The sequence below is a fragment of the Epargyreus clarus genome, unplaced genomic scaffold, assembly GCF_041222505.1.
Source record: "Epargyreus clarus isolate Ecla_fem2 unplaced genomic scaffold, WU_Ecla_fem_2.2 ptg000018l, whole genome shotgun sequence".
Classification (NCBI taxonomy): domain Eukaryota; kingdom Metazoa; phylum Arthropoda; class Insecta; order Lepidoptera; family Hesperiidae; genus Epargyreus; species Epargyreus clarus.
In genome coordinates this window covers 5,262,273-5,334,361 of record NW_027332226.1, presented here as the reverse complement: position 1 = coordinate 5,334,361, position 72,089 = coordinate 5,262,273, and the positions used below count along the sequence as shown (strand labels likewise).

Genomic DNA, 72,089 nt, shown 5'->3' with positions numbered 1-72,089 from the left:
CGGTGTAATGTAGAAAACATTTTATACTTAATATAACTTCTGCCACCATCGAGATACGCAAAGTAACTAAGTACCCTTACTTAAAATATTTTATTTTATTGTTCATAATAAATATATAATTTAAAATAATTAATGTTATATTTTAGAGTTCCCTACCCAAAAAATATCCCGTATTCCGTAAAAACGGGACCCTATTTATAATAAATATACAACATATATCTTGCAAACTAAAGCATATTGAAGATAAGTAATATTAACAGAACAATCAAACACGCTGTACACTTAATGTGACTGAATACATGAATGTATAAGTGTAACAACTTTAGAAATACGAATTACACTCATGAATCTCGTGATACAAAGTAATCGCGAAGTTCCACGAACGTATTTACCATGTTCTAGCACCTATTATATTCAAATCGTATTTAAAGCTTAGTGCTATAACAATAAATTGACATTATTTCTGAGACGGAATGTAGTGTGCATTTATTTTGAGCTGTGAGCTAATAACTTGAAACTCATAAATTGTGTCAGGGTTGTAATATAGAATTCTCCTCGATAAATCACAGATAATGAGTTCTCAGGATTGTTTGCGTCCTATTATTATCAAATGACTTAATTGTTTACATGCAGATGTGCCATAAATTTTCACTTCTAAGTTCTAAGGATCGTGTCCAAAATAGTACAAAGATAAGAGTCGAAATACTAAAGATGGAACACGTTATTGTAAAATGATAATATCTAAGTTTTAAATAATAGTAAATGTAGTACGCATTATAATTAACGAGTAATTTTAGTGCGTATAACCCAGCTTGTCTTTATAAGTTTGGCTAAATTTGTATGCTAAAATAGGGCAAATAAAATTTATGTAATTAAATTTTATGAAATCTTTATACAAACTAAAAACAAATATTTTCGTGGTATATCTTTAGTTTCTACACTGAAAACCTAAAACATAAATTCCTTGTTCAAAGTTAAAAAAACAAAACCTTGACTTTAATAACCCTATCAAATTTTAAAATTCATAATCATGAGATACCAGGCGCTCATAACTTATCTGCGGGCAAATTATCCAGTAAGTAATTATCATAAGTTAACTCGCGCGATTCCGCGTATCTGCCAAATGCATTGCGCCCTTCGGGACCAAGCATTTGCGTTCATGAATACCTTACCATAATACGCGCTGAACTTACGTACAAGCAACAATGTAAATTTAATCTCGAATCTCTTTGTAAACGATGCGAGTTTTGTGTTTGCGGCTTAGAACAAGCTTGATAGACCAATATGACTCCTTTGTTACACATTTTGTCCACCGGATGCCAATAAGTTCTTGGAGATTTATATGAAAAATTCTGATTGGTTTTAGCAAACTAAGTGAATTTGTTACCGGAGCTGGGAGTTAAAAGTGATGTTTCCAAATACTAAATTTAGATACATTTTTAGTATGAAGAGTAATATTAAACGTTACGTTAAGCTTAATCTTTTACGAACAGCATTTGAAACTAAATATTTGCATATAATTTGCGGAGAATCTGTATAACCAACAACGTAAATTTAATCTTGATTTTCATTGTAAACAATATGAATTTGGTGTTTGCAAGCTTGATAGAAACCGCAGACACTTTGAATTACATTGATTACTTAAGGTCATTACCTCATACCAAAATTAACTTGAAACTAACACAATGTAACCAATACAATTTCATTCATTCTCATACCTACTTATTTGATGCGTAGCGCAAAGTTGCCGAAAAACTGTCGATAACTGGTTTAGGGTTCGATTTTCAGTCGGAAGAACGTATACACACAAAGACGAATATACAAAAACCCAGGACCCACCCAGAACAGAAATCGAAATTGGTCATATAAGCTCCTAAGTCGGTGTCGGAAATAAACTTTTATTTTGTATATCACAGCCTACCGAACATCTTAGAACCCTCTACACGTCACAGCGTACAATGGTTGTTAAAAAATATAGCCATTCCCATAATTTTGCCGACTCCAAAAACCTCCTTAAACGTCAAGTTGTTTTGGCTACAGGGCGTGCCAAGTAATAAGACGTACATTCGCCCCAAAAACAATACCCTTAGCAGTCGGTGAAAATAATAAGGCAATCCAAATTTTACCTATGAGATCAAAATGCATTCTTATAGTACTTACGAAGTGAAGTTACTTTTTGAAGGTAATTTAACTATTTGTAGTACGACTCCGGCGGCACCACTGTCACACCTTTTTCCGCCTAATAGCGCCTAACAGTATTAACGCTGCTATGTTCTGGTTTGAAGGGGGTGATAAGGCAGATATAATTTTCCAAGGCGTTCCAGCCTAGTCCTAAGGGGTATCGGCGCATTTGTGGTCGACCTCAGGTAGGAATATCTAATCCTATCTGGGGTTACTTACAGATGGCCGCCAGTAGCCATTTACCAGCAAATCCGCATGCTCCTCTGCTACTCCTATATTATAGATATAAAAAAATAAAACCACCACCAGACCACAGACCATGAAAAATCGTGTTTCTCATAAATGCACCCGAATATTTGAAATTCATTATACGTAACTCGAGTACCCTCAGACTTAATAACGTACCCAATCATGATAAAGGAGAATTTCGCAATTTTTCCTCTAAGAACGTTTCAAATTGAATAATTTCGTTTTTGATTAAGCTCTAAAATAGGGACAAAAGTTCATATTGTGTCAATTTAACTTCTAATCACTTTTTAAATACGTTAGCACCGAGACGCGCGCCTGATCAACGAATAAATTTGAATTTATTAACAAACTGATTTGACTCCGCCCAGTTTGCTGACAGTTCGAGGGGAAACAAATTGATTTACCATTTTTTATCCGTTTACAATACAACAATGGGATACAAATACTTTTTACGTAATTTTAGAGCAAGACGTAATTAAGAATAAATTAAACACATTTTGTAGTTAAATTCCATATCCAACCATTTTTATGCAACTGTGCAACTTAACGCAAACTTAGAATTAATACTGCAACGCCACACTGGTGGTATAACGTCCATTAGTAATAAATTAATCTGAACCTGAGTCTTAATCAGAATCTTAATCAGAATTCGAAATTTGTCATTTTTGTAGCTAAAAGAAATAATATAACAAATATACCAAGCAAGCAATAACAAGAGAAATATATCTAGGTGCGGCGGTAACGATGGCGACCGTTAAAGATTTCTACCACCTATTAAGTCATGTATTTTTGAGCAGTAAAATCATAAATATAAATTTAAAATGACAATTTTAATCAGAATTTAGTTTATTAATATTCTCATAGGGTACCTACATAATATAAGCTCCTGCAATATTCACCAGGGAAATAATTTCCTTTAAATTTCCAGCAATAATATAACAAATATACCAAGCAAGCAATAACAAGAGAAATATATCTAGGTGCGGCGGTAACGATAACGAACATTAAAGATTTCTACCACCTTTTAAGTCATGTATTTTTGCGCAGTAAAATCATAAATATAAATTAAAAATGACAATTTTAATCAGACTTTAGTTTATTAATATTCTCATAGGGTACATAATATAAGCTCCTGCAATATTCACTAGGGAAATAATTTCCTATAAATTTCCATTAAAAAAATATATTTATAAAATGTGCATTTCCGGTATTTTAAAAAACGGATAACATATCCCGCAGCCTCTGTCGGACGTGTCGTTATTATTATGCCACCTGCAAGTCATGTAAAAATGACTGAACAGAGCGTAACATGAAAAAAATGCTACGGTACTTTGGAAAAAATATTTAAACATAAACTGAAACTACCGCCATATTTTCCTACAATGTACAGGGTTAAAAAAATACCATCCATTCCATACCATCGTAACGTGAGCGCGCTTCGGCTAATAACGGAACCATTCGCTTGAGAATTGAACTCTGTACATATAAATACAATTGTAGTGTCAGTAATTTCACAATATCCGTCTTATGAAAGAATTTAGATTGCTATAAACTGTTATAGTTTGAAATCGTAAGGAATATTTTTTATCTTCTTGTCTGTAGCGAAATCTTGGAAAATCTTGAACTAATATGAATGGCCTTTGAAATAAATATAGTTTACCTACTTGACTTCATTACCTAACATAGATTACTTTTTATCCAAAAAATCTTTAGGACTCGAAATAAACCCTTAAATCAAATCTGCCGCAAGGGAACATGAACAGAGTCACGCGGCAAAGCTCTTATTTAATACACGAGAGCTATTCTTTGATGCTCCGTTTATAGAAATTCAATTTATTATTTAAACAAAAGTGCCGTGAAATGGCAGAGGCTTAATGCACGCATTCCTCTGTTATTAAACGGCTCGGCGTGGCCTGTTAGACGGAACAAAGGAATCAGCGGAGCGTCGATTGATAATTAATATTGTTTTATTATAAGCCCCGTATCTCGACGAAACAACGTTGCCCCGCAAATTTGCAGAATTCTAACGCATTCATGCGTGATAATTCAATAATAGCATTACTGTTTAGTTAACGTTTAATCAGACTTAACGCAACATTTCGGATTGTTGGTGCAATATAATTCGACTTACAATTTTGATGTGCTAAAAATTAATTGAAATTGCATTTAAAATTGTTGTAGAGCTGCTGCGTTAATGAAAATTAAGTTTAATGTTTATAGCGCAATAAAAGTAAAAGTGTCATAATTGATAATTGACCGTTGACAATGCAATTTACAAAAATCTTCAAAAGTTTTTATGTTTTTTTTATTTATCAATGACTTTATAATTTAATTAATACTTACTGAAATCCTCACGAATATAAATAAATGAGTATAGTACTCATTGAAAACTTTTTTAATTGTAGATACCTTTTCTATTAGAAACGAGCAATTAGAAGACTAAACTTGGAGGAGTAGCAAACGTGAAAATCTATTTTTGTAATAGTTCTAAACGGCATTGTGTGAAAGCGGGCGTTAAGGCTCATATATTATGAACAGTCTGGTCCCTGAGCGGTTAAGCCCGAGTTTGTGACGGACGCCCCGAGCGTGATCGATTACAGACTCGCTATTGCAACTATCGAAATACTATAGTTAAAAAGCAACACAAGCAATTTATTCATTGACGAAAAGGTTAGGTTTTTCGTTCTTTCGTCGTCTTCTTCAGTAGAAGATCCGAAGCTAAGTCGAACTGGACCGAGCTGATAATAGAATGAAACTCATTTTATAACGAAATTAGTACATTGGGTAATACATTAAAAATGGGTTTGCTAAAAAAATCCTGGACAGGATAATTTTAATTATTTTTTGAAAAATTAATTTTCATTTTGCAGACAACCCTATATCAACGTGTTCACAATAAAACAGCGCTTCTACTGATATAAAATTTTATCTATTATCATCATGAGTGAAAGTAGTTGCCAGCGAAATACCTGTTTATACCTGACAACCCAGTAGTTCGTCCACGTAAATAATAGGCAACCCAAAGCCTGCACATTCTGTATGTTTTTAACATTCACTCAGAATAGATAATTTACTTATTATCTTGATGTTGCAAAATTTAATTTTCAATTAAATTTTAATTTTTCAAAAAATAATTAAAATTATCCTGTCCAGGATTTTTTTAGCAAACCCATTTTTAATGTATTACCCAATGTACTAATTTCATTATAAAATAAGTTTCATTCTATTATCAGCTCGGTCCAGTTCGATTTAGCTTCGGATCTTAGACCATATAGGTAACTTCTGTGCTAAATTTTATTCAGGACTCATTGGAACGTAATCACTATTACAAGTATCATGACATACCTACTACAGTTAAAAAGAGACATAAACAGTTTTATTAATTAAGAAAAAAAAACCTATACATGTCCTTTCGTAGTCGACTCAATACAGAAAACTTCAATGAAAATTTAATGGATGAGTAAGTTGTGCGTGCCTATCAGTTAATCTATGTTTGTCCATTTTTATTGTCAGGTAACCTTCTTTGTGATTTCTATCACTAAGTATATCATAAACGTATTTTTTAATTTTGTGACGCGTAAAGTCGTTTAACTTCACACTTAAATATAAACTTTGTATGTTGCACTAACTTGGCCATGAGGTGTCTGGTTACGCTGTTTAATTAATTGCAGATTTTAACGCCATAGTGTGAAAGTCGGTGTAAAAGCTCATATATTATGGAGTGTGGCCGACGGATTTTGGACTACAGAATTAAGTAGTGTAAGCAAATTACCACAATCCATTTAAGAAATTTTCAATACTTATCTTCATTATCTTTACATTAATTGTTATTTTAAGTCTAAATATTGAACATCATTACGAATATTAAATTAGAAGAATCAAACAACGATTAAGAGAAGGTTAATAGGGACTTGAAAAACTTGTTAGGATCGAAGCTTTTTGAGATTAATGAATCAACTTTTAAGCGAAAGAAAAAAAGGCATCAAATGATATGTTCTTATTTCTAGAAGTTCTTATTTGATATGATATGTCTTTATTTGGTCTTTATGGACCCATTACTGTCCCATGACTATTCTTAGAACAACAGATAAGCGTTTGTGTCTTTAACACAATCAGAATGACCTAGTACCTACGCGCTTTTTTAGATTATCACGTCTATTAAGTAGTTTAGCCCACGATATAGGAATGCAGTTAAAGCAATTAAGAATTAATTTTCAAAATCATATCTTTGTATTCGACTCTAGACAATTGTAGATAGAGACACTTACCGAAATTCATAAAATTCGGCTGGCTCTGTCCATATGCTTGGTCCGTGACAGAAAAATAACTTAACCATAATTAGAGTTTCCATTAATTTCTTAGAAAATAACATAAAATTTAAAAGATAAACAAATTTTGGCTTAGTACTTAGATTTGAAGTCAGCGGTTTTTGTTGTAGTGTTACTTATTTATTAGGGTGTTAAATTTATCTTTTGGTAGCAATAAATTTATTTTGGTTCAGTGAGCGTAAGTCGGTGAAGCACGCAAAAGAGTAATTATGAGATAGAGCAAGCTTGAAGGAATTTTGGCCTGTATACGTATAGAAGGATCAATTGTTATTAAATCTTTTGTAATTTTTTTATTTATTCAAATTAAATTACATGTTTTTATTTTTAATGTTTTTTCTGTAGTTACCACCACAATTTACGTTACGATTTAAATCTTCGCAATACCTCTTTGTTATTTCGCTTGTGACCTTATGTTCTGAGAGGACCTGCAAAGTGAAAAAAAAATTCTGATATTGCTGTTCCATCCTTTGGCAGATGTATTATATCCTAAACCCTTTTGCTTTGCAAAAAAATACCTAAGTATCAGATCTCCAAAGCGCTGACGATTTACCGCTTAACTACCAAAATATAAACACACACGCATATAAAAACGTAAACATTGGAGAGTGCTCAGCGATCGACATTGTATTGCGCGATTCGAAACAGATTTGGGTACGCATGACTGATGGCTCGCGACACTAACGACTCAATAAGCGACGCGACCCTTTGACGCATTTTTAAGGGTGAACTGCACTCCATTAATCTTGAACGCAATACGGACACAATTAGGTAAAAAATTGAATATTAAGCGCCAGCCATTAGGACACGCATGGGCAAGACAAATGACGTGACGTCTAATATTCGTACGTAGATGCTGGCGGTCTTTATTGAAAATATGATTTATAAACACATTTCTACTCGCAAGGCATACTGGATGCCAATGCAAATTTATAATGCTTTAAGTGTGCATATTTAGACTTAAAACGCACCCATTATTTGACGGCGATAAAATAAAATTTAACTTCGGTGGATTGAAAATTAATAAAAGACGAACATGGTCGTAGATGATACACTTGAGCCTATCTTTCATCAACTTTGTTTATATGACAGATTCTACGTGACGTTTATCATTTATCGTGATAACCTTAAAGTCGAACTTGAAATGCCTCTCGTTGCACAGCTTTTACTCCAAAGTAACATCATCATCTACGCATTAAGGTTCCACTAGATGTAGCACACCAACCAACACATTGCTTACAGAGATACTGCTGTTAGACAGCAAAAATAAGTGTGACGATGGTACCCTTGCATTCGAACAAGAACGAGTTATCGCTTTTTGAGCATCTACTTAAACCACGATCTTAATATATTAGAGCATTCTAGACAAAAATATATTCAACCATCGATCAGCTAGCAGCCATACATATTTAAACTCTTTGGAACTAAAGCACTAAAAAGTATTAAGTTTCCGTCTTACGCTTTCAAGTTTGAAAGCTGATATTTATTATTTTCACGAAGTCTGAAGATCGTCTCGGAGTTATAAATCAAATCCATGCATAGATACAGTATCTGATATATTTAGTATACAATAAATATACAATTTATAGTATACATAGTACCAAAATATGACGACGACTGACGGGCAGTGGGTCCCGGGTTCAATCCCCGGCCAGACAGATGCATAAATAATGACTTTAGTTGAGTGTTTTTTTTTTACAATATGGAGTAGCAGACGAGCATGCAGTCCACCTGATGGTAAGTGTCTTCTGCCGCCCATGGACATCTGTAATCGACTCCAGATAGGATTACATATTCGTACCGGAGGTCGGCCGCAGATGCACCGCTACCCTTGAGGACTAAGCTGGAACGCCTCGGAAAAGTATCACTCCCTTACCACACCCTTCAAACCAGAACACAGCAGCGCTTAACACTGCTGTTATGAGGCAGAAATAGGTGTGGCGGTGGTGCCGCCGGAGTCGAACCACAAAGGGTTCTACCACCTTCAAAGTTCAAGTTGAGTGTTTTTGCTCCGAGTCTGTGTATTCGTCAATTAATGTGTTAATTAATCCACATAGAAATTTTTGTGTGGAAACTATGAGCATAGAAAATGTTATTTTTTATTTACTACATACAAATTTAGTTAATCCCACCAAATAAATTTGGGGTCTTATCTCAAATCTTTGAAAGTATTTGCAATAAAAATGTACTACAATATTTCACTTTCAATTTGTACGTATAAAACATACTGGGCATTTGATGTAACATTTGGCACTGAAATATTACTGAAATTTTTCATCATAAGGGTCAAATAAGTATAATTATTTATTTACATCGGTTGTCAACCTGTCGTCTAAAGGTCAAAGGTTTTTACGTAAATCGATTTTGTATTTTGTTTTGGTTAATCTTTTATTCAAATAAAAATATGTGTCTATTACACTCATAGTCTCACATTACTAAATCATAGAGTAGATAATACTATGGTTGCCTGAGTCCCGTAACGAATAACTCTTCTCTTTATTTATTTTCTTTAGAATACAACCTGCAGTTTGGATTACAGAAAGAAAATTGTAACATGATAACCCACAGACAGTTGGATTATCACACTGGCCTGACGTGCAGAAGGCACCAGGTTCGATATCTGACGAACCTATCTAACTTAGTAATAAATAACGATATCCTAGGACCTTAGACTTTAATGTCTCTCACTCTTAGTGAAGACCCATGACCAGTAGTGGGACTTCACGATGACCACGTCTGGATGTCCGTGTACTCTTGTCCGTGTGATCTTTGTGTGTGTTCTTGTACACACGGAGTATTAAATTATTATGTTACTTGGAGCTATAATTATAGAAAGGCTATATAATTTCTAAACACATCCACCATACCTCTAAGGACAAATAAACGAAGAAAAAAGATAGATACTACAGGGATAATAAATTAACACAAGATTTATTACTTCGCAGATTATTTACGTGTAACGATGGTACACTACCACGTAGTTGCGTTCTTCCCCTTTATTTATGTACGTGGCAGGTGGTATCTCAAGTGAATTTGCTTACGAATTGTGATCTGCTTTAATTTATCCTTAATGGGTTTTGAACGAGCCGAGCGCGCACTGATTGCCAGACTCCCTCGAGTGAAGAGATACCTATCTAAGTATTGGGTTTTAAAAATCTAAGGTACTTTGTCTATAGTTTTGTTTATGTAGCGCGACTAACGGCTGTCACTAATAATGTGTCTTAAACATTGTTTGCCTACCAAAGTTTAAATTTGACCACTATCGCCTAAAATTGGTAAAATTGTAAAAATTGTAAAATTGACAAAATTGTTGGTTGAAATTAGTAAAGATTTATTTTGTCACTAGAAAAGTTGGAATACCAAATTTCTAACGGTGACGAGAATAAATAATAGGTAATCTAGTAAAATACCTACTGTTAAATATGTTAATTAGATATTTACTTTGCTTATTATAAAATATTTAAACGACGAACTTAATGAAAACATTTGAGCAATTTCTACCCAAACATATTACTTATTCAAAGGTAAAATGAGTATAAACAAAGTTAAATAGCTAAAAAGTATAAAGTCTCAAGTCTCAAGTAATCTCATTACAAATTATCCCGTTAAATAAGCTCTTAGCAGTACTTAGCACTACGTTGCGAAGTTTTACAATTTTAGCCGACCGTCATCGCAGAGCCGTGCAAAAGACAGTTTGAAGTGCCGTCTAAAAGGCTATGAAGGTAAAAATCCGTGCAATCTTTAAATAGATACTTTTACAAAGTTGCTCGGTCCACAAAGGAATCCTTGACTAGACGTCACTCCGGGGAGTTTGGGAGACAAAGTAAAATGCAAATTCTCATGTATTTCCAATTAGCGCCTGCCTCAGACGGTATAGTCATATAATAAGTTTAGAACAACGTCGCCGGCTCCCCGCCTAGGTTTTATAATATCAACTTCTTACCGTGTCTATCGAAAGTCTGTGTTTGAAATATTTACGTAAACGACTGCGATACGGAGGACTTCAGACTTAAATATCTTATACAGACCTAATAGTTATAGTATTGATAGTATTAAGTGTATTCCATAATGCAATAGGTAATCCAAGATTATAAAACTATTTCGGACTGGTCAATCGTTCTAGTTGCAAAGGTACCTATTTACGCTCTTTGTGACGTCAATCAAAAGAATTCGGTTATTTAAACAGATCATTGATCATCGGTCTAATGTCACCGATGCAACCTTGTTAGTACCTCTTAGGCTGTAAAATATTGTTACAATTTTGAAACTGTTTTACATTCCTTGTTTTTTCTGTTTATTACTTAACATAAAAGTAAATATTTGCTTAAATCAATATCAATGGGCAATAGTGACCAAATTGTCTTAAGGTACTTGTAATATTTTAAAAGCTATATTAAAAAAAATACTCTTAGAAAATCTATGCTTCCGTCACTCCCATTTTTATAAAGAAGAGCGTACAAAAAAAAATTAAATAAATATATAGCACGATACCATATCTTTATATAAATGTAAATATTTTTCTTCCTCAAAATAAAAGCACTCTACAAACAGTGTAGTTACTACAACTTAATACCGAAGAGCAATGTAAAGTGCCGGTGAGCGCCGGCGACAATGCCTACAATCTACATCGCTACATCGCTCTCCGGGCAGACATCTAGCGTTTATAAATAAAACATTTTGATCCTCTTAAACAGCGCGACGAAGGAACCTGGTGGAATTTAAACATTTCAAGATAAACTTTAATCTAATATTCATCTTGGTTCAGCATAATTGTATTCGTATATGAAATAGGAATTGCATTTTTTTACTTAAATTTCTAATATAATGTTGCATGTATTTTCTTCTATATTGAGACAACCCTTATCACTTAGGGGTATGAAAAATAGAAAGTAGCCAATTCTCAGATCTACTGAATATGCATATAAAATTTGATGAAAATCGGTAAAGCCGTTTCGGAGGAGTACGGTAACTAACACTGTGACACGGGAGTTTTATTTATAAGATATAACCTAAACGGTTTATATTTAATCCAAAGTACACATAATGTATAGTCTGATTCATAATTAGGTGTCCAAAATGTAAACAAAGAAATGTCATTGTCAAAATACGATTACAGGTATTGTAAGCCCTAACAATATAACAAGAAACAAAAACTTTAACAAACTCAACAAAAAAACTTAAATGAATCTTAAAAATGGCGGCACAAAAAATGTTTTGGATCCCGATTGAGTTACCATTATCACATTTAATTTTCTACCATAAACCTTGTTTTTATTATTATTACTGTATGGAACGAAATTGAGGTAATATAAACATTGGAAAATATAAATTGATCTTAATTAATTTAGATTATTATTTTAATACTTTGATATCGTCAAAAATAAGACTACCATTTGAAACATATTTTCTTGATAGGTCAACACCGTTGTTTACATTTTGGACATCTAATTATGAATCGGACTATAGATAAAATTGTGATACATTAGCTATCAAAAATAAATATACCTAAAATATGTTAAAGTTAACGAACTTAAAATTGTATGTCTTCTTTTAACATAATTTCCCTCTAAATAAACCCAAGTGTGAAGGTTCGCTGAATGATGTGTGGTTTCCAGCAAAATTGCAATTTAAATACTCAAGACGCGTCGCGCGCAGTACTTCGCTGACAATATGTTTTGCTGCAGTGTATAATGCCCATTAAAATTTACGGAGAAGACGCCACTTCAATTTAATTTCTCGTTATTACGAGGAGACGCCCGAGACGTACCTACTTAGGAAAAATTGGCATTTCATAAATAATAAAACGCTAAGTCTACACCAGACAGCATCCTTGTACTAATTAAAAAGTGTCTACACTAATATAGCACTCTGAAAACGATCTCGTATTAAAATTGAAAACGTTGAAATAAAAAATCTCGTCTGCTGAAGAAATGCATAAGTTACTGAAAACTGCAATATTTGCTGAATGAAACTTGAAATCCCCCTACCTGTTGCGACGAGCTACGAGAAGGCTTGGTCATAAAATCCGTGTGACAATATTTGACGAGATGCAAATCCACGCAGGCTTTATTAAACGTCTGCGCAAACATTATGAAGTGGATGTATCAAAAATGTTCTTGTTAATATCGTATTTTAGTGGGCGGAATGCAAGCGAAGTCTTAGCATACCGTAATGTGAGTTGCCGTACCTAACTGAACCCTTACTGCAACCTTCCAACGCGCTATTATTCCAGCTATTTCTCCACTTACTCCCGCTGAAATATAAATCTCGAATATATATTATTTCGGGGCAGATACGCGACGCCGGACAAAACACTTAACCTGATTGACCCTCGCATGGTATTTTTATTGCTTCTCAGTGCCGTGTTTCGTCCTCTCCAATATTCACTGCGTTTCGGTTGTATTCGAATACCAACGATTTTTAAATACGTCTATATGAAAACACCCTTAGTTTTATTTTAGCAACAGTAAAAATATTATTATCTATAGTATTCTAGCTTACGAGTAGGTACATCGACTTTTATGTATGTGTGAAACTTTCTGTATGGTTTTAAATTAGCTAAACCAAATTATGTGAGAACATTAAAGTACATTTCAAGTTTTAATATTCATGGCGTGACAACAAATTGTACCTTCAGTCGGTACACAGATTGAGACAATAAATTGCATCGTAACGGCATCATGTGGGCGCCCGCCCCGAGCCCCGCACCGCGCAATCACATCCTCCCCCGACACATTACGCCGAAATTAAGACAGCTTGCAGCTACCAATATGCAAATCCACCGCTCCCATGTGTTAGAACCTAAACAAATATTGTTTATAATAAAGGACGCCACTCCGAATTTCATAATTCGCTATTCGGGCACGTAGACGAAACGTTGTTTGTGTTCTGTCACGCTTTAAGTGAAAGATACATTTCACAATTTATGTCGCTCCGTGTCCTTACATCTCTCGAGTATACTTAGCTTTAAATAGGAATAAAAATTTGCTTTTGAATACAAGAAAATGGCTGTGGAGGTAATATAGTGGTACAATGTAAACGTACTCGTTTAAAAGCAAAGGTAACTATTGCGTCTGCCCTTTGTTGCGTTGAAAGCTTAGTATTCCTTTGAATTGCTCTCCTCGTAAAATAAAAGCGGTTTGCATTTCCGCAACGTATTTGTTGCTCGTTTGTTCAAACAAACAGAAGAATCCCTAAGTTCCTTTTCGTTCGTGATAAAATATCACAAGGCAGTTGGAACACATTCTTTCGATTCCCAACCCGACCCAACGGCTCGGAAAACATCTTTTGTGTTTAACGATACCGCGCTACCTATTTCGTACTAGCTACTTTGAACTATACGCGAAATTCAGATTTATGTGTTTATTCGAAAAGCCAAAGTTCAACCAAGCAATAAGTAAGGGATGGAATGAAAACGCTTATCATGAATGCCAAATATTTAATTTGAAAACCTCTCTTAAAATATATTTTCAGAGGCATAAAATTCAATTTGAAATTGCATATCCGAATCTCAACGTTGAAAAAGTTAAAACATTAAAACTTGAGGACTCTTCAAAAGTTATTAAATTAAACCTATCTAGTACTTGACAAGAATGCCATCGCGCATCATCGGTTCCCAATATCTTTTATGAAGTTTTAATAAAAATCAACTCCCGCTGGATTTTGTCCGATGTGAAAGCGTTCGTTGCAATTTTCCAATACAGCCATCAGAGGTCTGGAACATCCGAGGGGTAGTCTTACAAGCTGAATTGATACTTCAGACACGCCGTGAAGCGCTATTCTCTTGAAAGCTTTTATATTATATTATCTAAGACCTTTCAACACGTGGTGGGACCGTCTGTCGTAGCGATCAATCGATTTCGATTCTCGCCTCTGGGGTAAAGACTGAGTGCTCGCTTTACCTGTGGAGGTGACTAAGGTGGAGCGACTTTACATCTCACAAGTTAGGGGCTTGTAGGTTTATTTTAAAGAGGCAATATCGAGCTCGGATATTGTCGGTAGTGGAAAGTAAACTTTAGATTTTATAGTATCAATACCGTTTATAACTTGTAAATAATAAATAAATGTAAGTGTAAACTGTAAACAATAAAAAAAACTTGCATTAATAATATTGTAACCTACCTACCAAAAATAATTAGTTCTTTCTTTCATTTTTGTTTTGTGATCCTTAGTGCAACCCCGAGTCACGCTTGGTCGTTTTTTTTTGTATTATTTGGCGTCTATTGTATGTTTAGGGTTTGAATTATAAAATTATCGAAGTTTTTACCGTAAAACACATTTCTTACTTTGTTAAGTACCTATATAGCCGGATTTAAAAATAAATTTTACATATTTTTTCCGGCCACCCATTACATTACAGCCTTTTGAATGCATAGATGTTTGAAGGTAGGACAGACAGCAAGTCGGTGTGGGTTATTATTTCTGGAAGGAACCCTAAAAATAACATTAACATGAAAAAACCGCAGCTCAAAATTAATATAGAATTAAAATAATATCAACTGTAAATAATACTTAGGTGTTTAAAGTACTAGTTATGATTGTTTTATTTTAAACGTTCACAGAATTCACACCTTCAACTTTTGAATTTTAATTACGTTTGAGGTAATTTTAGGTGTCAAAGCGCTTGTGAAAGTTGGTTTACAAACAATAGTCGTATATAACCAAGAAAAACATTATGCACGTATAAGTTTATTTTCAACAATTCATTTCGTAGCTAATTGCTTTGGAAGAAAATTCGCTAACCTGCGCGGTGGTCTTTTCTTTTATTAGGTGGCATTTTATACAACGAAAGTTTTCCTTAAAACAGTAGGGTGGATGTCTACTCAATTACTGGGGCGACTTAATTATATTAGATATGCTAGAGACGCCGGATTTGAATTTCAATCGTGTAGCCTCAAACCCGTGTCAGTCGAAAGAATTGTTAATTTTATTAGAGTCGCCCGAAGGCTTTTTAATGTAAATCGAGCATTGATCTCATTACGTGTAGACGTCGACTTTTTTCTTCTCTTTCCAAAAAGCTGGTATAGTTCCAGGTTTTTGATTTAATACTATTTATAGGCTTTGTTCTGGTTTATAATAACACTTCTGCTAAAATATTTATAGGATAGGTTCACTCATAACTGCTATAACGTTTTCACAGAAGGATTTGTCTCCCAGCCACCATATCCTGTACTGAAGCTTGCGGAAATAAGTTAGTACCTATCCATCTGGTTGACCAGGAACAATCGTCAAATATTAAAATCTACTTAGCATCTTTATGAAATAGATAAATACATAACATTATTCGTAAGTATTTTTGAATTGTGTGATAGTTATAATAATACACCTTCCAGGGCCGTACGCTCGCTTAGCGCCCGGTCAGCCTGAAGCACCACAAACTCGCTAGCAAACCATAACTCGAAGCCTGAAAAGGTCCCGTCACCAATGAAAAATAATATTTATACTCGTATATCGTTCCGTAACGAGTTCTGATTTATCACTGTCTGTTTTCGTACGTTGTGATAGAAATTTTCAAATTACAAATTACATTTTTTATATAAATTAGTGTAGTGAACTAGTGTCCCGGTGAACGGTCGAATAGAGACTGACTGACAGTGACAGACAGCCCGAGTCAAACCTACCCACATTATATAAAATACCCTCAGATTTTGTATTTAGAACTTATTTACATTAAGTATCTAGGAATATATACCTACATTATACATACCTATTTAGGTGTTAGTTTTTAATGGATACATGTTCATTTAACCCTAGGTCAAAGTAACAAACGAACCCAACTAATCATCAATTCATATTTTACATTCAGCTAGACGTCTCAATATTAATATTTAAATATATTAAGTAGATCCTTGTGGAGCGTAACCACAATTAGCGGATGCATGTATGCATATGCACGCTGGAGTCTGCTGGCAGTGAACCAAAACGTTGTAACTTGCATAATGTGGAATTATATCGCAAGATCGCAAAAGCGGAACCTTCGCGTCTCAGCCCTAAGCAATTTGCACAAAAATGATGCTCTTACGATTTATAATAGGGTAGATACACACTACCATATTGTAATGGCAAATGGTATTAGCATACATCTTGCATGAATAATACTCCTTGTTTTACACGTTTGTGTATGAAGGTTGTATAATTTGTAATATCAATGTTAAGAGTGAGTGAACATTACCTTTGTTCTAGCTATTACTTAAAAAATACTTTTATTCTCTAAGCAAATCAAATAATACGAAGTAGATTTCACTAAAGTAAGTATGAATGATGTCTGGATTGATGACTGATGTCCATGGGCGGCATTGACCACTCTTCATCAGGCGGTCTGCATACTCCTTCGCTACTTCTATATTTAAAAAATGCACCTTTTTACAGTACATTTCAAAACAATAGAGGACTTAAATGTATTCATAACACGATGGATATTTCTATAAGACTGCTTTTTGCCGCAGACAGAACTATTCTGACTCTACGACGTATTTAATCAGTGTCGACAATTACCGTCAAAGCCGTAACACCGCAAGATGTACCTACGACGAGTAAAATAGCTTTGTCAGTAAACATTAGTCTGAGATTTGGCTCCGGCACGCCGTCACATCAACCATAGTGTACCAACAAACTAATACGAATACTGAACATAACGTGGGTTAATGTGTTTCACAGTGTATGCAAATTAAAGCAGACGCCCGCACACACTGAGTGAGTTAATGTCTTACGTCTTATAACATCCCCGAGGGAGAGAACTTAAATTGTAACAATATCGGTTCGCTTTATACTGCGTCTCCCTAATGAGACGATATTTAAATTACTTGCCTTCGCTATTCGAAGCCACTTATTAATATTGTAATGGATTAAAGATTTGCTTTTAATATTTACTTTAAATTTGTAAGTGAAATAATGCAGCGTTGAGAATATATCAATCGTGGTTTTCTTCTTATAAAATATGTATTATTATAACTTATTAAGTTATTATTAGATAATACTTGTTAATACTTGAAAGAGGACTAATGTGCAGTTTGCGTCCTTACACTCACATTGGAGCATCGTGGTGGAGAATTCCAGACCTCCCTCAGTTGTAAACCAAGAGTTATAGCCATTAATGGTTCTGATTTGGATGTAGTAAAAGAGACAATACTTATCCAAGGCGGAACAACTTCATCCTTAGGTGTAGCAATGCATCTTTGGCTGTCTTTAGGTTGGAACCTAACCTAGGAGGTTGATAACACATGTCGATGGGCGGTAGTACCAACATCATGTACTGCATGCTCGTTTGCCAAGTATATAATCGCAATTTATCACTCGTTCTTATGTCAATCAAGTTCATATTCATATTATTAAATTTTCTCGATTTATCACTGATGCGAACACTCTTATAGATCTCGATCCATATTTCCAAGGGGGATTTCTTTTTTTTTAGACTCAGTTGTGTAGGTTTCCTAACGATGTTTTTCTTCGCCGTTGCAAAAAGTTATAATTAAATTCTAATACGCACATAATTTTAATAAATCAGGTGTGTTTTGTTAACCGACGTCAAAAAGGAGGTGGTTATTTCGGTTTATGGTTAATAAAACAAGAAGATGATTCTAATTCGTTATTTATTTGTACTTCACAACAGTATTATTGAGTATTGTTAGAATAGTGCTTAGCATACTACACTATACACAACTTATAAAAATAGTAATGTCTTCGACATAATTTATTAAGTTGTTAGGGTTATGATAAGCCACATGTTTTCAGATCACTGAGCACTACATCTTATTTGAAAATAATTGTCAGCGAAATTAAATATTTGGGCTATGTAAAACTGAATTACAAAATAGGTAATCAATACAATTTTCATTTTATAAAATTTATTCTTTTGGTAATTTCGAAAAATATAGTTGACACTTCGTACAGTTTCATTTAATTAAGTTGTTTTAAACGTGTACATGAAGCTAATAATAAGCAAACATCTTTTAACCGATTTTGACGAAACCTAAAATCTTTGATGGTTTATTTATTTAATATGACCAAATCGAAAATTCATAATAAACTGGCAAAAATATTAATATATTATTAGCTATTATAGCTGCATAAACGAATATTAGCAACCATAAACGAATTTTAGGACATGACGTTATTAAGTTATATCTGTTTATATTATTTTAACTCGTTTATATTTATCTGACCAATTTTTATAACAATTATTAATACTGTTATTATAATTAGGGCTGTCGACGCGAACTTTTGCTATTACGAAACTCCCCGTGTGTCCGACTCGTACTTGGATAAATTATTTAAAAAATGTAGGTTTTAACGATTTACAATACTTTAACAACACATATCAAGACAAAGATGACAATACATAGCACATTTGTGATAATATTCCGGGCCTTTATTGGTGTGGACCCAAACATTTTACAAAATCGGTACATGCCGGAGAATCTGGAACAGTCCACAGCCCTATTTATAACGTACTTAAACATTTTAGAGAAACTACCTAAACCTCAAAATCTAACAGTGATAATGTGCTTATAATAATCGATTATGCCAAATATTAAACCATGAAATATGAATAACATCTTCAATATACTTGTAACAATATATCTATTCAAATACATAATGATACCTACTAAGAAATTATTTATATAATATATGTATGGCACGCATAAAAATATTTTTTACAAAATTAAAGAATAATAATAAACGTAAATTATTTTTACGTAACATAATTAAATAAGTAACATAATTAAAAAGTAATTAAATAAGGTTCATTTCATTTTTATGTGACACATGTTAAATATATTCAAAAACGAAAATCGTAGTCGACTTTTCGATCGTCGAGTTCGTTCTTTAATATCGAAGTGAAAACTTATTCATCAATATGTTTATTTTAACTATTTTGTTAAAATAAACATATTTTTCCGTATGAAATCTCTAAAAAACTGAATACAAGTAGGAACAAATCTAAAGGATCTGATTTTTTTAAATTCTAAATATGAGAAAAACTGATTCAATCTGATTTGTAACATGTCATTTTCATTCACTCTTATACAACTGTTATATGACTGGTATATTGTATAATATACATAATGATTTTCTTGTTGCAAGCGTATTTCAAAGGCACATTGCTTATTTATTTAAAAATCACATTAAATAGCACCATATTATTTTGTGCATAAAGCAGTGTATATAATAGTAAATATTTCTATGACTGTTTTAAAGTCAATCATCACTATCATTCGGTCTCTAACCATTCATTCTCTTAGTATAAGAAGTCTAATAATTATAATAGTTTTATTTTTATATCTATCGATCTTGGGAAAACGAACTCGCAAGTGTTTTTTTATCGTAAGATCTGAACATTTGAGGTTATACATATCTAGACTTAATGATAGCGAGGACTGACTACTCTTACCTCTAATATACTCTTGAGTATAAGATAAATATATAAATATTAGTGATTTTTACACGCCTAAAAAGCCAAGTGTATTTTCAGACTTTTACGTAAATGGAAGAGTCCGCGCCAAACTGCTAGTCCGCTCTGAAGTTGTCAGTTGTAATCAGAGATCCAATGAGGTTGAACACAACACACACTACAAGCATATTATATACTCCGTAGCAACGTAAGGGCCCACTAACGCAGCTATGTATTCGCGGGCGAGAGCGGGCAGCGGAGGGTGCCGGTTGGGTCCCGCGCCGTCTTCGTCCCGTTAATATCTACATTTGCTATTGCGACGCGACTCGTTTCTATATTCAGAGCTGACTAGCAGTTTGGCGCGGACTATACATAAATAATAAACAAAACAATATATACGCTTAGTGCCAATGACATAACGTTAAATCCGTGGAAACTTTCCTTATGCCCGGCTGAACATCAACACGATATTGTAAAGCGATATATCCGAACTAAGTAGTGTGTGGACTTCATCGACTTTTTATACCTTATGTTTGTAATATATTTTAACAGTACGACGAAAAGCAATGACTATCGATAATTATTGATAAATTTCTGGAAAATCTCTATATACTGTATATACCTAATATGGATGTATAACAATACACACATTTTATATATTCCATATTTTCAATGTGTGTTACGGTTGAATTATGGCATCTGATTGAGGTGAAATCATTTAAGTGTATATACACACTTATGTTCCTAACTATTATAGTATTGATAACGATGTAGTTTTAATCATCAGATCAAACTAGTTCCATTATATGGCTAGCTAGCTAGCTTTTTCATTTATTATGCCGGCATATTAATGAATAATAATCGTATTTACAAAAGACTAGTAGTAAAATGTTACCATTATAAATTACACGAAACGTTAAATATTATTTACAAATTTACTTTATGGGTGACACACTCAGGCTTCAAGCGATTATATAAAGCGACATTTCAAAGTTAATTTATGCTTTAAGCAATAACAACTGTATAATTGGACGTACGTGGTTCAATTGGGAGGGGATACGCCAAATATTGCCGCTAGGGGCGCTACTGGCGTCATTTGTATAGAATAAAACATAATTATGCGAACACGGACAATTTTACATAGAACACGATTGACTTTACAAAGGCAGGTAACTAACACATGAGCGACAGTTTCTTTCGGCGTCGATAGTCGGCGACTGTTGTTGGCTGTTGTCGCTCGTGTATTGGCTTCCAAAGTAAAGCAACATCTGATATTTCAGCATAAATACTATTTTGCAAAAATGACAACGCACTCAATATATTCCCCCAGTTACAACAAGCCAATAAAATGTATCTAATATGCAACAATTATATAGATATTGCTTTGTGTTAATAGCACAAACTGTAGCGTTATTGCTTTACAACAAACATTAGTATTGCTTAAAACATGTGATATTACACTTATAAATACAACCTACTAAATATTTTTACAGTCTGTATTAATATAAGCTTAAGTAAGCCATTTTTAATAATATATCTTCTTTTATAGTTTACCATTTATAAACTTTTTTGTACCTAAGGTTCAGATGGGATTAAGTATTAGGATTTGGTTATTCAAAAAGTCGCTTCCGAATGCAAGTTGATCTCGTTTTAAGGTTATGATTTCTAAAAATATTGACAAAATCAGAAAGTCAAATTAAATTTTTGAAAGTGATTTTCTGACCATTTGACAAAAAGAAAGCACCAACGGACACACTGTTAGGTATCATGCTTAGTATTTAGACAAAATAAGAAGTATTTAGGTCATAGTCAACCATAATCACCAAGTATAGATTACTTGACACGCCACTGACTTTTTTTAGAGGAATCTCAGGCAAGTAAGATTTTTCACTGTCCTTAATCATAAGCAAATAACAGTTAATTTTCAATATGAACATAACCTTAACAAATCAGAGTTGCGTGTTCATAAATCATAGTTCTTGACACAGCTTCAGCCTGAGAAGTTATAGTTCATACCATTAGACCGACCGCTATATTAAAACATACAAAACCTTAAAACGAGACCCTTGCACAAATCCCTTGTCCAACCATTCATTGTAGAGTGCACCACCCACGTAATAGTCAAATACTGACTCCGTTCTCCGTGTAGTACTCCCCATCGCCATTCACAGGTTGCTCCCGTATCACGATGGTGGGGTTGTTGCGAGTCTTGCACTGGCAGTCGACCACCACTATGGAGTTGTTGTCCATGTCGGTCTCTGTACTGCTGGTGCGACGGAGGTGGTTCGGGACGCTCGCTTGCCGGTGGTCGATGATCGCTCGCCATAAGCGGAGCTCGATACCACCACTAAAATAGATGTAATTATGTTTTTTGTTTTATTTAAAAACACACTTTAGACGTAACTTAGAGGTGGATGATGTCAGACTTTTGTAACCAGACAATACGACAGGTTTAGGTATTATCTAATACCCTTTAATAATAGATTTATATGAATAAATATTATTTTCTGAGATGTTACAAGCTTTCAAGCAGTTTCAAGAAAAAATAGTATTACATCGGACTGCGCCTTTACTGTCGGACGAATCCGAAGCTTCGACGAATGTTTACATCTCATTCATTTGTAGTTTACAAATAGATGTATAAAGTAAATAATTAATAGACTATTTAACACAAACAGATGTCCACAGCTACTCATTATTTACTAATGCATCATATAAAAAGTACTCACGGAAGTTGCAATCTCGCGACATCCTCTCGTTGCGCATGTTGCAATAAGTCTGGCAATGAATAGTGCTGTTTCGCCAACGCTTTTGCTACTGATTGGGGCAGACCGCGGGATGTGGTCCATTCCGTTAACGCCTTTAACTGTTCTTCGTCACATTCTTCTTCATCGAGGATTTCAATTCTGAAGAGTAAATTGATTTTTAGGATTTCGTACTGAACTATTACTAAGACTACGGTACCATGTTCTGTCCTACGACTAAAGAGCTGTTATACAAAGTAGGTAAAATTATAGAGGGGTCATAACGATAAAATTATATTTTTGTTCTGAACCTTTCGAACTTTCATAGCTAAATAAGCTCGCAATGTTGTAATGGCCACTCTAAAGTATATAAGAAAGGTAAAAAATAATAATAAAGAACTGAAATGATAAATTATATTCATTCTTCATTTTTATTATTTTCTGTGTCCGTGGCATCCACGACGCCGGAAATACTAGTGTAAGTATAGAAAAGATTATTAATAATATATTATTATACATACGGAGGTTTCTTTTCAACGATATCCCGAATAATTTGCGTCTGAGTTTTTTGTTCTTCTAACATCAGTCGAAGTAACGCATGATATTGTTGATAACAGTCTAAAAGTTCTTGATGCAATCTGTAAATAACATTTCGTTTTATTAATTTTAAATTTATTATGAATGTGTTCATTTAATATGGAAATATGAATTGGTTCTTGTCTGTGGGTAACGAATATGCGGCAAGTGTGCTTTTGTGCAAATTATAATGAGTTCTTATACTCGCCGTGAGAACTGCGATTGCATTTTTCTAATAAAACGAGTAGGTAATATTTACCCGCTCTTTTTTATATCTTTTTCAATGGTCAGACATCGTTAAAGTAACTTTCCACGTGAGGGGTACTATTTTGCATGGTCACCGCCTGTATCCGCATTCTGCGAGTTTTACGTGATTTGTGTTTAAAGAGATATAGTCCGCACCAAATTGCTAGTCCGCTCTGAAGTTGTTACGAGCAGGTGCAGTCATACAATTTGCTATGGCGTCGCGATTCATTTCTATATTCAACACCACTAGTCCTGGTGTAATATTACTAACACGACCTCGGTCCTTTATACTGTATCTCAGTATTATTGAAGGTGTTCTCACTTGTGGTTCTCTGTGCGCAGATGGTGCAGCTGGTGGTGCAGCGCGGGCTCGCGGCTGGACGCGGCGGTGGACAGCGACGCGGTGTTGTCGCCCGCGTTCCCGCCGCGCCGCGCCTCCTGGCCCGCCAGGTTCGCGCCTAGCTCTGTGGGACGTTTATATCTATTTAATAGTACTCTAACGGAAGTGAGGTAGTGGCGGCCATCAGCAGTCATAATCGGTCGTTGATACTCTGGTGGAAGCGGTAGACGGTAGTCACGGACGATGGTGGTTGTCAACGTCGTGAAGGGCAGCGACGGTCTTAGACGGACGGTTTTCGCGAGCGCGGGTTGTGGCTCATCTATATAAGCTCTCTATTTTTTTTAATCTTTGAAGTTAATAAAACCCTCGGAAATTCGAGTCCTGAGGCACACTTATTTCTGCTTAATAACAGCAGTGTTCCTATACTGATTCTGTATTTCGATTTGAAAGATAAATTAAGGGAAACATACTTATTCAAAGCATTCCAACTTAGTTCACAGTAGTACGCATCTGTAGTCAGCCTTAGGTCGGACTCTAATTTTATCTGGGGTTGATTACAAATGTCTACGGGCAGCACTAGCCTTAGGTTGGTTACATGCTTGTTTAATACCTATATATCATAAAAAAATAATATACAATACCTGGCGACAAAACTGTAATAGCAGCTTGCACAGCGTTCCTCACAAGATTGTCCAAAGCGAACATCCAATGCGGTTTGATACTGTGCATCCTTAAAACCACATTCACAGCCTCTTGGAACAGGTATATTGCTGAATGGAGCTCATTGATGGCATTCGAGTCGAAGTCAAGTTCTTCCTTTAATGTAGTTATGGCTTGCTCGATGACACTTCTGTTCTGATCCATGATGTAATCCTTCAACGCGCATCGCAGCATTTCTAGATGAGTCTGTAACAATTTTTTATGTAAAAATGAAATTTATTCCACACAAAAATGATGTAGAAAGGACAATGAACAAATAGGAAAATATAAAAGGGTACAATTTAAAAAAAAACAAAAAAATGATGATGAACACATATGGCCATAAATATATATAAAACAATACAAAAATTACATTTTAACTAAAAATATTCTTAACATAATTAAACACAGATCTCTACAAAATATTCAATAAACAAATTCTACAAAATTGAATAATGTATATTAGGGTGCTTACATGTAACCGTTGTTTCCTCTAGCAGCATAAACATGTACAAAGGCTTTAATTTTCTTTTGGATTAACAATAAATTTGTTCATTGTCCTTTTTAAAAGTAATATGATATACTTTTGGTGTTGACTATGCAAGTGTGAAAATAAAAAATAGATCATATAGCTCGTAGTTAAAAAAATGTTAAATATTTTTTATACTGATAAATTGTCATTACGACGAATATTTTAAAGAACGCCAAAACTTTTAATGATATAAAAATATTGGACCCATTACAATTTATATAATATAAAGTCTTACCAATGTCAATACACTGTTTCCGAAATCCTGTTGTATGCTGAGCATCCACTTGGAGCAGATTTTCTCGCTGTCCTGCTCCAACACACGAGACAGAGTGAGACGACGCTGCGAATCCTTCTTAAGTAGGTAGAACCCATCGTGTTCTATGTCTACTGATGACCTGGGGACGTTTGGCATGTCCACCTGTAAAGTATATTTTGTCTTGTGTTCATTATTTCATTAGTTACAATAAAATGCACTGGGTAAGGTAATGCCATAAACGGGTCAGAAGTGAACTAGCACATTTTTCACGTTATTTAAATGTTTAAAATTGTTTAAAATGAGGAAATTCTACAAATTTTTAGAAGAGGAATCATCAGACTTAGATCAGTCTGTATGTTTAATGTACAGGTAAATTTTGTTTTAAGAAATCTAGGCTATTTTTCGCGACAATATTAAGAGTTTCCGTTTAAAACTTGTAAGCACGTTAGATATATGCTGTTTTAAACTAAAATAAGTATAAATTTAATTTCGTTGACTTAAAATCGATTGATATAGAAATAAAACTTACCTCAGGGGAAAGTAGACCACCTGACGAGCTTCTCCTATTCAGTATAGTGTCGTTGCTATCCATTTCATCAGTAGACGGTGTATTCGGCATGGTACTAGAAAATAACACAATATTTCTTTATAGACTACCTATTTCTTACAACTTCCAGATATACAACATATAAAAAGCAAAATATACAGTAGTAAGACCCTCGTTAGAATTGGTTAGAGTATAATTGAAGCATTAATATATCGATTAATTGTAATATCACGTAAAATGGTTATGAAATATGTCTATGTACAAAACGGTGTATGGTTGAAGTGTTGAAGCTATGTGCGTGTCGTAGCATTGTGTGCAAAACATACCGGCGTATAACTGTGATTGCAAGTAATAAAACAATTGATCTCATAGAATTCAATATTTGCTTAAATTTTGAAAAATCAATACCATTTTGACTTTTGACCCAATTTATATGTTAATAACAAGAATTTTGATACTTCATACTGATTTTTTTTAATAACCTAAGTATAATTATGAATAAATAGTCCCTTCTTGTAATATTACAATGAAAAGTATTCATAAATAGGTGATATTTTTGTAAATAATTTGTTCCAAACGAGCTTTGTACTCCCATTTTTAGCGCGAAAAACTTGCACACTCAAAGAAAATATAGTATTCTATGAGTATCGTTTTAAATTTTGTGCGATAGTAATGTAATGTTATTATTACCTGGTGTTTGACAAGTCCGGCGGATATATCAGTATCGGTGAGAGCATCGAGGAAGCCGTCCTAGTGATTGTCGGATTAGACCGGATCGTTTTCACCCTTGACGGGGGGAAGACAAATACACAGGCTTAGTGGGCGCACAGACCAAACTGTTATGTCTTTAGACGGATTTGTCGTTGGCGAACAGGAATTAGTTACGGAAAGACAATGGATTTTATTCACTTTTCTTTCTTTATGACGATTAATATGTGTATTCTTTGACATGTCATTAAAAATGATCAATCATGAATTGGTGGATATTTGTATAATTGTACAATTTTGAAGGCTTTTAGGTATGACAGATTACATATTACTTAACTTATATGGTGGACTGAAGTATGAACACCCAGACAAAAATTGAAATTGGTTATGTTTAAAAACAAACACTAACCCACGTGTGCTTTCTAATCGAAATAATCCTGATTTAAAGGTATTATTAAAATCTAAATCTAAAATCATAAAAAATCCCTTAGTTCTAAACACTGCATTATGAACACACACTGCATTTAAAATATTCCAGGGCGTCTTAAATTTATGTCACCTTAATCAGAACCATGTGATATTCGGACATTGATCATTGATTATAAAAAATTAAAATCAAGACAAATCATTCTAAAGGCAATTTGAGTGCGCTCGATCTTAAGTGCCAAGCAATCAACATGTGTTATAAACAAATCCGTGTTAAACACTCACATATTTATTTGTGACTTTGCTAAAACTACTGTACGGAGGTTTGGATAACGAATTTGATTTATTTCAACTTTTATTCTACCAAACATGACATAATACGACATAATAATATAATAATGTATAATTAAATACTTCGCCGCCCATAAAAGAAGCGTCCCTTTTACCACAATATGTATGATGATATGATGTGAAACATCACACAATGCACAATAACACAATTCCATATCATATACATATAAAGATATACAGTGGGATCTCTTACTGTCATATTACCTCTAAGGATAAGTCATGCAAATAAATAGGTGACTACTAATTTTGAGAGCATTCGCTGAAGTACTTAAAAATTAGGTACGATTTATTTAGGGTGATATTTTAAATCCATGCTTTTTAATATCAAACGGAAGTAAACTATTAAGTTGTTGTCACTTACTCAATTTCGGGTGAACTAGGAAGTATCCCGGCGATGCTCGGTTCTGATATTTTCTTCTGTGAGACGGCCGGGCGCACTTTGTCGGCCGGCACCGATATACTTCGGTTGTAATCTACGCTGTTGCCTAGGCGCGTTGTGGATTTTTTCTTTCTGTAATATTAAGTTACATTTTATTATAACACAATTATCTTTTATGCTTTTGTTTAATTATACAAGGAAATTTAAGTCAAAGTAGCGATAGATGCAATAGTTATCTAAAACTCACAGTATTCATTGTCGACATCGAAGTGTCATCGCTTCAAAGTGCGAAGATAGTGCAGTAATAATATAATGCATTTTATTAAGATTTATTATTATCAATTGGTTGCTTGCCAAGTTGACAATCAGTTGTTCTATAGGATAATATAATAGTTCTAGTGTTAGCATTTTATGAATGTTAAAGGTGTAAATACTAATTTGAAAGTATGCATCAACCTTATTTATATGATTAGAAAATAGTAGGAATTCTTTTTACAGTCCTACTGCAGTAGCAATGTCGCCACAACTATTTTGACTTATATACATTGGATTCTCATTCGAAAGATGTAGGAAGAGAGATTACTCGTACTTGGATGACTTTTTCAAATTGCAAAATCACAGTAAAACCTTTATATCTCCAAAATCGTTCAAATTCTAGATTTTGGGAATCAGGCAGGCAATTTTTTGGAGAAGAAATATTTCCACGATGGAAACGCTTTTGGAATCCACTTCAACGGTAAAAATCGCACAATATCCCAATTAAGCTCAATTTCGGTTACGGTACTTACTCGCTCAAGAAGGGATCTTCGATCAGCTCCGCGGCAGTAGCACGTTTCTCCGGGTCGGGGATGAAACAACGCAGTATAAAGTTCTTGGCTTTCTGCGACAGCTCACTCGGGATTTCTGGATGCATTTTGTAGTAGCCCACCTACAAATAGTATGAATGAAATGAATGAGTATTTAAAAAACCGCTTGACCCGAATGACCCTAAAATGTCTACTTTTTGTTATGTTATACAATTGTTATTGTATATTGTGGCAAATACTACTGCCCACATAAAATAAAAAGCAATGGTTCTTACCTTGAAAACTGCAGCCTGAGGAGAACCTAATTCCATGAAGGGCGGATTTCCTGTAGCCATCTCCACCACAGTGCAACCCAGCGACCAAATGTCGGCCTGAAAACGATTTTTAGTAACTTTAGAGAAAGTTTCGTAACAAAATTATACCAGTCAGCGAATAAATGACAAGGTAGATGCAATTTTAAAGGTGTTTAGAAGGTAATTCTACCTTTAATCTATGAATGGTAAAATAACTTTTAAAGAAGAATTTAACCTTGCAATATAGTTAAGTGTCATGAGGTTACATCAGCCTTTTTTACTTTCATTACTAATGCCGGGGTTGAAACTTAGATTTGTCCCTGTAGTTCCGGGAGTAGAATAGGACTACGGTATCTCCTGCCTGTCGACTACGACGACTAAAAGGGGGCTTCCGGGGTTGTGAGTGGCAAGAGTGGGGGCTGGAACCGCCCGTCAGCGAGCCCCGGAAGGACGGCGGTATATGCGGTCGCATACCGTCGTACACACCCGACGGGGCAACGCGCTAAGAGGACTCCGGTCGCGTTCCTTTGGAGATCCCGAAGTCCTCTATGTAGCGCCGAGGACGACCACCGGAGGGGTTTTAGTGCCGGGTTCCAACTTAATCCTCAGGAATAGCAAAGCTACTGCTGTCGACATCAGGTAGGGCTCTATTTTTATCTGTCGTCTGGACAATAGCCACTTACTATCACGTGAATTGCATACTTGTTTGCTACTTCTTTATTATAAAAAAATAACACAAAGTATACTTACTGGTGCTCCGTACCCTCTCTGCCCTTTATCAATGACCTCAGGCGCCATGTACTGCAGCGTGCCCGCGAAGGTTTCAGTTGAAGGGCACAGTCCCGCCAACCGCTTGGAGGTTCCGAAGTCGGATATTTTCACGACGCCACTGTATGTGTTCACTAACACGTTATCGCCTTTGATGTCACGGTGGACGATCTTCTGGTCGTGTAGGTATTTGAGACCTGAAGTTGTGGTGAGAATTATTCAATATGAATTAGATAATTAAAATAATGCTTTTTATGTTAGAATTGATAGAACAAATACCTAAAGCTAGAATCGATATGCGATAACCGAAACCGCATCGGACAAGTATTGTGATTGCTGCATCACATAATTATTTTCATGACCATACGTTTAGACAAGGATGCAAAAACTCCTGGAAGTCCTTATAAAAATATAACAACGAAATCTTTTATCACAATATGTATAAATATTGCTTTGGAATTATAACAATAATTACTATTTAAGAGTAATAATATTTATTATACTCAAGTTCCTTCTTATTAAAAATACTTATTCAATATTTCTGCTACTCTATTACCTTCTAAAATCTGTTTTGTATAATATGCTATAGTAGCCTCATTTTCCTTCAAAGGGCCCCATTTAGAACGCAGCAGCGCAGACAAGGATCCTCCGGGGACTTGTTCCATGAAAATCTTGAAGTAGTTGTCTTCTGATATCGATCCCAGATACTACAAATAATATGACATTCATACAATCTTACAAATTAACAAATAAGTCTTAAATTCATAGTTTTACAAATTAACAAATAAGTCTTAAATTGAAGGATTTTATCATAAAGATTTTATAATAATAATAAGGCGTTTTATAATTAGTAACACTTAATAGAAAAACTTACAATAAAACCTTATTGTTCAGATATTTTTTCCTTGAATTTAGTACTAGACCGCATATCTATTTAGCTAAGCACTAAGCAACGTCATAAATTTTGGGTCTTAGATCCGCCATCCATTCAAGGAACTAAACCTGTTGTTCAGCATAGAAACAATATATTTATCATCTACGAAAACATGTTTTCTTCGGATATTATTAAGTTTCTTATTCTTACTGTTAATATAAAAATTCCACACACCTGCACAATATTCCTGTGTCGCAGCTGCGAGTGCAGCAGGATCTCCTCGTGCAGCGGCTGCACGTCGCCGAGGTTCTTCTCGGGGATCTCCTTGACGGCGATGCGCACCTGCGTGTTGAGGTCGCGCGCCGCGTACACCACGCCGTACGTGCCCTTGCCCAGCACCACGCGCTTGTTGCTGTCGTCCAGCTCGTACTCGAACTGGGGCGAGTGGGGTGTTATTAGACAAATGTTTGCCATTGATATCGTCAAGTGTGTGTGTGTGTGTATGTGAACTTGCGTGTTTAGACGGGCGTGCATGCGCACGAGTGGGTGCGCTTGAGCGCGCGCGCGTGTGTGTGTGTGTGTGTGTGTGTGTGTGTGTGTGTGTGTGTGTGTGTGTGTGTGTGTGGATTTGAAAGTGTGGACGTGCGTGCGTCTGCGTGTGTTATTCGTGTGTATGTGTAGGGACCACATATTCAGTTTACACTAGTTTCCTACTTATGTTATATAAAAATGTAAAAAAATAAAAGATTTTACTGAGTGTACCAAAATACCAATTCACTCCACTAAGAAAAGTGTGTAATCTTTGCTTCAAAATTAGAAAGTCGTCTAAAGAAATTCACGCCAGGATCACCATTCGGAAAAATATATTTAAAAATATAATAATTTTGCAAAATGTTATAATGTTACTTAAAAAATACCTTCAATTGATCTTGCATGACACTAGTGTCTAAATCGGCAACTTTCTCATGATCGGCGGTCAACTCTCCCAGCAGATCGTACAAGTGCTGCCGGAAGGCTTGCGACGGCAAGAATATTTGGAAGTCATCAGAATTCTCGCTCACGTACAGGAACAGACATCGCTCATCGCGTTTGTAGAGACTGTTGAACAGATCGATTTATCATCAATAGTTTACAATAAGTACCTATTGAAAAACATTTTAATTAATCTTCTACGCCTATGTTAATCAAAACCCTAACCAAACAGTCAAGAACTATTTCCTCCACTATTTGAATTACAAAACTCTATCTACTAAGAATAGAAAAATCTATCAAAAATACCTGTAAGTCCGTATCATATCGCTGGTGAAGAGCCAGCGGTGCACCTGGCGGCACTCGCCGCGCATGGAGTCGAGGCACAGGTTGAAGATCTCCACCGACTTCTGCTCCGCGCCCATGTTCACGTTCACGTACGACGGCATGTATACCTTCGTTGTTTCTAATATAAGTACCTGAAGAGAGGTATGAATTTCTTTGTAAATGTTAGGAGTCTCAGATAATAGTGATATTGGACAGACACAATCAGATGATAAATTGTTACTGATGCTCCCGCATATTCTACCTAAAGTTTGAATAAACTGTTCGAAGTCTAGTAACAAAATGTGGTGTTGACACGAGATTGTCTGGCAGAGTTCTTCTACAAAAGCAATAACTACAATAGGTAGTATTGCCTTAAATTAAGAATTTAATACCGATTTGTTCTGTTTCATAAATAAGACATTCATTTCGTTGTAACTAAGCTGTCAGGAGTTTTAATCATATATCACATTTAGTGTATCAGATTAACATTACAGATGTTGGTAAGTTTCAGAGACCAGAGAAACTTCAAACGAATTTAAAAACTATACTAAAATAATCGGAGATAAGCTTAGAAACAACATGCAGTGAATCATGAAAGAAACGCCTATGAAAATTTATGTACTTACAGGAAAACGGATAATATTCTCACAGGTGGTCTTAGTCGCTTCCACAAAGAATTCCATCCAGAATGAAAATACTTGCTGTTCTGGTGAAAAATCTTCACTTTTTTTCCTAAACCTACAAACAACATTAACATAAGTTACACGACACATAAGTATATTCATTTTTATAACAGAATTAGACCAAAATTCGAAGGTAATGGATGAAATAACTATCATGAATACAATTTAATACAATAATAAAAAACTTATTGTTGGAGGCATTTAAAATACTGGAACTTATACCAACCAACACATATTAATATAGCATTGTGGAAAATGTCCCAGGCAATTCTAATTTTCTAACATACCTATGTTTTCTATTGAAGTAACATTATTGACATTCTGTTTAAATTGAATTTGTTAGATTAACACAAAATATGTTATTGCACTTACCTGTCAATTAATTCAATATTTCCTATAGTAGACTTCAGGTACCAGTTAGGTGGTTTGAGCTTAAACATACATTCGGCTGCTTGAATGGCTTTCACATAGTCCTGTGCTAGCACTGAGATCTCGAAGAAAGTTGCCACATCCCAGTAGTCCTTTAGGGATGATAGACTGCCTTTTTTACCTATTAAGTGGTTCAAAATCCTACCTGAAATTTGACAATACTAAATTAGAATAACGGGCCAAGTGCGAGTCGAACTCGCATACAGAGGTTTTTGTACTACCAAAATTTTCTTTTTGTTTTTAGTTTTAAATATTTGTTATCATAAAAGAAGTCAACAACGGTTCAAGAGATAGAGCCCTGTTACAGACAGCGGAGGCTTAGCAATAGGGTTCCGTTTTATCCTTTGGGTATGCAACCCTTAAAATAATTTTCATTTTGATTTATATAGAAAACAATCTATAGCGCATGCAATATGAAAATTTTGGAAATACGTTATTAGCACTATATCAAGAGATAAATTATGTACTGTTTTTATGTTTTCTTGTAATATGCTTAGTATGTTAAACATATTACACTTACCTATATGTTGTAACTCCTGGGAATCCTTAAAATCATTCCCGGCTATAACTAATAATGTTGCTAAATTAATTCCTGCATATTCATTAGGCTGCACTTCGAAACCTTGTCTGTACCTAAAAACAAAAAAAATGTTATTATTATTTTCCAAAGACTTTAATTTTATAAACTTTTTGTGAAAGCTGCCTTAGTTAACTTTTTTGTCTGGTTGTCTATTTGTCAATCTATCGTATAAGATGAATAGACCATAAGCCACTTTTAAGTTTATTAAGACTACTTGTCTAATATTAGGTATTATATGTAATGATAAATGTGATCAACAAATTTACTTACCAGTGGATAGCACTATTCAAACTCTCTGTATCCGAGTGTAGAGATTCGACGAACTTATCCTTATAAATACGGCCGCACAAACATAACATATCCGGGAACCTATTCTCTTTCTTCTCCAAAGCTTTTACACACACTTTTAAAGCATTTTCCCTGTCGCCTTCCTTATTTCTCCTGAAAAAAGTTTTATCATTTAATTATTTACTTATCATTTAACATAAACATTTCAAAATATTCTTAATTCAACCGAGATCACAGTGGCCCGAAACCACTCAATGGTTGGAGAATGTTAAAGGTCTCTGATTCGATTCAAGAGAAAATATTAATAAAGTGTATTAGTATTTACTTTTCACTTGTTTGGCAATAAACCTGCGTTTGTGCCTATAAGGGCCGCAGTAGAAAACAGTTTAATGGTACAAAGTCTATCTTCCAAAAATTTTATAACTTTGATTTATTGCCTTCCTTAATAGAAGTAAGACCAATAGAAAATTTACCATAAACATCATAACTCACCTATTCATAGCAAACGCGTACATAAACCTAATAATGGGCATGTTGACGTAATTCTTCCTATTCATGATAGTCTTTAGATCGTCGACGACTTGCACGATGGCATCGTAGTCCTGTATCTCGCGGTACGATATCAGCATGTTGAGTATCGTGTCGCCGGAGAGCACCGCCGGGTCGTCGAGGCGACGCCGCATAGCGTGTAACACGTTTGCGAGCTCTTGCCCGCTGTATATCTCACGGGCTTTCCGCAGATCAGATAGGAATTTCTCTTGAAGATGCGCTCTGGAAATTTAAAACTTTATATATAAAAATCCAGCGTCGTCTAAAGATAGAAAAATATTCGATGAATCGTCTTATTTTTTTTAACAGAATGTTTCATTTACATATAGGAATGTTTGTATGTCAAAGTTCTCACGTTTATTGTAACAGAACTACTACCGCTTTAAGTGGTTCGTTATGGAAAGGAAGTGGCGAAAGAAACTCCATATGTGCGAAATTTGAAATCAAAAAAATTTACAAAATAAATATTATACAATTTTATGGGACGAATAGATTGTTTCATATTCTGCTGTTTGTACGGGATAATATAATCCCACTATAAATTAAAATAAATAAATATATAAATAAATTGGAACACAACTTATATGTACTTCCCTAATAATTAATCAGACTGATAATAATAATAATATTTAAGCTGAGAATTAATCGAGGCTAATGTTATCATTTACAAGTTACCAGATTACACTTTTTAACAATAACACGGATTGAGATAACCTAGGAGTGTATACTGTGTAGGTTTAAATTTCAATAATCAATTTATTTTTATATGTAAATCTCATTTTAACTATATGACATTTATAATGTGAGTCATATTTCACGAATAGTAAACAGAGACACCAATTACTATGCAAATGAAGCGTTCTTATTGCCACATGGATATTTTAAAAATATTTTCCTTGTCAGATTAGTGTACCTACTACTTCAATTATATTACTCTTTTTTCATCTCGAAATTAATTTAATTTCAATCCATTTTACTGAATATTATTACAATGGTATATTTGGAATTTCTAGTAGCATAAATTGCATAAAGTTTCTATTAACATACATTTAAACATAAATCAGACATGATACGAGAGAGGCGCCTCTGTCGGCAAAATTTGGCAGCTCCACACTTAGTAATCAGTATTTAATGCATAATACAGGTGTATACAAGGTTTTTGGACGGTTTTACATTCCTCTGTAGTTACTCCTTCCTGTGGACGTGCAATATCTATCATACTTACTTACTTAAGATCTATTATACTTACTTTGTTTGAACCTCAACATCCTGTAAGATATTTTTAAGCCTGAGTGTTAGATGTTGTTTGGGATCTGTGGTTTCTTCTCCTTTAAACTTAGTAGCGGCTGGATTCGTTGTGACACAGGTACCGGCTTCCGTCAACTTGTACGATACGAATAGAAAATTGGGTAGAGATATCTGTAATAAGATTAAAGTATTAAATTAAGTAATATTATAAAGAAAGAAATACATAAATAGTTTGTAAAAATATAATCAATGAAATTTATAACTAATGAACTCAAATATTTATACACGCTTTGCTACCCTTGAGCATAGGATTCAGATGAAGGTGTCTCATTCTGGACTTTAATTAGAGATATCAATAAATAACATAAAGATCATTAGTTAGTCTTCAAATCAGAACATTAAATTTGTATATGTTAAGCATGTACGTAAGAAGCAACACTAATATACAACAAAAAAATTACAAAATGGTATGCAACTTATCATATTACATAATATCTAAAGAATAAAATAATTAAAGTTACTTTGTTGGTAGCCTTTTTTGCAAAACGTGCGAACATTTAGTAGTCAACTGTATGGTGCCGATTTGAGATATTGGTGTCGGAAAATCAATCTTATATCAAGTATAACTTCAAAAATATAACAGTCGACAGTGGAATATTCCATGAGGATCAATTTGAAATGCTGCCTAGTGATACAATTATCTAGGTGTCAACAGAATCTGTTCCCACTTCCCAGTCAACGTAATAGGCCAACCTGGATCATCAATAGACCACACTAGGGTTATAATTCAATAACGCCAGGTACACGAGTCACACACGTGCGGCTGTGCAATTGAGAAATTGAGAGTAATAACTATTGAGACATTGTCATCCAAGGTCTGATAACTGCGCACGATTATCTAGGATATTTTGTTATGCACTGAAATGAACTATATACCTACTAGAAAAAGTATTATATATTTCAAAGATTTAGGTCTCAGATTCATTCAAATATTTTAAAGAGAAAATTCACTGATCATCAGTGATCAATAATAATGGTAAATAACCCTAAATAGGTTTAAAGTCGTGACCGAGGCCAGCCTAAGGACCCTAAGGACTATGTTGGAATGCCTCGTATAAATATCTTTCTTGTAATGCCCTTCAAATCAGATTGCAACAGTAGTTAACATTGTTCTTATAAGACAAAAATAAATGTGGCGACGGTATTCTCGAACTCATAACTCGAAGAGTTGTACGTCTACATATATTGCATTATAGATCTGAATTACTAAATCATAATATAATGAATAATAATAATATCTGAAATTTGTATGTGTAATTTTATATTACAATTTGTGTTACTTAATATGTTATGTAATATTAGTTAATAGTTCAGATAACAAACATGTTTCAGCGCATGTATACTGAATTCATTATTAGAGAAGTAGCTTATGTGCCTTGAAGGTACTAATCATACCAATTATACATCTATTAGTAGCATCAATATTAATGGTGTGTATGACTAACTGTAGTATTCACACTAAGATACTATATTTAATTGTAGAATGAACAGTGTACATTTGAAGCAATAAAATAACAATATTTTACATAAAAGACGAGGAAAATAATTTTGCTGAATCATTTATAATCATAATAGAATTCCTGTTTACATATACAAAATGAATGAATGGTCTATAAGATTACGTATGAATACTATCATCCTGAAAATGGTACAGTCAGTTCAATCACCCCATTGTTGAGTTATTACTGTAATGACACTCATAAATTGGTTGTGAATGGGTGTGACAGATTGATACAAAATGATGGAGCCGGATATAGTGTACTAATGAATGTGGGAATAAAAAATAAATTTAAAAGTTCAAATTTTGTGATATTCAAATTAATATCCTTTTATGAATATCTAAAGTGAATTTATATTTAGGGTTATAGAAAGGACACATATCATCATATTTAAATTTTAATCCTGCTTTACATTGACAACATCTTGGATTGACTGATGTTTTACTTATATTTCCGACTTATTACCAATTGGTATTAAGGATACATAATGCTTTTCCTCCTCACGTTTTGGTTTATTGCCACTATTTAGTTCGAACATTTTTCTAAAAATCAAATATAAATTTTTGACATAATTTTAAAAAACAGAGACTGGTTTACATAAAAATTCTTGCATGTTTTAAATTTTACAAAAATAGAACAAAGATAGGTATAATCATTGTTTAATAAGCTACTTGCGCATACACCAAGGTTTTATAATTGAACATAATGAACCTCTCCATCAGATAACAAATAAATCTAGGAAATAATCGTTTATAATTAATGTTAGCTATTCACTACTCACCTTAAGCCTCAGGGTGGCATCTGGGTCAACATCATTGTACAGCAAAACATTTTCCTTCATATCAAAGCTCTCTCTGACACCGAGATGGTAGAGTAGGGAACTCTGTTGTAATTGTACACTGAGGTCCACGAGAGCCACATCAGCATTGTAGAATGTGTCCAGGACACTTGTCTCACCAAAATCTAGTTTTTCAAACTGAAAGAGTAAGCACATTGTTGATGAGTATATTGATATCATATACGGTGACCATAGATTTATTAACGGAATAGAATTTAATTTTTTTGCAACTACTTATACAAATTGGTCGGCAAAAATATTGTTGTCTCTGGGAAAATCCTATTTAAATAATTTGTTTTTCTCATCTATGCTTAGGACAGACAATGTAGTGTTACCTCCTCAAGCCTATAATCCATGGTATATAGTATATATTACAAATATATTACAAGACCACTTGTGTAGTGTTATACTATCCAATATATGAATATAGTAAAGGTACAATAAAGATGAAAGTAATCAACTCTAGTATTGATCTCATGGCATCTCACTCTCAACATTTTAAAGCCTGATATTTAAGAAGATTGATAATATTGTAAATTGATACAGGATGTCTGATTTATAGAAATATTTGTGTTCTGTAATATGTGTAAATATGTTTAAAACAATATGTCGTTTAGATGGACAATATTTGTCAATTGTTCAGACAGGTTGTTAAAATTTAAAAACTACAAGCAATTGAAACAAAATTTACCCTGTACAGCATATTCTGTAACACAATAGGTAATAAAATTGAACAATTGGAAGGAAAGGACCATAAATAAATATGCGGTTGATGATACATTACAAATAATAATTTTGCATTATCAATTGTGTATTTCTCAGTGTCAAATTTATGAGTTTACAATGCGGGTAGACAGATGGTAACATAATAGTTAATCATAGTGAAGTAAGACACAAAAAACTAGAGTTTTTTAAGCTCAACATTGAAGGTTAAAGACTTTTAAAGAATAAAGGATGATCAATATATCTTCCTGATAGATTTAAGACTTAAATATTATAATATTTATGACCAGTGTAGCATGGAGAACACCATATTGATGTATAAAGGGCTTTAGGTTCAATTCCCATGCATATTTGAAGATTGAAGTTAGTGTTTTGGTTTGAGTCTGACCCTTTGATTACTCATCAGTGGCATGGTATCTCCTTTTTTGGGAGTATGAGGATAGTAAAGTTATGGATTGTTTTCATTAGGTTGGTTTGGCCGTCTTTGATTACAAACAACTTAGGTTACAGACCAAAGTACACTGGAATTCACATTTGTTCACCCATCGAGCCAATTCAGTTGACAAATCTGGTTGAACCTAATGTTAATAGGACATTATTGGTACTATGTAAATGATATAGGCAAAGAATTACTGAACATTGAGTTGAATTTTGAATGTCTCTTTTTGTTATCACTATTTATGTTCTGAGAACTGAAACTTAGTTCTAGGTATTATTAACTATAACAATAACATTGATATTAGAATCTTCTAAGATATTGTACATAATGTTTATCATAGTGCTATATAGTGTAATTATAATGCGAAGTATATTCTTCTAGCAGCTTATGGGGTGCGGAAGGGGTGGTCCGCCCCGGGCCCCCAATTCTGGGGAGCCTCAAAACACAGCAAAAAAGGTCATCAGAACCAAACAATCTATGTCTATCAGTCAGCGAAAAAAAAGGGTCACCCAATAACAGACAAACTTTTTACACTGGGGGCCTCCATACAACTTTCCGCCGCGGGCCTCCGACAACCTTGGTCTGCCACTGGTATATTCAGCAATTATTAGATAAATCTGGCCCTGGATAACATGGACATAAGCCATGATAGCCTTTTAATTTCAAACTAGCTTTCTCAATACAGAGAGTTCAAAGTTCAAATTCAGTCACACACCCCTGATTTTAAAATTGGACATTAGCATTAAAAATAACTTCCTTAAATGGTATAGGAAAATGTCATGAGGAAACCTAGTTGCCTAAAAATACTTTATAAACTATACTGAGGTAGTTGAAATCTATCAAATCACACTAGAGACCTGTGAACTGCTTTGAGACAGTAATGAGCTGATAACAACGACTAAGTATTAGTATCAGACTTACATGTATATGGTGTAGATTAGCATTAACCAGTTCCGAAGCCAACCGGACCTCTTCTAAGGCCCTCCGTCTGTGTGCTACATTTAAGGTGTGGGTGACATCGAGCACACAGGCAATGTCCATCCGTGGCCTCTGATTTGAGCCTCCTGCCTGCACTGTAGCATTTGATCCATCACTGCAAACGCTTTCACAAATGCTTCTTGCTTCACCTAAAAACATTTTTGCCTTAATATGTTTACACACACATACTCATACACATAATTATGAACAAAAGTGAGTTAGTAAGTAGACACCTATTATGTATCTTTATTTTATAACCACACATATGTTCTACTCTGATGCATGATAGGAAACATACTTTTGAGGAGTAGCAATGAATCTGTGATCGGCTTCTGTATGGATTGGGTTACAGATGTTTATGGGAGACAGTGACCACTCAACATCAGGTGTTGCATGCTCGGGTGGCACTTCTATCTTATAAAAATAAATTTATCAACAGTCATGTCATGTGTATGGCATCCAGACAAGAACACATCGACATATTGACTTCTATAGTTAGGTAAATAATATCAATCTTACAGAGTTACAATGAAGTTCTGTAGTGTATGGTTGACAAGAAATAAAAAGAAAATAGGAAATAAATAAGCAAATGTATGGTGTATCATTGCACTAAACTTACAGTTATGCTTCCATGAATAAGTACGTGTTTTTACTCATAAAATCGACTTCGACAAAATACGTGTGTTTAGGTTTCTAAAGGAACAGATATCGAATATCTATATATGTAATTGGCTTTAAATTAAGCAATATATATCGTTGAAACCATTGACTCTTGTCCAGCATCAGTTGAAGAAACGAATGTAAAATACAGCTGGGCTCCTCAGTTGTCCAGCAAGACAAGTACTCTACGTTTTTCAACTTTGTAGTAAATGTTAAAATACAACCACTATACCTAGCGACAAGATACATACCTACTTGAATGATACCTACCCGTATGTGTACGGAAAGTTTTCCGAAAGAAATAATACGAGTAACGAAAACACCAAAATAGTGAGAATACGACGCATACCACTAAAAAAATACAACAATATCTTACCAGAATCTTCTTGCGCAGTAGAAGTGTTTGCAGCGCCGAATGTTATCATTTTCTCGCGTGATCACAATGCATTTGGGCAGTTTTGAGTGCGTAACGACCGTTTCCACAAATAAAATTCCAATAACAACCACAACAAGTACTCAACTCAACTCAATCTGCTTGTTATTTAACAATAGTGAAGTACTATCTGTAACATTTTACTGAAGTATCTGTTCGTGACGTATTCAGAAAGTCGATACTCGAAGTGAATCGAATCATTAAAATCGAAATGTCTTTTCAGTGTTCCATGTCAGTCTAACACGAAGTGGATCCTGGATTCAACCCCCAGAAAAAGGGATATTTAAATGATGTATTTACATTTCTGTTCTGGCCCTTTTCATCTTTATGTTTCCACGGGAGCATATGGCTTGTATGAGGCTTGTGAGTGTAGAAAGCGGTATTTATGAAAAATTTAAGGGTAAAATTAAAGAGTTTAATTTAAGTCTAAAATTAGTTACTTGTTCTCACATTCATATTCTAAATTCATTTTTGTTCTTACAACTACTAAACATTACTTTGTGTGGCTTTTGATTCGAATAAAACAATATCGATATTGATTTCATGGTGCAATATTAAAGCATAGAGAATTTTAACTTTACTCTATAGATGACCTTGAACTCGTACGTTAGTAATAGTGCCATCTAGATATAAGTATGTCAACTACAGTGGCCTAAATACATGCTGCCTACTGCCTCTTCAACTTATTCTGTTTGATGAACATAGATGTCACTAAACACATATTATACTAACATACTTTTTTACAAATTGGTAATTGATGTTTTTTTTGACGCGGTTATTACTAGAATTCCCGTGGAATAGGTATTTAAAGGAATATTATTTGGGTAAGTATACTTATTAAAATTTACTAATAAAGTATAATGCAAGCTTTGATTATAAAATTATAGCATAGCATTTTATGAATATTTTTGTCGTATAGCTCCCTCTTATCTCTCCTTCTGTGTATGTTATTGCTCTTTATTTTACACAGAAATACTAAGTAATCAAATTTCGGAGGAAAAATTCTAAAACATTGTTTCCCTTTCTGAATAAACTTCTCGTTGAAATCGATACAAGGTTTTTAAAAGTGGGATACGCGTATCGTATCTCTTGGAGTAGGTACGTTACTTACGTTAGTCGTACGGGGTAAGTACGGCACGCAGCAAAAGTTACGTTAGTTAACTATGTCTATTACTAAGCTGACCATATTATAGTGGCGTAACTATACCTACTGTATGAGGCCCATGATAACTGGCTTAATGCATGGGCCCTTAAGACATTACGTATTGTCCTCGCCAAATTGCTAGTCCGCTCTAAATTTGTTGCGAGCAGGTACCTATAGTCATACAATTTGCTATGGCGACGCGATTCATTTCTATATTCAGAGCGGATTAATAGGTTTACGCGGACTATACTTTAGTGATAATAGTGATTGTTTGGTCTTGGCGACCTTTTATTTCATTGTACATACATATAAACATTTCAAGATAATTTATTTTTCGCTGATTTATACACGTTTTTGTTCACTTTTGAGGTTTTGACGTCGCAGCCTCTCGGTCCAGGGGGCCCGTGGCATGTTGTTACTAGTCCTGCCACCCTATAGTTACGCCACTGTTACCATATAAAAGCAAATTTCTTCATAGAATCGGGTCAGAATCAAGTAGAATTTGCGACATGACACAATCTGACCCAACACATTAATATATAGCTCAAAATCGAGTGCTTTTTATAACTATTTTTTTTTAATAAAATATTTTTTTTTACGGGTACTTTAGTTTTTATACGGGTTCATAATCAGACGTTTGAAAAACCCTCAGGTAGATAGTATAATTACAGGTAGCCACTTCAATTTATTATTTAAGTATTTGCATTGATTTACAAAGACATTTTTATGAAATAAAAATCCTCCAATAATAAAATATTGTGTTTATTTAATCACTTATAATACACTGAAAAAATTAAAATAAGTCTGCTCTTGCCTTCCTGTAGAGATCACAGTAGAGATTCCACGTAACACAAAATGATAAAATTTAGGTACCTAGATATCAACATGTAGAAATTTATTTTTATTTAAAACATGATCTTCCTTCGTTTACAATAATCAAATATAAATAACAGTAAAGATCTAAATAGCCGACACATAAAACGTTGATAGCAACAAATTTGGCTACACTTTGGTACGCATTTAACAGATATCATTAGAATAAATAGGTTAATACGGCCAACTATAAAAATAAGACATACATTTTGTTCAATGTAAATAAGTATCTATGCAAAAATAACATCTTATAGAAAGTAGAGACACATCATATAAAAAGATTAATTATAAATTATAAATTGTAAATCCATTCTATGATTAATATTTCATTAATATAAATTATTATTTTTGTATCTATTCGTATTAGGTATAATATAAAATTGTCAAGTTAAAATACGCGAATAAAAAACACATCTACATAATTATTCCTTGTGATTCCTACCATAGTAAGTACATTACATACATAGACTAACTAGTTGAACTCTTCTAGTTTTTGCGTTCCTAGTACTTCACTTGCCCAAGATGATCTTGCGGGACGCGCCCATGTTCTGTCCAGACTGTGTCGCCAGCTTATTGGTGCCAGCCTGGAGACCGATGACAGTTTGACCAGCCCTCAAGACGTCCTCGCTGAATTCCCTGCGGTTCTCTTCCGCTGGTCTGGGGCCAAGGTAAGGTCCCTTCCATTCCGGGTGTTTGTATGCCTGAAAAGTAAAATAAAAATAGAATGTTAATTTTATTACTAATGCAAACGGATTATTTTCACTGTAACGACTTAAATGTATGTCGTTTGGTAAATAAGTTTTCCAGATATAAGCTTTCTGCAGCAAAAAAAATTAGGTTGCTTTAAAATTTTTCAAAATGTTAGATTAAAATTAAAGTAGGTAAATAGGTATACTGGAATAACATCTGCAACAAACCACTAAACTTTACTAAACTTTGTAGAGAGGTCAAGATTTATACGCTAGTAAAAGTTTTCTTAAGATTCCTGTTTCCTGTTTAACATAGTCAGAATACCTAATAACTTAACACCTGTAATTCTAGTTAAGCCATGATTGATGCAACAATCTCCTGTAAAGGTAGGTAGGTATGCGGCAAACGCTCGCCTGGCTCGTTACAATGACTGGTGTAATGCTCGACTTGTAACGCGATACACTACACCTAAATGCTACAAGTCAATTCTTATTTGCCATGTATTAAAGCATGTATTATTGTATTACCGTCCTGCCCAGAGCGAAGATAGTCTGTGTAACAAGGGTGATATTCTTCTGGTCCCAGAGATCAGTGGACTGGAATAAGTCGACGTCTGGTACACCGTATTTAATGCATGCCTTTTGGAATCTGAAAAATAAAAAAACCCCATTATGATAATAATAATTAAGTATTTACTTATATAAAAATTATATAAATTCATTCCAGAACTACGTAGGTATAACAAAATTGAATTCAAAATTTACAGGATATACAGGAGGACTTTATCGGTTAAAGTTCTATTAGAGGTAGCTGATCCTTTTTTATTTCAAATTTCATTAAAAAATGGAGAACATTATCAGCTAATAAACAACTACTTTAAAATACTAGCTTAAAATTAAATCATACGATAATACATAGGTATAATACCTTAAAATTGAATCATATAAATAATCATATGTTAGATGCAGGCGCTGCACGTGGTTTTTAACTATTCTGTAATCGGTGAAGTACCTACATCAGTGTAAAAGGTCATACTGAACAATCTTAACTAATACAATTTTCCTCAAGTAACATTGGGATTGAAACGATCTCGCTCTCCCTGACACAAAAGCGTATATTGATCTGAATAACTTTTTAAATGACTAAACATCATATTATTATAATTAACATAGCATAAATAAGCTCGTAAGAAATACGTGTCTACTAATATAGTAACATCTTTAACCATAAACAACCTATGTTTATGGCAAGTTATATTATTAACCACTTGAATATATATAGTAGGTATAAAAGTTCACATTCGTATTAAGTGTGTATAAGTATTTTTATACAATTGTGTTAATATGGAAATATTGGTTCTGATTATTATTTATTACAAGATAAGAGTAGAGATAAGCTTGCAGTCCACCTTTCGTTAACTATGACCGTTATGTAATTCAGCTAGAATCCATACCCGCACTGTTTCAAGCTAGAAGATTAGTGTATACCTTTTTGGCCGAAACATATTGGCTCTACTTTATTAACCTCACGTTAAGCCCTATCAAGGGTTCTACAAAAGTTTTGAAAAAAATCCGATACGGGGTGGCCGCTAACCCATTTATTCATTCTAAAATCCGTTGATCCGTTAGCCCACCAGAGGAAGATAAGAACAGTGCGTGAATTACCACTAGAATACAAAAATGCGGTACTCACTGGTTAATATTATCCATGAACTTGTAATCCCCTCCGGAGACGTTCACCTTAGTGATGATGCCTGGTTGAAGCCTGTTCATGAGTTTACACAGGATGATACCATCACGAAGAGCCAGCTCGTACGGCAGGTCTGAGGGGAATCTTTCGCCGATGACGGCTTCGATCCACCTCTGGGCTTCGGCCTCTTTCTCAGGCTCGCGTTTGCCAGCGCACTGAAATAAAAAAAATAAAGCAATTTATTCCTAACTTCAACTCCAGTAATCTGCGGAATAGTGCTATGGAGTATGTTACAGGTTTTCTCTAGGAGTGCAGATATTCCCGTGTTTAACAATAGGACGAAAAGGAGTTTAGATTTTTTTAATGGTGGAAGTTATTCTAGATCGTCGCTACATTTCTATCTTAACAGCTTAACAACATTATGCATATTAAGATCTCAATCTTTCTTGTGTTTGTGAATTTGTTTTTTGGGTGTCTAACATACAGAGATTCTTAGTGTGGTATTATAAATGTACAAAAAATGATTATTTATATTAATTTACATACGTATGATATTTGAAGATTAACTAATTTTATTTGCGGAATAATGCTTCTTTTTACACAGGTTAGATTACATCTAAGATCACTTCCTTGAGTCGTTGGCATTGTACATACAAATTACTAGGAAAAAAGGTATTTTTAGTAGAAATAAACATGCAATACGGTTTAGTTTCCTGTGAAAACATTAGCATATTTATTTACCAAGAAAAAACCTATTGTTCATTGAAGATAAACATCAATCCTAATAAAGTTAAAGATATTTCGTACATAACAACTGAAAGATACGGGTAGTATAAGTCAGTATTATTTGTAGGTAATAAATCCACTCTTCCATAGCTGGGCACGGGATTCATGAAAACGAGTAGTGAGCCGCTGTCCAGATTTAAACTTAGTAATGCCCGTTATTAATAATCAATCTATCTATTTTACCGACCAAATATCAAAATTTAACAATGTCTATGTTATGTTTGGTAGGCATGAAATTGGTGTGATTGAATATAAATAACACGCAATATAAAAATGTCAAATTTAGATGTTAAATTATTAAATTATTAGTGATAAATAGTGCCATAATTATTAAGAGTACCTACGATTAGTAATTTAGATTGAGTATTTTATTTATTACGAAAAATATTATGTAATCTAATATGTAGATCATACTAAACTAATGCGAATAGTATCTTAAAGATATTGACAGGATAAACCATCATTAAAAGTCGTTACATGTTTCATTAACACATACGTGACCAGCATTGTTTTACACTCTAAAGGTATTTTTGATGTCCATAAATTACGAGCTAGTTAGGTTCGCTAATAAAACTCAATTATTATTCTGTCTTAACTCTTATTACAATACAATAGATACCTATAACCATCTAATGTAGTTTTTACAACATATTTTTGACTTACGGTTCTGCTTGCGCTATATGTGAAATTTTCAGTAATTAATGTTAATCAAACACTAGATACTACCGTACTACTGTACTGTACTGTAGTAGATACTACTGTTTGAGTATATATAATAACATTCTGCAAAAAAATATATAAAGATTTCAACAAAAATTAGAAACTACAAAAAGTTCTGTGTTGGAAATTCGAACTGACAATTCGACTTAAGGAAAGTATATTTCATGATTTTTATTTTGTTTTTAGCACAAGAACAAGTGAGTTACATTGGTGTTTGGTATTTTTTTGTTTTTTAATATCCATTCTATGGCTATTATCACCAATCTAGATGAGACCTAGATAGACAAGATCCAGACGAGACATAAAAACAGACTACTTGCTAAACATGGAAATATTGCTATTAGCCATTGCTATTCCGTCCGCGACATTTTGACAATAAATATAAGAACAGAGTAATAAACCTAAAGTTTTTAAACGTATTACTTACACACATAGATTAGTCTTACACATAAAATTTAGTATGCAGTGACGCCTTGTTATATAGGACGGCGTCGGAATAAACTGTTCATTTCAATTATGTTTCGAGAACCATTGTACGGATAACAGATAAGTTTTCCTTTAGTGGTGCGGTTTTTACGATTTTCGACATGATTTTATTAAGCATAATACTTCTATATTGCGTTTTGAACACCCATCCATTAATTTTGGTGTTCATGTTTTTTTATATACCGAAAAAATGTTCGATAATTCTTTAAGTGCTTATTCGTAATGGACTTTGTGAAATTTGATTTAGAGATAATAATATGGATTCAGTTAAAGGTATGTTGATTTTCACTAAAAACTAATTCAAACAGAGGATAGAGATTTTGAATATTGTTTAGTTTTATTATTATCATTTATTATCTTGTAACTTGTAACTTTATGTAAGAACTCTCAATATAAGCATATTGATATAAAATCCATTTAATCTAACTAAAAAATCTGCAAATGACTAAACGCAATTATTTACAAATAAAGTTCGAATTAGTCACAAATTAATTACTATTGATTTGTCGCCTTAGGTAAATATATGTACAAATGGCCAGGAATCCATGACCTGGTTTAAATATTGACCAAGAAAACTAGAGTATCATGGCCTAATACGTTATGTAAAAGCCTTAGATAGATATGTTTTACATACAATTCGATTACCATAATTGTTTACGGAATTTCTTAAGTGGCATATGATTATTATACTGATATTATTATGCTTATTATATTGACTGATTTACCTATATACTGATTACTACTACTATATTATTATGATTATTATACTAATTATTTGCAGATTTTAATTTAGTAATGTACCTACCTACCTCTGATCAAAACGGTGCAATGCAGATATTACACCCGAAGCCGTAATGTTGGAAGCATTATCAAATCAAAAATGTAACAATTTTAGAATCGTGAAATATTTAGGGGATTCCCGACGCGTGTCGGCCATGCTCTGTTTTCAGCTTGGAAGACAGCCAAAAATGATATAAAATTATATTATAAAATATGAACTGACTAGTGCTAACATTTAACATGAATATTGTTATAAAATTCACATAAAATATTTTATGACACAACACAATTATCAATTCAACTATTAGTACTTAGTATTTTCATTATTATTAAACTGCTGAATTTCAGTTAGTACCTCATTTCTCCTTATTGCCGAAATAAGCCAACATTTTTGAGGGTCAAATTCTAAGTTAAAAATTTTCAACCTGTGTTTCTTGGCGCAAGCCGGTTAAAAACCTTTTAAAATCTTTTGTTTACTTTAATTCAACACAAAATATTATTATACCTACTTCAATGATTATTATACGTACTAAAGTAATTAATTTTCTAAGTATGATAAATGTTAAATAAAAAACGGTTCGTACGTCAATAATATACGGTTGTTTTAAAACCACGTCATTCACATTCTCGTTAAAATTTTCGTATCTTTTTTCAAGTTTCTGACGGAAAACAATTATGACTGACAGTTACTAACGCAAATACGTCTTATATTTAAAACTGTAAATTATGAATTTCCGTTCTTTATTTTGCTTTGTTACGAGTTTGTGAGTTAATATTTTATTTTCAATGTCAATATCGGTCTCTTCTGTACTGACCACACCGCTAAAAGTTGAGCGATATATGCCATCTAACTACAATTGTTTAATCGGTAATATGACATATTATTACAATTCTTATTTCAACATCTATTACAAGTTTAAATTCACTGACTTACAGAAAAATAGATAATACGATTTTTAATATATAAGGACATATTGCAGTAAAACAAGTTAAAACCAAAGATAACTTTTTCAACCGCATTCTGGTTATGAATCCAAATTCAGTATTAATACCAAGTATTATGTGACGCAAATAAATAACACGATTTCAACATCTCATCACATCACATCACATCATGATTATTTAGTAATTAAAGTTCTTAGTTAAACTGATCTTAGCTCGCTTCTCTTCCGCAGTATGACAAGTGTACAAACTAGAGGTCGAACTGCTTTCGACGTACCATGGACACGCTTGACTTTTGTTAATTGTATTTCGTTTTAGGGTCCAGTCTAACAAGGAAACACAATGTCAGATCAACGATCTCTGTTTATTAAGGCATGTGTGTGCAACAGCATGCATTGAGCCTAATATGGGATGAACAAATTTATTCAGGACACGATAGGTGTAACATTACGTATTGAATTGAAAAGCGAAAAAAGTATGTCAATTTAATTTTGATAATTTGGTTACCTCACATGACTAAGTACATTTGATATAAATAGTCCCCAAAGCCAGTGTAAGGAAGTGTAAAATAGGTTTTAGAATATCCGTCTTCCTACTTGCTCCAAAGACAAAAAAATACATAAAAGTTCTAAAATTGTGAAGAGTTTGAACTTAGATCTCAAAGCAGTGACGCATCGGTGATCCGCCTTAGTCAAGGTTCTCCAAATTTAGGGTTAGTCACTCATGAGTAGCAATGAAGACATAATATCGTTAGGTTTCATATTTAATTACGTTAAAAAAATTATGACACGTATCCTTTTATTTTTCATAAATGATACATACAATTTAATAGTGATAATGTTGACAAGGCAATTAATTTTTGCTTTAAAAACAAAATATTTTGATCGTGCGATATAATTGAAAGAGTACAGATAATCCTGTCTGTTCTCAATATCACTCTACAATATATTACACAAATATATTCCCGGTGACATATTTAATAACATGTTGACATTTCAATGATAAAAGTGTTATAATGGAAAACTTTAAAAATATTTTTATGTATCTGTTTAAAACAGTTTATACCTAAATACTAATAAACAAGTAACATAAAATGTAGAAGAAGAAGAAGAAGTAGGGATTATCTCCTAAACATCTGCTTTAAAATATCATATATTCAAAAATAATCTCTACGGTTAAAGATTACTTATGTCTTTCTGGTCTGGAAGTATCTACGTACTACGTACCTACCTATACACCGGAGTGGATTCTATCAGAATCTTTCTATTTATGTTAGTTACCCACATAAGGAGACCTAACAATCTCATGTACATGTAGTAACTAGTAATTGTAGTACATTTGTATCCTGGAGTCTGGCTTCAGGAAGTAGTCAAAAGTCTTTTTACATTCTGATAGCATATTTTCCACGTTATTAAGCAATCTTTATAAAATTCAGTGACTATTTAGCGTTAAATTTAAATTATACTCATTTAACTAAAAAAATATGATTTATTATTTTCATAAGAAGGGTATTTCGATTCAATGTTAAGTACTTTAAATTTATTTTAAACAATGTAATAGCCAATTATTTTAATTACCGTTTATAATACACAAGACTCTTAATGACCATAAAATATTATCCGTCAGGGTGTAGTTATTACTATAAAATATATACGAATAAATATAATAACAGAATCAATATAATTTAGAAGGTTGTAGAAGCCTTTGTGGTTCGACTCCAGCGGCACCACCGCCACACTTATACCTGCCTCATACCAGCAGCGTTAAACGCTGTGTTATGGTTTGAAGGGTGTGATAAGGGCGACATACTTTTCCGAGGCATTCCAGCTTCGTCCATAGGGGTAGCGGCGCATCTGTGGCCGACCTCAGGTAGGTAGGAATACCTAGTCCTATCTGGGGCTGATAACAGATGTCCATGGGCGGCAATATCCACTTATCATCAGATGGAGTGCATGCTCGTCTGCTACACCTATATTGTAAAAAATGTGTATATAAAAATGCCACTGACAATATTTAATCTGCCGACCTGTCTCAGAACGGAAATCGTTAGGAAGATGGTTTCCGCGAATTTTATATATATCTATATTTAAACCATTACATTTTGTAATGGTTTAAATATAGGTTCACAGACTACTGTACGTAGGAATAGTCCAATGTGTTACAGAAAGCGTTATAAGAGAGATGAATCTAAAAAGTCTAAAATGACAATAATATTAGCTGAGTTTCTATCGCCTTTATCTTGGTCTATTAGAATAATCAGTTTTATATTCTGTGATGTCTTATTTTTAACATACCTACGTACCACTTCTAAATTGCAGGCCAATTAATAAAGTAGAAATACAAATTTATGCAAGATTTGACCCGTACTTACTAACAGAACGATTTAACAAAAAGCGTGAAATAAAAGCTATATATACAATGTCGTTCGTTTTCATTAACGGTATCATACAACAATTAACGTCAAGAGCGTTCTTTTTCTTTTATTTATGCTATTGCATACAATAGTGTAACGCATACAGCCAATAACTATATAAATGGGCACATATTAAAAAATAACACATCATGAAAATAAGACAAAATAGTTATACGTATAGAATCGTGAGCTGAAACTAGCCAGAACAGAAAACATAAATACCGGATTTGTATGTTTTAAATGCCAATATTTAAATTATGTAATTCTATTTTCGTATTTTACACTTGACTACATCTTGGCCGTACCTATCAATAGACATGACGAAACTCTGAAACTCGTAAAGTTTCCGCGTCGGGAAATAAAATATACGCGGGAAGAGTAAATAAATAAAAAATCGATGAAATTTAAAACATCAAACTGAATAATTAATATTGATATAACTTTTATTTGAAAATGATATCTAGGTATATATTTTAATATATACCGTCCGACAGAAACTTTAAAAAATATATAGTTAGCATTTAGAGTGGTTTATCAATTGTTTATACTTTGTGAAAGGTTGGTAAGGTAACGGTCACTAATAAAACTAGAAAATGAAAATAAAACAAAACTGTTGTGTGCACTATAATCGTGTGAACCATTTTTTTAAATCAGAATGTCCCAAACATGTGTGTTTCCTAGTAACCTTTAAAATTATTATCTTGATTGACTCCTCGTAAAACTCAGGCATCTCTTGCTTTTAAAGCACATAAGAAAATGTACCTTAGTGTCTGTCGCTCGAATAATAAACACATAATTATAACAACGACATTTATAACCCAAGATTGCTGTAAACATTAGCATAATCTTAATCAAAACAAAATTAACATCGACGCGTCATCAAACGAAACTTCTTTCTGAAAGCTCTTCAGTACAAAAATAGGCATTGCATAAGTGTACGATCATCCAGTTAGAGGTGATATATTACAACTGGAAATGATTCCCGCTATCTCATACTAAAAAGCAGTACTGCAATGACTATAATTACGTATGTGCTTCAAAACAACTGGGAGGTATGACGCCAGACGCCCCCGTCGACGCCATCCGGCGTTGGGCGGGCGGCGTCCGCGCCAGTCTCCTTGTTGATACTGCCGGGATAACTCGTTCCCTTGTGTATACCAAAACAGTTTTGTGACATTTACCAAAATGCCTGTAAGATCACACATAATATTCTCAACTTATTAATCGCTTTTTCTGTGCAATTTATAATTACCAGGCGCTCTTAATAGTGCTTTCCGTAAACAATAACGACTCAATAACAAGGTTTCTGTGATATTGTTATTGCCCGCAACAACTTACTTTCTAATTTTGCCATCTATAACACTTGTCACCTCTAATTGTCTCAGTCGATTAATTCACTGGATTATATATTAATCTTAATTACTGGCGTCGGTTTGTACGGCATGATGCCATGAATGGCAGACAAATGAAGCCGAGGCGCAGCTGTGCAGTGCCGTCAAGAGCTATTGCGGACGTCCCTATAACATTTAAAGCATTCCAGACGCAATATCTCGAGATAACGGCCATATGTTTGTGTTACTGCACGCGTTATTTTCGGAGATGATGCTGGAATCCGTTCGCTTTACCATCAAACGACTTGGCACTGGAGCGTGTGTTTTATGGCCGATGTTCAAAAAAAGTTTTATTTGCGTGCTAAGACTGAAATGTTTGTTGACAGGCCAGGAACAAGGAACAGGAGCAAGAGGTCCTCACCTGGATCAACGCTGTGATCGGCGAACCCTTGCCCAGCGGTGATTACGAGGACATCCTTAAAAATGGTGTCGTATTGTGCAAGCTTATCAACAAACTATCCCCTGGATCAGTTAAAAAGATCCAGGAAAAGGGAACAAACTTCCAGCTCATGGAAAACATCCAAAGGTACTTTTACTATACCATTACTTAATTCATAAGTTGATTTGCATTTTGCTGTCTAGTAATATAACGTAATGTTTAGGTTCCAGGCGGCGATAAAGAAATACGGAGTGCCAGAAGAGGAAATTTTCCAGACTGCCGATCTTTTTGAAAGGCGCAACATTCCCCAAGTCACTCTGTGCTTGTACGCACTGGGCAGAATTGTAAGTTTCATTCCTTATCCGACTAAGGAAATAGCAAACTTGTTAATATTTCCTCACAAAGAAACAGATTAAACAATGAATTTTAATAACATGTTAATAACTATTTCAGACCCAGAAACATCCCGAATGGACCGGACCCCAGCTCGGACCCAAGATGGCTGACAAGAATGAGCGTACCTTCACGGAAGAACAGTTACGTGCGCACAACGCTGAACTTAACCTTCAGATGGGATTCAACAAGGGTGCATCCCAGTCTGGCCATGGTGGATTTGGCAACACTCGCCACATGTAATTTTCTAAACAAATTTAAGATCCGTGTGAAGTGCTTGTGAAGGATATGGGAGAAACAGTATTTTTAGAAACCTTTAAGTATTAAACTTTGTATGTCTGTCATCGAATCTGATACAATTTTTCCTTGCTTTACGAAAGTTTGATTGGTTCTTGATAGTTTTGCCGGTAGGTAGCTCTTGCTACCTTCATGTAGGAACTCCGACATATTTGTAATGGTAAATTAACTTATTTATGCACTATTCATAAACTGAAATTTATTTAACTATTTATTTAAGTTTTTACTATGTCTAATTGTATTTTGTACATATTTTCTTAAATAATAAATAAAATTTGTAAAGTGTTTGTTTTTATTTACTTTGGAAGAAAATTTTAATAGCAAAAACATGTATTTAAAAAGCCTTATTTTTATTTTGACGCTAAAATAGTAATTTTACTTAAGAAGAGCCACAATAATTATTTTAAAAAATTGAGATAAGAAATAAAAATATTAATATATTCAATCTATGGTCGTTTCCAAATGTCGAGTTTTCTTATTACTATTAACTTTATAAAATTTATGCATATGTATTATTAAGTCATACCTAGAAATACTTTAATTCTTTTATATTTCGTGGAATGATTTGTGAAAGAAATATAGTGTCGTTAATGGTTTTAAAGAAAACTTTAAGCTCGTAAAGTAGGTATTTATAATAAAGCTCACTTCATATAATTAGAGTAGTTGAGCAATGCGTGCCAAAATGTAGAGTAACACTTGTTAAAATATTTTATGATGCTATTTACACACGTTAAATTCATAACGACATTCTATTTTTGTTGCATTTGGTTGGTCGTTTGGTCCTAAAATGTTTGAATGTAGATTTTTTATATTCAAAATTGAATGAATGTTGCCTAGTCTGATTAATATTTTCAATACTACTTTGAGTTGCCAAACATATGTCATCATGAGGATTCAAAATCACTTTAGTTTTGGCTGCTGCCCATATCATGTCCCTGACTTTCTCATAACAGCTGATGGTAAGAATCTATTGTTCGACTACAGAGGCATTGTCACAAACTGCATTTCCACTCCCACCCATCAATCACACGTATACGTCTTCTGGCTTGCCGGATTTTGTAATACTAACGTTCTTACAAGAAGTTAAATTTAAGAAGTAGCAACTTAGGACAGTGTATTTATGATCTACCACAGGTATGACTCTTGTTCTATTTGAAATTGCTTCTTTTTCTAGATAAATAAATAGATCTTCTATAAAATATCAACTACATTATTTAGGTACTGAATTTCATTTACATACATAAGTCATGGTTGATGTTCAATTAGAATAATCAAAGTCTTTCCTTAAAAGTAATTCGATTTATAAATGCCCTGAAAATAACATGGCGCAATTAATGTTAAAAATAAGCCATTCTGGAGCGAAAATTTCGTCATCAACAAGAAAATATTTGACCCAATTAACTGGCTCGCTATAAGTGGCAGTGCCAAGAAAGATTTGTGATGCTCTCAAATGAATTGATAATGTGCATTTGTTGCATCCGGCAACAATATTTTCATTATGAATAATTTGCATATAAATTGTAGTTTAAGAATGAATATGGGTAGTATATTCATTTTAATATCATTTAAAAATGCATTTAATTTCTATGCCTTGTGTGATTTTTTTTTATTTAAAATAAGCTTTTTGCCTTTTGTATGTCACTTTTATTTTTTTCCAAAACTTAATCTCCCATAAGCAACAGTGCCTGATGGCGCTAAAATAAGAACATATTTCTTTCTCATTTCGCCCAATTCCCGGCCAGGAAAAAAGATATAAAAATCATTTTTATTCTTTAATAACAGAATTAGGTTTTACCAAAATCGGTCCCGAAAATTTTCTCTATTCTTTACAGCTTCAGCTTTGGCCCCTTTACGATTTTAAACCACCTGTACCCTTAGTATGAGTTTTTACGTTTTCACAAAAATATCTGTTTTTGTTTTTGTTTGAGGCGCTGATTGGAAATGTACCTATAGGAAAATAAACCAAAATATCAAAACAGTCATTTTTGTAAAATCGTAGAAAACTCGTACTAAGGGTACTGAATAAATATAATTATATCAAATGACGATCAATCTTAAGAAGCTAACGATTATTTCATTGTTACGTCGACACATCACACCATTTCTATTGCGATAGATCGTTGCGTGTATGTTACATATACGAGAATGCCATATAAAATTATTTACAAAACACTAATGAGGGCGAGATAAAAAAAACGTAGATTTCTTGCAACCTAAAATAACTAAATTAGGAAACCAATTAGCGTATGTTTTCAAGTTTAACAACAAAAAATATCGTATCGTTTTATTACCAACTAAAATTTATATTTTTATTTTTATTATCTTAAAATGTGTTTTGATATTAATGAGTTCAGGTAGACGTCATGTCACAAACAAATTGAACTCGAAAATAGCGATATCTATCGGGACATCTTTTGATTTGGAACTCACCATACAATCTCACAAAACATCGAAATCGGTTAAGCAGTTTTGTAGAAAAGCGTGGACAAGGTTAGAAGTGATTTAAATATATGTATAATATTAATATAACATTAAAACTTTATTGTTAAACAAATGAACATTAATTAACATTTCGAAAACCTCTATATCGGTTTTATGCACTCTGTCTTTTTAAAGCTGTACCTACCTACATTAAGTGTAAATATAGAGTTCTACCACAAAATGTGTGGTTCTACTTTATTCAGTGGTTAGAAGCTCGGCCTCTTATACGGAGGTTCCAGATTCAAATAACAAACATAAGCACCTCTAACTATTCAACGTTATATGCATATTTAAAATTATCACTTGCACAAAGGTGAAGGAAAACATCTTGAGAAAACCTGCCCGCCTGAGAATTCTAAAAAACAAAGTTGTCCAGGTTGTGTGAAGTCTACCAATTTGCACTTGGCCAGCGCAGAGGACTGTGGCCTTATCCTCATCACTCTAAGAAGAAACTCGTGTCTAGCAGCATAGTAAAGAAAGAGCTAGCAGTGAGACAATAATGGGAGGATGACGACTATATAAACTGCTATCGCATCGTAAACAATAGTGGTTTATTTATTTACTAGTGTGTTATATATAATGTATTATTACGTTATTTCTGTCCTGCAAATTCGTGTGTTGTGGTAATATGATACTTTATTGTAAGTTTATTTTTGGTCCATAAGCAAACATGAGTAATTTACTCCTACATAGAGAGTGCATACTCATTGTATGAAAATGCATAATTTGGGAGTTAGTTTTCATTTGAATATTTTAAAGTGTGATTAATAAATGTATTAAATAGACTATGCACTCAGATATAAGGTATTATATTAGTAATTCGGAGTTAAAACGCTATTTCTAGTTCTAACGCTAGTTCTGTGATGCAAATGAAATGTCGGATTAACCAACATTAAACGGTGTGTTCTTAAATGGATAAATTCTAATGGAAAATTTTAAAAAGCGATTGACTATCATCATAAAATAATGTGACAGGATCCAGTACCGGCAAAACATGTATTCAAACAATATGCATATTGCATGAGAGAAATACCTATATTATAGCAGATTGCAAGGGACTGTACTCAAACCGTTGAATCTTTTTATGACAATTATTGTAATAGTTTTTAGGCGTTATACAGTACTTATACAAAAAGTTTTACGTATATTTGTTCTCAGGCGCTAAATAATAAAATCATTTTCGAATTTCATACCAATGCCGTTATACCCTTTAAAATATTTAAACAATAATGCAAAACTACAAATAATGAGTTTATGGGACGTCTTTTGCAATAAATTATTTATAAGCATATTTAAATTTCTTAAATATGTATTTTATGCAAGTTTTTCTAAGTAACGGTGAATCTTGTTATGAAGTGCGTTTCTATGTATTCGTAGAGTCATGACGTGGTAATACAGTTATTATGCCGGCATATAAAATGCTTTATTACATGCAAATATTACGATAACTATCTCCGTATATTGCAAAACTGATGGCTATTTACATTACACTCACATCTGATAGTTATAAGAAGACTATATTTTTGTAAAAAAACCGAGTAAACACTTAATAATACATGACGTAACTCGCTTATGAAATAAATGTCGTGCTGGTTTCTATAAAGACGACTTTTCAATAGACATAACTTTACATAACTATTGTGCTCATATACGTTGATGCGACAAAAAGTATATTTTTTATGAGATATATCATCGTAATAATATGTGTGAAGTAACCAAATATGTAATATTCTCACGCAATACGCAGTTCTGGTGGCACATCAGTCAAATAGATCAAATGAAATCAAATCAAATCAAATTTTTTTATTCAAAATAGGTTCTTTACAGATCACTTTTTGAATGTCAAAGCAACTACCACCACTTCACAAGGTGTTTCGTTATGGAGAAGAAGCGGCGAAAGAAACTCCATAACACACATCTTTTAAAAAAAAATGTTTTTGACAATGTTAACTTAACGTAATGGTACATGTGGAGCTGGAGCTAATTCAGACCACACCGTTTTGACAGTCAAATAATCACTTACTATATAGTACGCTTTTTTACATAGCGTTAGTTTAACGACATGTTTAAACTTTTTTTCTGTGAGATTCAAAATGTGGTCGGGTATTTTATTGTAGTAGCGAATACAGTTGCCCACGAAAGATCTAGCCACAAAGATCTAATGTAAAGTCACTTAACAAAAAATCACATAAGTTATTATTATAGATTCCTTCGTTTATAGTCTTTCTCAATTAAATATTAAATGTTAACTAGCTGACCCGGCAGACGTTGTGTTGCCATATAAATAAAAAAATGTTAAGGGTGAACAACCCTTATCACTTAGCGGTGTGAAAAATAGATAGTAGCCGATTCTCAGACCTACTGAATATGCGTATAAAATTTGGTGAAAATCGGTTAAGCCGTTTCGGAGGAGTAAGGTAACTAACATTGTGACACAATTTTATATGTAAGATAATAAAACCTCTCCCAATTAAAAATAAAATTTATTCAAGAAATGCTTATAACTAGGTATAACAAAACATGGTTAATACTAAACATTTCTTTGTATATTTTCTATTTAAAATTTTAAACTACTTAAATAATACTAACTACTTAAATAAGTAAATACAACTTTGGTAATTATATTTGATAAGGAAACCATTGGCAATGCATATGCAGTTCGCAATAGTTCTCGCCTGGTGTCTGGTGGAACCGGTTAACGGCAATGTGTGTCAGGACATTGACCACCTTTAAATAGTTTTTGTTTAATAGTCGTTACGAACTAAACTACTGGTTTGATTGCAATTTACATACATTTAAATTATTGGTTAGGCTTTAAGCTGCATAAAATAGCATTGTTAAATGGCACAAAAGCGGAAAAATATTCCAGAAGAGGTATATTTTACGATAATATGAATTTCTGAATACAATGTTTTTGTAGAGTGCGTGTTATTTTGTAAATTTTACTTTAAATGTACATTTTCAAAGAAAAAAACAATTACACTATGTAAACATTATTTTTATTAACATAACACACTTGGCAATATCATCGAGAATATTGCAAATAAATGCGAGAAAATTGCATTAATATTTTTATAGTTCCATTTGCTCCCTGCATTTTTATAATCTTAAATCTAAACATTATTTATAATGAAGATGTTGTAAGTTTAGGCACTTCGCGAAGTAATTACATACAAAATGATTATGACATTGAAATTTGTCAACAAATTGCAAACATCGTATGATATTTGTAAATAAATTTATTTGGATGACAGTAATGAGACAGGTTTCATATACTATTATAATCAAAATGTATTACATGTAAGAACCAGCTGGTATGTCATCAGATTTTTTGGAATACTTTCCATTACCCATATTACATCGCAAAATGATCATTATTTGTAACATAAACCATCCAATTGACCTGACTTTTATGAAGATATCTATCATTCTACAATATTTTTGAAAAAAAAGCAGAAATTGTCAAATTCCTTTGGTATGCGAAACATTGTTTAATAATAATGTGCTTAATTGGCACACATTAACGCGTATAAGAGCGTAGATCACCTTAAATTAGTATTCTCGCATATTACCTTTTAAAATAGAGCAGCCAAATTAAAGTAAAAAACCGATTAATTATATGTTTTTTTTATTTTATGTTATCAAATGTATTTATTGAATTCAATATATTTGACTTTTGTAGTAGACGTATTATACGCGCTAATTGCTATCACATTGTTGTACATAGATTAATAGTATATAAACATGTAGTAATAACCACATATTTTTGTGAAATGTGCAGTCATCACACTAGAAAAATTCTTACCACTGGTTCCGCTCACAATCCAAATCCCCGTCGCTAGACTTAACCTACTTAGAGACAATAAAATTATTTTAAACCCACAGAAATAGCTTGCGAACGGATTTGTGGTTTGTGCTGGGTTTACATTGATGGACGTACTTTGTATTCATTTTATTATTTGCCGATATTTAGAATGGTTCTCACTAAGCCGTTATTGTTCCACTGATAGGTACTGGAGTGGTCTCCTCTCAGACTGAGCAGGGTTCAGGTCATACTCTACCGGGCTGGCCTAGTTTTTAGGGTTCCGTACCCAAAGGGTAAAAACGGAACCCTATTACTAAGACTTCGCTGTCTGTCCGTCTGTCCGTCTGTCACAGGGCTCTATCTCTGGAACCTTAATAGATAGACACTTGAATGTTTTACAGAGGATGCATAAAGGTGGCCGCTATAACATCAAATACTAAAAATAAAAATAAAAGTTGTATACGAAAAGGGGTCCCCGTACAACAAACTGCTATTCGATATTTTTCCAAGTAGGTAACTTTTAAACCGTTATTGGTAAACAGTTCAAATTTTCACAATGTGTGTTCTTTAATGGCTGCTATAATAGTAAATACTAGAAATTAAACAAAAAAAGAAAATATTGGTTGTACGGAACCCTCGAGGTGCCGCTTAACTAGCCAAGTAATAAATATTATAATAGGCTCATTCTTAGTTTGAACCTTGAATACCTTGATTGAAATCGGATTGTTTAGTCACTAGGCTATAACTGCTTTTAAACTTTTGAATAGTAAAATTCCTAAATTAGTTTATTTCTGCCCTAGGTAGAGCTGCTTAAATGTATTCCTTAATAAGTATGTAAAAATTTGGCGGAATTAAATTTTAATGGTAATTTCAAGATCCCAGGTCACAACATCGATTACGGTAGTTTAATTTGTTACTTAATATGATTTTTTTGTAAAGAAAATGATTGTACTGGATTGTCCTATGTGCTGTGCCCTCATAATTAAGGACATCATTCATTTGACGACCTACTTGGCGTAGCAGTCACGAAAGATTGCGAAATCAAAATGATTGATTTGAGCCTCTGATATTTGGGTACTCAGTATGGTATATACTCGTATTACCAACACAGTTAATTCTAGGATATAGTTAAATGTAGAAAGCGTTGCATATTAAACTACGATCTGAATACGATCTGCTACGCTTTATTAAGTACTGTTTTCGATTAACTTAATTCCATGGTAATTTATTTAACAGAATCCAGACACTCGTAACTGAAGCAGAATAAAATAAATAAAAGCATTGCTTTCGGTCTGTCTGTCAATAACTTACAATTTGTTTAAACGTATGGTACTAGGTTTCCATGAAATATTACGAAACACATAGATTCCGCTAGTAATTATACGTTCCAGAATGAACAAGCCATTCATCTTGCGTGGGCCCGAGCGTGCTACTGAAACTTTGTTTATCTTGACCAGGCGCCAAGAAATGAGGATGTACTGTCGAATTTATCCTCACTCTCATGACAGAGTACGAGGCCTTGACTTAGGCAAGATTTATATTTGCCGGGTAATTAGTATCAATCATTAGTATTATATGACTAGGTACATCTGTTATTCGTAATCCACTTCGAGGTTCTTTGTTAAATCATTGTTTAACAATTTAATCTTAATGAATTATTATCTGAGTATATAATTATGGTGCAATTCGAGATTTTGAAGCTCAAACTACATAATGTAAGCAGTACAAATGGTGCGGTTTTACCACTAATCATAAACAAGATGAGAGAAAAAATATAGAGCTAAGAATATTTCGATAAACACAGCTGCTATAACGCGAAAATAGGTACCACTTTAAAGTAAGAATAATAACTACCAAAAGTAAACATGAATAAATGGGTAACTCCTAGGTTCTTTCCACACACGTACCTAAGTCGTGACATCTAATAACATTATTTTCATTTCATCACAACTCAGAGACTTAGCGTCCTTCTATTCCTGTCGTAAACATCCGCCTTCGGTAAACGTTCTCCGATTCGATGGTTGCATTGCCTGTACATTTTGCACCGATTTGCATATTCTATCACCCTTTGTTGTGTAAGTGGAGAGCATTCACCGCTCAAGGTCTTCGTCGTACGATCGCTGCTATGGGGCAACCCTTGCAAGTATACGCTCTCCGGTAATTCCTCGGATCAACGGTATTCCGCTTGGATAACTATTATTTTAAAATTTTCCATTATTTTTAGCTTGAAAATTCTTTCGGATTGGAGGAAACAGAAGAGTGGTTGATAAGAAATCATTTTTTAATATTACATGAGGTGTTATTTCAATATGATATAACTGAAGTGATAGTTCGCAAAACCGCCACACTTAAACAACACATTTACGAGTATAACAGAGGTGAAAATCGTCTTGAAGGATGTGGTAAGACGTGGATCACTTTTTGGGGCATTCTGTCTTATGCAAACACATCATAAATTGTTAATTTTGTCCTGTGGCTATGTTTGTTTATCTAGAAAACTGGTGTAAATGTAGAGCTAAGAATAGAATTTAGGAATATTTTGATCTTTAGTCATAATTCAGTCATGAATTTATAATTGAAATTTTGATACTTTAATATACTGTAAGGTCTCTAAAATCCTTAAAGTATTCAATCAAATCAAAAATGCTCATAAATAATGTATATTAAAAATTTTGACTCACCAAAGCGCATAAACAAACTAATTTCGTATGTCTGTGAAATCTACATCAAACTGGCAATTATAACCATGTTGGTAGCTCATCAAAACACTTGGTCACGGACATTAGACCGTTTAGCGCGTTTAGGCATACCTCCATAAACGAGTTTTATTCACTTGAGTGACACACTTAACTGTACAGCGTGACAAATGACGATTCGGCTGTCAATCATATCTTATAGTACGAAAAGTTTTTGATGTGCAAACATAGATATAGAGTAAGGCCATTCTACATAATATAGTAGCAATTGGCCGAATATGGGAAGAATTCCTTTCTCAACTTATTAATAATTATGCCACTGCTTCTTACTAATAAGTTATTACCAATTGATTATAGGTTTTCTTAAGGTGTTAGTGTGAAACGAGGATCTTGTATGGGGATCTTGACAAATTTGAATGAAAAATTTGATAACGTCCTCTTTATAGTAATACAATCTAGAATAAGTAATACAATATCTTCGATAGACTTGTGGGCATCTCACCCACAATAACATATTATGCGTATTTCTTACAAACATTACATTCAATTATTTTGTAATGTTCAGTCTTTATATTTAACTAGCGTTAAAAAAAGTCATTTTTCTATCTATCTTTAATCTGTAATAAATTATTACTGTTAAACATGTCAAACATAATTGACGAATCTCTACCTTTCCACTTACTAGTTTACGATTTCTTTAGATGTTTAAATGTAGTAAAACACTTTTAGACCACATTCGTTATACTTGATACGCCGTAGGTAAATCGTTTCAATAGAATTTACCAACTATGTATTAGACAAAACATATAGTGTATTAGTTGATTCGTTTTCCTCTTTAATTTGAAATTGTACTCGTAGGACATACAATAAAAAATTCAAGTGTATTTCTATGAAGGCAGCGAAAACTTCGTAATAGGGTCCCATTGTTAAACTAAATGAATAATGTGTATTTCAACGTTTATTTATTTTTATTTTGCACTGTAGATGCCTTCAGCTCACCCCACTTCATGCACTTCGCAATGCACTTCTTTCATTTGACGAAATTGACGATACGGAACGGATGTAACACTTATAACACTTATTAGGCCTCTATTACGAGTTTCTTGCTTACTGCACTAGAAAAACAAGTCTAACAGGAACTAATAAACTAGGGTAACGTTGCGAATTCAGTTGATATTCGCAAATTTTCACGGCTGTAATGATATTAAGTGGTACTCCCTACTAGTATGTCTATGTATCCTGAACATCACTTGACAAAATTTTTATGTGTAGCAATAAATATAATATTTTAGGCTTTTGGATTCAGATCGACTTTTCTTTTGACAAGATCAGAATTATTCCAAAAACTAAGTCACGTACATGCGACTCTACCAATAATAAATCCCACAATACATTTGAAGGTGAATGACAGTTTTATACTTAATCAAACTGAGTATAACCGACAATTTAAAATTGTATTAATTGGGTAGGTAGTATATAAATAAAATATAATATATTAAATAATTTTGTTTTATAATCCCAAAGATTCCGAACGGACACATTAATCTTTAAATTCTATCAGATTTACTATTAAAAAGCTCGTGCCAAATAATGTTCACATAATAATCTAGACACAGAAAAAAATAATCATCTACATTATAAATGTCAGGTGGGCAGAAAAGCTCTTTTAATTTTTGGAAAGCCATTTTATTATTTTTAATGTTTCATTTTCACATTTTGACATTTTATAGTGCTGCCTATTCTTTTATGTCAAATATACCTTGCACCATAAACTCGATGGAAGACAGAATAAATAATTCCAAGGTCTAAGACAAGGCACATGCGCGGATGAGCTTGCATATGCATTAGAAACTTGGTAAGGGCAAAGTTTAAGTTTTATTTACAAAACTAACAATTGCGTGTGACTCCCCTCCTCACGGGTACGCGGTAAGCATAACACAGCGGGGACTTAGTCTCCAACCACCACCTCGCGCAGCCCGCTCGACAACCACGAACAAACCTGCCGGGGTTGGCACGGTGACACATGCAAACATGCAGTTTAAATTATTTATTGTGACTTTTGTGCTACACTACGCCGCTGCAGAACACTATAGGACCAAGCGTGAGTATTTTCGGATACGCTTTTACTTGTGCTGTTGTGTGCCGATTATAAGATTGACCCAGATAGAAGATATCTGTGATGAACGCATGAAACGCTTCTGTGACCGAATTTATAAGCCTATTTCGTAATGGATATGTAACATAAATCGACTGTTCTATAATTGTGATCGGCATCCATGCTTTAATTAGCAGACTCACTTACTTATTTCTTGTTTTTTTTAGTAAACAGTGTTCGGTTTCAATATATTCGGTGATTTACAACTTTTGTCACGGTTATTCAATAGAGATAGTGATATAAACAAAGAATAATGTTCTTACCGACCGTTTAAAATTGATTTAGTTACGGTCAATTTGTTCATGTCTTGGTGGTCAATGTCAAGGTCTCATGCAGCAAATCACAGTGTTAATGCACGCCGGTTGATATTTCTGTTTATTATGTGTAATTAATGCTTATTTATTATGTTTTAGCAAATTTCGTGAAGACATGCTTGAAAAGTGACCCAGAATTTGATGATTGCTCAAAACAAGCCGTTCAACAACTGTTCGATGCTTTAGGGCCAGGTAAATACTTTGCTTATATTTGTATTTTTATATTTAAAGAATTTTAGGTACAGATTTAAAATTTGAACTGTAATTTGCTAAGAGTAATTATGATGCATTTTATTACGCTTATTTCCATTTTATTCTTTTGTACCAGTATATCGCAATGTTTATTTGGAGCACGCATACGAAATAATACAAGTAATAATGTGACTTCAAGCTAACCCAACCAGTCCACTGCGTAAGTCGCCGGCGCGGTTGCTCACCGCCTGGTTCGTTGCACAATCCCACCATGTCGGCCATGCACCTTCTATCTGCTCTTTGTATTGCTGCGATCCTATTCATTATTACCTCATCGTCGCGTTTTTAGTACGCAAATAAAAACATTTCACATACATTTCTGTCACTTAACACTCTTCCTAGCAGATTGTGAAAATTTAATATTTTGTAATGAACAAAATTGACAAAAATAATAAAAAAATCATTAAAAGAACGATTGCAATATTTATAGTAGGTTGGTAGGTTCACGAACCACTACATTAGTCACATAGCCTCAATTACGAAACATGTAAGTAGGTACGTAGGTAACTTGCGGAAAGCGAAAGCGCTATTTCTTAACCGTGTTCAGGCGAGACTAAGCGATATCAAATAATAGTGTGATTGTATGCAATGCTAATATGCTAACCTGAAGAAAATAAAACTATACTGAAAAATATATTCAGCTCTTTTGTATGTGATTTGCAGGTCTTCCGGAAATTGATTTGCCTGCTCTTGATCCTCTTAATATTCCAAAAATAAGAATTTTGCAAGGCGATGGCCCTGTGAACGTGAATGCAGCTCTTGATAACGTCATTGTGACAGGTTTTGGACATACACAAGTGTTGCAGAGCCAGTAAGTACTACAACGCTTTTATGTTGCCCTAGTACTTTGCGCGACTGTTCGTTCAACTCGGTCGAGTAAACTACTAAAACCAAACCCAACCGAGCGCAATAAAGCCAGTACAGAGCCAGTTTCATACTTGATAAATGATTTCTTTTTTTAATTAATTCTTATATTAAATGAAACAGATGTATTTTCTATTAATAAAATCTTTATTAAAAAGTAAATATCTATAAATATTCAGTTTGTACTATGATTTTTCAGGGTGGATACCAAAACATACGATTTTTACACGAAGGTTCATGTTCCAAAAATAAGGATTGAAGGAACATATGATTTAAAAGGAAAAATATTGTTGATACCTTTGGTTGGCCGTGGTGTATGTTGGTTCGAGCCAAGTGAGTATTATATATTTTTTGCTTACAAAACACTGTTTATAAAAAAATAATTAATGATATTTTATTATTAACAATTACAGGAAACATGACTATTGATATAGTAAGCGATGTTAAGCTCTATGACAAAGATGGCTTCGTATTTTTCAATGTTACCGCAGCACATGTGAAATATGCTATAGGAGGATTAAAATTAAGGATGAATAATCTTTTTGATGGTATAAAATCCTTAGGTATGTAATACAAATTTAAATAATATTTAGTAAGTAATATTAGCAGTAAACAGATCCATCTATACGACAATAAAAAAACGACGTTGTCAAGTAAAAATATTAATCTACTCGATACTAGATGGCGCGACAAGCGGGAATGTTCTACTGATACCGATTGTAAAACATGTTATCCTAGTACTAGCACGTTGCAAAATTGCAACGTTGAAATGTCTCTGATGTCGTCATATTTGTCAGATTGTCTTTGACATTTTCCTTCCCTCCTCTCCTTTTAAAACAAAAGGTGTTCTTTTGTTGTATTTTATTAATGTTAGTTTTTTTTTTCAGAGGACAGCACAAATGAATATTTAAATGCCAATTGGCGTCCAGTTTCAGAATCTTTGAGGCCAATTTTAACGAAAACTATTGAAGACATTTTATTAGGTTTTATGCAACAAATTTTCCATAATTTACCTGCTAATTTTATGGTAGGAGATGTTAAAAATAGTTCGCCGAATAAGAAGAAAGTTTAATTTGTAATTTTAACAGGTACACATAATTATTGCAAGTGTTTAGACAAATGAGTTCTAAAATGTATAAATTCGTTCAATAAAAGCCAGGTACTTTATTTCTTTAAAAGACTTAATAAAATTATATTTAAGTAGATATATCGTAGGTTAAGATTTTTTCGATTTTCTTGCCTTGGTCGGCCTTGGAGAAAGTAATTTAAGACTTAAAATTTTTGTTTTTGTTGTTGTATAATGTTAGTAATTCTTTTTACTTAATATTAGTCGTATTTTTTTAAAGATAATAATCAAGTTACAACTTTTTCAGTAAAACCTAGCTCTAGTTTAAAAATACAAATTGCTCGTAAAATGTTATTAAAATAACAATATCATTTGATTCTTATAGAGAATATTCACGAAAATTGATATACCAAATTGTTGAAATATTTTGTATGATTAATTATATTATAAAGTACTAATAGGCACATTCCTATAATAAGAAAACATTAAAAATGATAAAAATCATATAACATTAACTACGCTCTTTTACTTCCCTATTTATGTGTATATTTTGTTTCTTTGTATTCCTTTTGATATAAAAAACGATTCATAGAAAAGATTATATTATAAGTCAAGGTTCAGAAAACACATTTTACGATCGTTTTCACCTGTTATTTTCAGGTAAACATGCCAAGGTTATTAGTCATCTTCAGACTTGCCGATTTACGTGTGGTTCTACGTCTTTAGGCACACATTTCAATAGATTAATTCGTATTTTTTGGAATAATTTATAAAAAGACATAACATGAAATAAATAATGACAAACATTAAGAAACATTTTGGACTTTCTGTTGTGTATTAAGATTTATTACTATGGTTGTGATTTTTTATTTTTATTACAATCAAAATAATATTTAATTTAAATTTACCTGCCAAATGGGACGTCCAGGCATTTTGTTTAGGTTGGAATTATATCAAATCACAACACCTCACTTCACTCGCGTATGTTTAACGCGACTATCACTAGATGGCTCTTTCTCAAGAGTGGGGAACTAAATAAGCGCTACTGAGTCACATAACGTGTTTTATACGGCAGCAAAGTGCTATAGGTGTTAACGTGAGTGAGAACGGACACTACGCAGAAACCCAAACGATGGCTCAAAATATCCCCACACGTATCCAGTACCAATATTGAGATGTTTTGCTCTTTACGTATAAACGTAACTGGAATCAATAATTTCTTGAAATATACTTTGTGTTCGTGATTCATTCTCATGTCAGATGCTAAATACAAAATCTATCCTGCGCGAGGTTGAAATCTGACAGTTCTAGTAGCTATATTAGTTCATATTTGCCTGCAGATCATCGAAATTGTCAAATTATGATCTTTGGCAGGCAAAAATGGATTGACTGACACGACATTATTTAATATAAATAAAAAAGAAGGAAATATCAGGCGCTTCAATTATAATAAATTATTTTGCGATGTTAATCCTTTATTTGGGAAATTTCGAATAAATAACACATAATTTTATTTAGTTCAAAATCAATAATAATAATTTGTACAGAATTATATCTAAATTTATTTCTACAGATTTTAACGTGGTATATATATTTTTTTTAATTAAAAAGAAAATAAATATTACTTCTATAACAATAGCCAGGTGTCCGTGTTCGAAATGTAGTACTTAACAAAATTCGATAAGCTTATTTTATTTATAGAGTGCGCAGATTCTGCGTGAATCTGGAGCGAGGCGACCTAATTTTTCACATTTCGATGAACTTCTGACTATAAGTCAAGAACATTTTGCTTCAATCGTAAATTACGAAGTTTTTTTAATTAAATATTAAATATCGATACTTTTCGCGAACCTTAGTATAAAGATATTCAGAATTGTCGAGGGATAAGCTCTATAAACTAACGAGTTTTCATTTATTTTAGCTATTAGCTATGAAATTGAAATTACTTTTAATTGTTACGGATTAAATTCAATGTTTAATAACTTTAGTTAAATATTGATAAATTGTGATAGCTAATAATATAATTTAATCTGATTTGGCATAACATAATGTGTAATTGTCTTTAAGATATTATATGTACTGGTAAAATAACTATAAAATGTAGTAGTTTTATTTCTTTATTAAAAATATTTCTTCTCCAGTACCTACAGTTAGTTCTAGTGTCTGAATAATTTAGGTGTATTAAAAACTCAGTAGTGACACATGAATGACAGTTGTTACCAAAATTATGATAAAACGGCACACAACCAATTATTCTTAATGTTGAAGTTGAAATGCTTAAAATTAGCAATGAGCTAAAACCCACACATAAAACGGGCAATGGAACGCGACGCGGGCAAATGAGCAATGGAGAGTAAAATATTGTTCTTTGCGAAAAAATAAAAATATATCGTGAGCTCAAAGTAAAGTAACTTCATAAAAAAAATAGCACTAAAGATATTTCTTTTTAAAAATTTGATGACTATGTAATAATTCGTTATGAGATTTGTATTGAAGGGTTGCTCAAATGTCTTCAAAAACATTCAATGTACTTAACACTAAACAAAATAATCGCATCGATATAAGTGCATCTCGTTTTGTATGCAGAAATTGAATTTAACCATTCTTAAATTCTGTACTCCTTGTCCATCGAGTTCCTGGTAAGACGAGGTTTATTGATGTGTTCAACTGTTTGCTTGGATGTGATACATTTTTTTTTTATTTTTGTTTTAATTGTGATTAAGCAGCACTTTTCAAAATTAAGAAGATTTATTTATTATATTTTACTCTTAACCGTTATTTTACGTATTAGCAGAGAAATGTCGATGACAAAAAAATCAAAGTAATTTACCTAAATAAAAAAATCAGAATCCTCGTATAATTTTATTTACAAAATAGTGAAGAAAATGTAATCCTTAATCCATTTTCTTTCTGTAATCGTAGATTCCATTGTTTCATTTATATATTTTTTTCCAGAATGATTTGGCTTGTTACCTTGTAAAGATGTACTAAATGCACACAAATGTTGGTCAGGCCATTGACCGTAAGACGAGCGATGACCCAGAGAAGGGTGCTCCGAAGGGGATAGGGCCCCTTTGGTGTCACTCACAAAAGGAACGATCACCAGGCTCTCATAAGCGCGAGGAGATTAAAGTGCATACATGCACTTTGCACCGAATGCGCGTGACGTCACTTGGTTCGCATTGCATTGTTTGCTGTTGCACTTTTCAAGCTTGTAGATGTCATTCAGTTTTATTGGCGGACAGAGAAATGTGTTCGTGTAAATTTTCTCTCTAGATAAGATATCAAAGACATTAAGAATAGCTTATAAACAATTATATAAAAGCAAATTATAGTATTTAATTAAAGTCATATTTATATATTTATTATATTCACAATTTGAGTACAACAAATGACGTAGCTAAATCACCTTATTATCATTTATTTTTTAATGTTATCTTAAATGTATGTAACTTACTGTCTATTTTATACAGATATATATTATCCTTCTTCTTATTTTTAGAGGATAACAATGCCTAGAAGAAGGCCAGTATCTAATTGTGTAATGGTAAAACTAAAGGGATCTTATGCCATTATGGTGAAACTTAAGAATTATTAAAAAGGTTCTAGAATTAAGAACTGAGTTAAAAATCAGTTATTACAATTTAACCAGTAATTTTAATGTAATTCTAAGTGACAATCACATTATTAGTTAAAAAAAACACATGTTTTTCCCGTAATATCCCTATTTTTTTAAATAAAACTTTAAAATGAAGGCGCATATTTCGAAAATATATTATAATTGTTTAGATATTGTAAAAATATAAAAAAAAAAACACTTTCATCGTTTCGTATAAAAAGAAGTATTCATTTCTATATATTGTTTGCATAAGCAAGATTTGTATACAGGTGCCTACCGTCTCACTAACAATTAGCTGTATAAATAAATAGACTTCTTATTTAAATCACTCATAGAAGAACAGCCTTCCCTGGTGCAGAAAGATAAAATCTTTTTCTGACGTTTTCTAGAATATTCCGTGTAAACTTAAATAGGTCGTACTTGATGTATGCGGTTCAAGGCAGAGCGTGAGTACAGGAATA

The 72,089-nt window shown here is 33.3% G+C and overlaps 4 protein-coding genes across 5 annotated transcripts; 2 read left to right on the top strand and 2 right to left on the bottom strand.

Annotated features, from left to right (window-relative positions):
* Positions 1-22,180: 22,180 nt before the first annotated feature.
* Ask1 (apoptotic signal-regulating kinase 1) lies at positions 22,181-41,533 on the bottom strand. Of its 2 annotated transcripts, XM_073082458.1 has the most exons (25): positions 41,337-41,533; positions 40,244-40,449; positions 38,104-38,298; positions 35,765-35,934; positions 34,459-34,737; positions 33,949-34,119; positions 33,619-33,731; positions 33,042-33,243; positions 32,613-32,724; positions 31,969-32,138; positions 31,608-31,788; positions 30,925-31,125; positions 30,373-30,523; positions 29,799-30,013; positions 29,031-29,126; positions 28,738-28,877; positions 27,932-28,081; positions 26,776-26,871; positions 26,068-26,161; positions 25,518-25,700; positions 24,693-24,957; positions 24,034-24,175; positions 23,411-23,527; positions 22,875-23,051; positions 22,181-22,492 (listed from the first exon to the last, which is right to left on the bottom strand). In XM_073082458.1, exons 1-25 carry the CDS (start codon positions 41,383-41,385, stop codon positions 22,267-22,269), a joined length of 4,101 nt encoding a protein of 1,366 aa, XP_072938559.1. In that variant the 5' UTR covers positions 41,386-41,533; the 3' UTR covers positions 22,181-22,266. The 2 variants fall into 2 exon arrangements, with proteins under 2 accessions (XP_072938559.1, XP_072938560.1); XM_073082459.1 differs by lacking the exon at positions 26,776-26,871.
* A 1,750-nt stretch (positions 41,534-43,283) lies between these two features.
* LOC140749662 (muscle-specific protein 20) lies at positions 43,284-69,091 on the bottom strand. The gene is made up of 4 exons (XM_073082777.1): positions 68,918-69,091; positions 45,793-46,004; positions 44,628-44,748; positions 43,284-44,111 (listed from the first exon to the last, which is right to left on the bottom strand). The coding sequence occupies exons 1-4, from the start codon at positions 68,939-68,941 to the stop codon at positions 43,920-43,922; spliced, it is 549 nt and encodes a 182-aa protein (XP_072938878.1). The 5' UTR covers positions 68,942-69,091; the 3' UTR covers positions 43,284-43,919.
* On the top strand, positions 52,951-54,660 carry LOC140749794 (myophilin). Its single transcript, XM_073082956.1, has 4 exons — positions 52,951-53,107; positions 53,634-53,833; positions 53,910-54,030; positions 54,140-54,660. Exons 1-4 carry the CDS (start codon positions 53,102-53,104, stop codon positions 54,320-54,322), a joined length of 510 nt encoding a protein of 169 aa, XP_072939057.1. The 5' UTR covers positions 52,951-53,101; the 3' UTR covers positions 54,323-54,660.
* On the top strand, positions 65,295-68,524 carry LOC140749661 (circadian clock-controlled protein daywake). The gene is made up of 6 exons (XM_073082776.1): positions 65,295-65,459; positions 65,927-66,019; positions 66,743-66,890; positions 67,143-67,276; positions 67,357-67,506; positions 67,831-68,524. The coding sequence occupies exons 1-6, from the start codon at positions 65,390-65,392 to the stop codon at positions 68,013-68,015; spliced, it is 780 nt and encodes a 259-aa protein (XP_072938877.1). The 5' UTR covers positions 65,295-65,389; the 3' UTR covers positions 68,016-68,524.
* Positions 69,092-72,089: the final 2,998 nt, after the last annotated feature.

What these genes read in the sequence shown, in the direction of transcription:
- LOC140749662 (XM_073082777.1), bottom strand. Translation starts at nt 68,941, where the DNA reads ATGCCTGGACGTCCCATTTGGCAG. An exon ending in CTGGACGTCCCATTTGGCAG is followed by an intron (nt 46,005 to 68,917) that starts GTAAATTTAAAT and finishes TTTTTATTTCAG; the next exon opens with TGCGCTGGCAAACGCGAGCC. An exon ending in TTCATGGATAATATTAACCA is followed by an intron (nt 44,749 to 45,792) that starts GTGAGTACCGCA and finishes TTTATTTTTCAG; the next exon opens with ATTCCAAAAGGCATGCATTA.
- Ask1 (XM_073082458.1), bottom strand. Translation starts at nt 41,385, where the DNA reads ATGATAACATTCGGCGCTGCAAACACTTCTACTGCGCAAGAAGATTCT. An exon ending in GTGGTCTACTTTCCCCTGAG is followed by an intron (nt 25,701 to 26,067) that starts GTAAGTTTTATT and finishes TATACTTTACAG; the next exon opens with GTGGACATGCCAAACGTCCC. An exon ending in TATTACAGTTTTGTCGCCAG is followed by an intron (nt 24,176 to 24,692) that starts GTATTGTATATT and finishes AACGTCCCACAG; the next exon opens with AGCTAGGCGCGAACCTGGCG.
- LOC140749794 (XM_073082956.1), top strand. An exon ending in CTCATGGAAAACATCCAAAG is followed by an intron (nt 53,834 to 53,909) that starts GTACTTTTACTA and finishes CGTAATGTTTAG; the next exon opens with GTTCCAGGCGGCGATAAAGA. An exon ending in TGTACGCACTGGGCAGAATT is followed by an intron (nt 54,031 to 54,139) that starts GTAAGTTTCATT and finishes TAACTATTTCAG; the next exon opens with ACCCAGAAACATCCCGAATG.
- LOC140749661 (XM_073082776.1), top strand. Translation starts at nt 65,390, where the DNA reads ATGCAGTTTAAATTATTTATTGTGACTTTTGTGCTACACTACGCCGCT. An exon ending in AGAACACTATAGGACCAAGC is followed by an intron (nt 65,460 to 65,926) that starts GTGAGTATTTTC and finishes ATTATGTTTTAG; the next exon opens with CAAATTTCGTGAAGACATGC. An exon ending in ACACAAGTGTTGCAGAGCCA is followed by an intron (nt 66,891 to 67,142) that starts GTAAGTACTACA and finishes ATGATTTTTCAG; the next exon opens with GGTGGATACCAAAACATACG.